The 72,089-nt window shown below is 41.4% G+C and overlaps 6 protein-coding genes across 6 annotated transcripts; all 6 read left to right on the top strand.

Moving 5' to 3' along the window:
* The first annotated feature begins 6 nt into the window (after nt 1-6).
* Nucleotides 7-999, top strand: LOC132854788 (trace amine-associated receptor 13c-like). The gene has a single exon (XM_060883404.1). It carries the CDS (start codon nt 7-9, stop codon nt 997-999), a length of 993 nt encoding a protein of 330 aa, XP_060739387.1.
* Nucleotides 1,000-7,326: 6,327 nt separating this feature from the next.
* Nucleotides 7,327-8,319, top strand: LOC132854837 (trace amine-associated receptor 1-like). Its single transcript, XM_060883467.1, has one exon. The coding sequence runs from the start codon at nt 7,327-7,329 to the stop codon at nt 8,317-8,319; it is 993 nt and encodes a 330-aa protein (XP_060739450.1).
* A 14,897-nt stretch (nt 8,320-23,216) lies between these two features.
* LOC132854802 (trace amine-associated receptor 13c-like) lies at nt 23,217-24,209 on the top strand. Its single transcript, XM_060883422.1, has one exon. The coding sequence runs from the start codon at nt 23,217-23,219 to the stop codon at nt 24,207-24,209; it is 993 nt and encodes a 330-aa protein (XP_060739405.1).
* Nucleotides 24,210-37,903: 13,694 nt separating this feature from the next.
* On the top strand, nt 37,904-38,896 carry LOC132854752 (trace amine-associated receptor 13c-like). Its single transcript, XM_060883350.1, has one exon. It carries the CDS (start codon nt 37,904-37,906, stop codon nt 38,894-38,896), a length of 993 nt encoding a protein of 330 aa, XP_060739333.1.
* A 17,662-nt stretch (nt 38,897-56,558) lies between these two features.
* Nucleotides 56,559-57,542, top strand: LOC132854831 (trace amine-associated receptor 7d-like). Its single transcript, XM_060883460.1, has one exon. It carries the CDS (start codon nt 56,559-56,561, stop codon nt 57,540-57,542), a length of 984 nt encoding a protein of 327 aa, XP_060739443.1.
* A 7,407-nt stretch (nt 57,543-64,949) lies between these two features.
* On the top strand, nt 64,950-65,942 carry LOC132854877 (trace amine-associated receptor 13c-like). Its single transcript, XM_060883523.1, has one exon. The coding sequence runs from the start codon at nt 64,950-64,952 to the stop codon at nt 65,940-65,942; it is 993 nt and encodes a 330-aa protein (XP_060739506.1).
* Nucleotides 65,943-72,089: the final 6,147 nt, after the last annotated feature.

Here is a 72,089-nt window from a genome sequence, read left to right as displayed (position 1 = left end):
GTACTGATGAACCTGATGGAGTTTAATCAGTCTGATCGCTGTGCTCATTTCCCCTGTTCAGAGAGATCTGTATCTCCTGCAGTTTATATCTTACTGTACATGTGTTCAGCTGCTGTGATTCTGCTAACAGTGTGTGGAAATCTGCTTGTCATCATCTCAGTTCTTCACTTCAAGCAGTTTCACACACCAACAAACATGCTGCTGCTCTCTCTGGCTGTGTCGGATTTCCTTGTTGGTGCTTTTGTCATGCCACCAATATTAATCTGGACAATAGAGTCATGCTGGATTTTTGGGAGAGATTTCTGCATCAGTTTTTTGTTTATTGGTGGTGTCCTCATGACCATATCAATTTATAATGTTGCCCTGATCGCTGTAGATCGGTATTTGGCTCTGTCAAACCCTTTTCTCTACATGAGTTCTATATCTAGGAGGAGTATGTGCATTGTGGTTTATTCTAACTGGTGTGTGTGTATTACGTATATGACAACATTTTATTATTTCAATGGAAGTTTTGAAAATTCTGTAATGTGTCCTGGAGAATGTTTATTAATTGTGAAAGAGGTTTGGTCTGTAATTAATCTTGTGGTATTGTTTATATTTCCACTTTCTGTCATAATCATATTGTATACTCGAGTTTTTATGATTGCTAAGAAACATGCCACTGCTATCAGAGAGCTTAATAATCACACACGGCCTAAAACACAGAAAATCACTTCACACTCCATGAAATCTGAGAGAAAAGCAGCTAAAGTCCTCGGTATTTTAGTGTCTGTGTTTCTGCTGTGTTTACTTCCATTTTATATTTACAGTTTATCAGCTGATGTTATTGAAATACAGACAGAAACATTGCTGAAGTTTTTGGTTGTGGTTCATCTTAATTCCACCATTAATCCAGTTATTTATGCTCTGTTTTATCCGTGGTTCAGGAGGTGTGTTAAATTAATCATAACTCTACAAATTTTTCTGACTGACTCTGAATTAATCAATGTTCTTTCATGAATTAACTTTTGTCACAAATTTTTAGCATAACCCCAAAATATTTCTATAAAATTAAAACTTGTTATTATGCTATTATGATATATTTTATACATTTTTTGTTCTGTATTATATACAGTATACAATAGAGTATTATAAATTATATATTTATGGTGGAGATTAAATTTATTTATTTATTTTTTTTTTTTTTAAATCTCTACTGTAGTAACCTTTATGGCATAAAGAAGCCTTATTTTTCTATAGAGATGTTTGTAAGTCATTGTCCTTCTATATCTGTGACTGGTAGAAATTTTCATTGCCAGTGGTTGTTTTTGTAGACTATGACAAGGACAGAGGGGACTGGAGATGAGTTGGCGGGACTTAGGTTCATAAACAGCTTCTAGTAGACCTTGGTAAGACAAGACTAGCTTGATAAGGAGGTTAGCAGATGTTGTGTATTTAAGCCAATGATTGATGATGTTTTGCTTTTACATGTCTTCTTTGTTTGAATCCTGCCTTTAAAATCTTGACAATCACTGATCGGGGCTCGGCCTTAGTCAGGCTATACTAGCAGTGTTGGGTCCTCCACACCTACCAGTGTGACACTTTATAGTTTAAATGTCTCAAAGCTCAACCTTCCACAACAAATGAAAGCTTTTGGATGGAAAGACGCATCTTATGTTTATAATATTACACATCTAAAATGTTGTACAGATGTGGCATTTTAAAGGACAGATGAGCAGATTGTATGTTACTTGTAATTTTTGTAATGCGAATTTCATATTATGACTGTATTGTGTATGTGACAAAGTACAAAAAGAAAAACCATTGCATTGAAAGAATCATGGCCTAATTTTATTCAAATATAGCACTGTAGATAAGAATTAAATTGGGGAATCATTCACCAGGCAGCAGTGTGTTAAAACAAAAACAAACCACAACTTTGAAAGCTAAGTGTTATTCTTCTGAAAGCTTTTATTTTGTTTGTATAAATGCTTTGTAATCCATTTGCAGTAGTTGAGTGAAAAAGCTTTTATTGGAAAGTAAATAAATAAGTTAATGTAAACATGTTTACAAACAAATTCAATAATATATTTTTTAATGTACTGTAGCACCTTTCATTGATGAAATTGAAAGTGACGTTACATACAGCTAAGTATGGTGACCCATACTCAGAATTTGTTCTCTGCGTTTAACCCATCCAAAGTGCACACACAGCAGTGAACACACACAGCATGAACACACACCCGGAGCAGTGGGCAGCCATTTATGCTGCGGCACCCGGGGAGCAGTTGGGGGTTTGGTGCCTTGCTCAAGGGCACCTCAGTTGTGGCCGGCCCGAGACTCGAACCCACAACCTTAGGGTTAGGAGTTAGACTCTCTCATGACTTCCCCAAAGATTTAGATAGATAGATTTAGAATATGGCTCAAAGTATATAGCTCATAAATCACAGACTAACAAAGCCTGGTGTTTATTGCTAAATGGTTCCTGATAAATTCCAGTGTGACTGAGATAAGATACAGAAAAATAAGAAATAATATACTAAGACAGAAAATATACAATTTAATTTTCATTCATTCATTTTCTACCGCTTATCCGAACTACCTCGGGTCACAGGGACCCTGTGCCTATCTCAGGCGTCATCGGGCTTCAAGGCAGGATACACCCTGGACGGAGTGCCAACCCATCGCACACTGTGTCAGTGACTCAGCTGTCCGGACCCCTAGCGGAAGTTCATTCCACCACCTTGGTGCCAGAACAGAGAAGAGCCTTGTAGCATACTTGCCTCTTACCCTGAGAGATGGGTAGATCGGAGGGTGGGGGTGCAGTGCGAGGATTGATGAGGGCTTTGAGGTAAGAGGGACCTGGTCCATTGTTGGCGTTGTAGGCCAGCATCAGTGTTTTGAATCTGATGTGTGCAGCTACCGGAAGCCAGTGGAGGGATCGCAGCAGTGGTGTGGTATGCGAGAACTTTGGCAGGTTGAAAATGATCCGTGCAGCTGCATTTTGGATCATTTGCAGAGGACGAATTGCGTTCATAGGTAGACCTGCCAGCAGTGTGTTGCAGTAATCCAGTCTTGAAATGACAAAAGACTGAACATAAAAGGCTCTATATGGTTTAGCTCCCCTCTATCTATCCAGTCTTCTAACACACTACAATCCTTCACAATCTCTGAGATCACAAAACTCAGGACTTCTGGTAGATCCCAGAACATCAAAATCAACTAAAGATGTAGAGCGTTTTTGTATTTAGCTTCCAAACTTTGGAATAGTCTTCCTGATTGTGTTTGGGGCTCAGACACACTTTCCCAGTTTAAATGTAGATTACAGACATATCTCTTTAGTCAGGCTTACACATAATACATCCCATAATCTTGTGCTCTAGTACATCTGATCAAATGCATATTATCATCTAGTGCTTGCTAATATTATGAACAGCAGCCATGCTAATTCCTCTCCACTGCTTCTCTTTTTCTACCCATTCCGAGGTATTCAGAAATTGTACCAGCTCCGATTGTCTTCCATGCGATGAAGATTTTGGACCTCCACTGAGATGAGGCCGATTCTGTGCTATACAATTGAAATTGAATTGAAATACCAAACATTTCTTCCAAACTAAAATTCTCTAAAATTTTCAGTCATGCCTAATTGAGTTCAAAACCACAGTTTCATGTATTTATAATTTGACATATAGTTCAGTGGGCTGAAGAATGTGACTAACTTAAGCAGTAGGTTTAATTATGTGTTAGCGTATTCCTCCGGAGTTCCAGTTTGCGGCTCTGACTGGTGAGGTCCCTTCCGGGTTGCCAGACTTTTTATCTTGGCAGCACTATTTAAGCACGTCTTCCGTGCATGATTTTTGCATGATCATCTCTCTCCAGTTACGTCACAGTCTGTGTCATCCCGCCATCCTCCTGTTCTAGTTATTTCTCATAGTCTCGCTGCTGTCGTTCCGAGTGGACTTTTATCAGGTTGGATTAACTTCTTTTTTTTTTCTGTTTTTGCAAACTTCAGTTGTGTACTTTACTTGCCTGCGCTTTGTTCCGCTTTTCATGCTCCAGCACTTTTCCTGCCAATTGGATTATATATTTGGGGTTTTGAGCTTGCTAGAGATGAGATATTGTCCTGTGTTTGGGTTCCTCCCTAGCACCTCCATATCCACACCATACCTCCATTCACTGATATTTTGACTGTGTAATCGAGACCTGCTAGGCATCAAGTTGGCTTTGGAACAGTAGAGACACTGGTTGTAGGAGGCTGAACACACATTCCTGAGTATCACAGATCACAAACAAGCCTGCTGATCCCTGTTTTTTTGTCCACTTCCTGTTCACCCTGTCCTATCACACCAGCTCTTAAAATGCCAAAGCAGATGCTCTTTCCTGCATTCACCTTTCGACCTGGAGTGGAGATATCCGTTAACAATTTGTAAGTGTCACTGCATGCAATTCTTGGCAGCAGTTTTCTCACAAGCTCTTTGTTCACAGATACCTGCAGACCAGACTCAGAACATGGGCTCACACATATGTTGTCACTGGGCACCTAAGGGTTCATTGTACTTACTGTACCACCATGTCTAAATCAGATCAACACAGAGGGAAACCCCCTGCTATCAACCTTGTGTTTAAGTCTGGCTCACCACTAATGACCTGCACCAACTGCATCGATTTAAACACTCACCACAAGGTACACTGGGCCCTTCAATTTAAAAAAAGAAAAGAATTAAAGACAAAACTTCGCTGGACCTTCCCCATTCCTGGCTCAAGTCCATTCTAAAATCTAGATGCAAAACTGATTGCCTATAGTACATCATTGCCCAAACCCTTTGTGGAAGTGGTGTATGCCACTGGAAGCATAAAGGGGGTCACAGTGTTTCATGGAGAGTCTCAATCCTCCCCCTTTATTCTGAGGCTGATGACTGCTGATTACAATTATAACATTATAATCGAGAACTTCTAGCTATCAAGTTGGCTTTGGAACAGTAGAGACGCTAGTTGGAGGAGGCTGAACATTTCCTGTTCACCCTGTCCTATCACCCCAGCTCTCAGAATGCCTTGCCAGGTAAGGAGCCTATTGGTGTTTGGTACTGTAATGTATCTATGTATCTAATACATAGACTGGCTCCTATTTTTTCAAGATTGCACCTTCCAGTTAACCCTCTGGAGTCAATGAACGCGTATATGCGTTTTGTGGCATAGAAAAAGAACTTAAATTACACTTTCAGTTTCGATCGTACAGACAAGAGCAATACATCAATCGAATCTGTAAAGGGTCTATTTTTATTTCTATACACACATAATAACAACAAAACACTGTGCTTTTGTAGAATAAAGAAAATAAACAGTGTGCGTTCTCTGCCATCTCGGTCTCGGTCACCACTCTTTACAGACACATAAATAAAACAACCCGAATCTCAGTGAATACTTGCCTCAAATACAAGATAAATATATGCATAGAAAGCTTGAAATGTCTATTTTTAAATAAACAAATTCAAGTCAAAAACAAATAATCTATATTTATGTAATCCGTATGAAAGTAAGGAGTAGTCCGGTTTCTCCTGTTTCGCCTAATTATAGCTACAGTAATGTGTTCCCGCCTCCGTCTGAGCGTGCTGTTCATATGCAAATGAACTAAGGTGATTCAGGTGATCACGTACATGCCCCCGAGACACAGGAATGACTCAGTACATGAAATCCGGACCTGTGTGCCAAAAGCATGGTAAGAGGCAGGACACTACTTGGAAATACCAGGCATGTGATGTTCACTTGTGTGTTCAGCTGAAAAGGAACTGTTTCCTAGAGTGGCACAAAGATGTATAACTGTTCTATTCTGGGTACTATGCGACAGAGTGGGTTAGTGGGCTTCTTTTTTTTGTTGCACAGTTTTGCCATGATTGTGTCTTCTGTGTTATTACTAACTTCTAAAATGATTTTGTGTGATAGTTAAATATTCTAAATAAACTGCAAACAAAAAATATACACATTTATTTTGTCCTCACATTCTTTCTTGTATCTCCTCTCTCAGTCACACACTTACCTGAAAGGCTCATTATGCAGCTCATTATGTGGGCCTTTGTCTTCTCAGGTGTGAATCATTTACATTTACATTATTTAGCAGACACCCTTATCCAGAGTGACTTACAACTGAGCAACTGTGGGTTAAGGGCCTTGCTCAGCGGCCCAGCAGTGGCAGCTTGGTGGACCTGGGGTTCGAACCCATGACCTTCCAATCAGTAGCCCAACACCTTAACCACTGAGCTACCACACCCCATTAATCACATTAATATTCATGATAGTTGACGCCTACTCGCATATGCCCTTTACAAACAAAAAGTGTCTTAGAAAATTTAAATCAATATATTGTTTTCTGTGAGCGAGTAAACAAGATGATTTTCACATAATTTTGAAGCAAAAACTCTAGGCTACAAGATCCAGTTCTCAAAAGTCTTGGGAACCGATGTTCTGTATGTGTTTTATGGCCTTATTCAAGTGATTTAAAATATTTCATTTTTCACTAACCACGAATAAACATTGTTTTCTCAAAAACACAATCATGTACATACATGCTGCTCACATATTATTGTAGTCCAGTTTGTGCTGATTACAGTGATATTAGACTTTAGCCATTTATGTCTTTATAAGCAACTGAAAAAAGTACAAATGTCAGGGTATGACAAAACTTCTAGAGGCCCTAAAAATACCCTCAGACTTCAGAAGGTTAAACAAAAAAGCTTCAAGAGTGCAGACTAGGAGTGGCACCATCGTTTCTGTAAAAACTATGACAGATTAGTGGTCTTGAACGTCTTTTTAAAAGCCACGTTGAAGCCGTCATATCAGGCTTCTCCAGATATGCTCCAAGTAATAAATACATTTCAGTTGGCATGTTCAATACTTGTTTCCTGCATCATTACACTTTTATCCACATAAATTGAAATATTACAATTTCTTTAGAGGTCTAGATTTACAAAATTATTGTGTATGTCTGATATGTAGTTCTTTCTTTAAATACATTATAAATATGTTTATGAAAATAAATATTTATGTTAAATACTTATTTAACTATATTCACTTTTTGGAAAACTGGTTTCTGTATATTTAATTCAAGATTTGTGAAAGACAAATCTGCATAATAACAGGTTTACTTCTTTTGCCAACTAGACCTATTTGTTCCACAGAGGCATGACATCATGTGTATTATGCTGTCAATCAAACTCAGGGGCGTACTCCACTTCTAAATCATAAAACCACTAGGACTGCTTGAGCCTCAAGTCATATGATCTTTTACATTTACTATTTTACAATGTCATCCAATGTATAAGGTATTTCTTAAATTCTGTAGACAATAGAGAAATGCTGTATGAGTTTAATCAGTCTGATGGCTGTGATCATTTCTCCTGTCCAGAAAGATTTCTATCTCCTGCAGTTTATATCTTACTGTACGTGTGTTCAGCTGCTGTGGTTCTGCTAACAATGTGTGGAAATCTTCTCATCATCATCTCTGTTCTTCACTTCAAGCAACTTCACACACCAACAAACATGCTGCTGCTCTCTCTGGCTGTGTCAGATTTCTTTATTGGAGCTTTAGTGATGCCACCATTGTTAATTTGGACAATTGAGTCATGCTGGATTTTTGGGAGACATTTCTGCATCATTTTTTTGTTGATTGGTGGTGTACTCATGACCATATCAATCTATAATATTGCTCTGATTGCTGTAGATCGATATTTGGCTCTCTCAAACCCCTTTCTCTACATGAGTTCAATATCTAGGAGGATGATCTGCTTAGTGGTTTATTGTAACTGGTGTGTGTGTCTAATGTATATCACATCATTTTATTATTTCAATGGAAGCTTTAAAAATTCTGTATTGTGTCCTGGAGAGTGTTATTACTTGCTAAATGAGGTTTTTTCTGTATTTGATCTCATATATTCATTTATATTTCCACTTTCTGTCATAATCATATTGTATACTCGAGTTTTTATGATTGCTAAGAAACATGCCACTGCTATCAGAGAGCTTAATAATCACACACAGCCTAAACCACAGAAAATCACCTCATACTCCATGAAATCTGAGAGAAAAGCAGCTAAAGTCCTCAGTATTTTAGTGTCTGTATTTCTGGTGTGTTTACTTCCATATTTTATTTACACTTTAATAGGTTATGTTATTGAACTACAGTCAGAAACAATCCAGAAATTGTTGATCATGATTTGTCTTAATTCCACCATTAATCCAGTTATTTATGCTCTGTTTTATCCGTGGTTCAGGAGGTGTGTTAAATTAATCATAACTCTACAAATTTTTCTGAAAGACTCTGCATTAATCAATGTTCTTCTGAATTAACTTTTGTCACTAATCTTTAGTATAACCCCAAAATATTGCTATTAAATATGACATGTTATTATGCTATTATGTCATACATGACCATTTTTTTGTTCTCTTTTATATACAGTATATAATAGAATATAATAATATCTATTTGTGGAGATTTAATTTTTTTTTTTTTTTTACATCTCTTCTGTAGTAACCTTTATGGCATACAGAAGCTTTCATACAATGAGACTCATTTTTCAATGCTTGTGATTACTTTTCTGCGAAATGAAAGCTTTTGGATGCAATGACAAATCTCATCTTTATATCATCACACCTAAAATGTTGTACAGATGTGGCATTTTAAAGCACAGATGAGTTTGTAAAATTACTGTCTCACTCCATTGATTTGTACTACATTAATGATTCCAATTGTATGTTACTTTATGAAAATTTTCAGAATTTCATATTATGACTGAATTGTGCATATGACATTAAAGTACAAAAAGGAAAACCAGGGCATTGAGAGCAGCATGGCCTAATTTTATTCAAATAAAGCATTGTGTAGAAGAATTAAATTGAAGAATCATTCATCAGGCAGCAGTGAGTTAAAACAAAAAGAAACCACAAACTCGAAAGCTATGTGTTATTTTTCTGAAAACTGGTTTAAGAGTTAAGAATTAGACTTGTTAGAAATTACACTTACACATGTGACACTCACCAGCAGTTTACCTACAGTACACTCTGGGCACCCACTGTTGATGCCAAGGTCATAGGTGAAAGTAGTGCCACCCTCCTTTGTTGCTTTCACTGTGGTTCTTGATCAAACACAAGAAAGTGAAGAGCTTGACACTAGCATGATAAGCAGTGATATGGCATAACAACACTTGAGGCAGACATGATAACCAATAATTTATTTTTCTTGACACAGGTAGGGTACATAAGTTTATGCAAAGTATGGTTGAACAACTCACACTGACCAGCCGGTTGATACGGTGAAGTACTTCTCTCTACGTTATAAAATCTTCATAAACACTGCATCAAACATGCTTTAATTGTTATTTCAACCATATATAGCTGCATATACTATTAACTACATACTAAAATGAATCAACATTTCTCCAGGACCATGTTGCTATATAGAATAACAGGGGGGCACATGAGACTAAAAACAACACAGATCTAAGGACTAAAAAAGTAAAGTACATAGTATGAAACCAGGTGCAAACAGACAGACAGTGCAACCAATCCAATATTGTACAAGACAGATACATAAAATATAGTGCCGACCCGAGAACTCATTGCAATGGCATTGTGGAAATAGAGATTACTGAACAAGAGGACTGTAAACATATGTACACAATAGCAGAATGACTTTTGTACAAAACAGCATTAAAGTTGCGGTGTATAAACAGCATATGTAACGGAGGGTAAAAATATTAAATGACACATAAATGGGCACAGCACCACCATCTGTATGACAAAAGATGGTATCTAGAATGTGGAATAGGGACTGCCCACAGCAGAGGTAACCACGCATGCTATGGGTAACTCGCACATTTTGAACATGCTGAGAATTATCAGTTTAAACGTGTACAAACCACGTAAATAACTGTTTCATCGTGGATATATTTAACCCTGAATGTGTTGGGGAACAATGTGTGTTTGGCATCGAATGTATTATTTGTTATTGAGTTGTTTTGATTTTATATAACAAGGCCTAATTGTGATCAAAATGTATTGTGTTTTATGTATGTCTATCTCCATTGTGCAGGTATGGTAAAATATGTTGTTTAATGCCACCCAGGCAAGACTGTCACAATATTATCAGTGTTATATGGGTAGAGTTGTGAACACTACAGAGATTTATATTGAATAAGTGTTTTTGTTTGAGTGTGTGTGGGCTAGTTTGGTTCAGATTTGTTTTCTTTGTGTTGAGAAGCTTGATGAAAAACAGGCAGTAGGATTGAGGGCTTCCATACATATTACCTGATGCAGGAGAGTGAAAAGTGTGTGTGAAAGGTTTATGGGGTCATAAAAATGCTGTTGGCTTTTAAGGTGCAGCGTGTGGTGTAAATGTCCATTATAGAGAGGATAGCGATTCCAATGATCTTCTCAGTAGTCCTCACTATTTAGTTAGCATAACGGAGATGGTCTGAGTAGCCAGGTAGGGGCGGGCTCTGCACTATAAATGTCATGGATCAAATCAAATCAAATCAAAGTTTATTTCAAAGAGTACCTTTTTAAAACAACAGGTGTTCACCAAAGTGCTGTACAAACAATATAAAATAAACAATAGAACTACAAAAGCATTAAAAAAAAAATAAAATAATAATAAATAAATACAGTAATAATTAGTAATAACACACTCTTAAAAATAACTCCTAACAGGTAACTCTCATACTGCATTGTATGCTGCACTATACAAATATGTTTTTAAATTTGATTTAAAAACAGCCAGTGAAGGTGCCTGCCTAATGTACAAAGGCAAATTATTCCAGAGTTTCAGGGCCGCTACTTCAATGGCACGGTCACCTCTGCTCATTAATCTTGCATTGGAGGAGACTAAAATCAGTTGCCCAGCAGACCTAAGTTCTCTGGATGGAGCATATGGCTGTAGTAGATCTGAGAGATATTTAGGAGCAATGTTATTCAGTGATTTAAAAACTAAAAGTAAAATCTTGAAATCAATTCTAAAATGAACGGGCAACCAATGAAAGGAAGCCAATATAGGCGTAATGTGTTCTCGTTTGTGTGTCCCTGTTAATAAACTTTCAGCCGTGTTTTGTACCCTCTGCAAACGTGTTAGAGATGCCTCACCAATGCCTACATAGAGACTATTACAATAGTCCAGGCGGGATGATATAAAAGCATGGATGACCCTTTCATAATCAGTAAAATATACACATGACTTGAATTTAGATAATTGCCTTAACTGATAAAAACACGAGTTAACTACCAAATTAATCTGTTTTTCTAGTTTAAAGTCACCGCCCATTAAAAGCCCCAGGTTTTTTACAAAGTCACCCAGATCTACATCAGGGGTATTAATGGTACCACCAGCTCGAAATAAAATGATTTCAGTTTTTTCTTCATTAAACTTTAAGAAGTTGGAGGCCATCCAGGCTTTAATATCCTCAAGACATCTCAACAAAGGTGCCACAGAATTTGCATCGTTACATTTCACTACATAAGGCAGATAGAGTTGCAAATCATCTGCATAACAGTGAAACGAGATGCCATGTTTCCTAAAAATGGACGTTAGTGTGAACAAGACATACTGATGGAATTTAGGGAGCACTGATTTGAGATGATTGAAATCTCTGGTAATAATAAAACATTCTGCAAATCACTAATAGCCACATAGAGCACACATAGTGCCTCCTTAGCATTAACACTGGAGTGAATGTACAATCTGACAATGAAAACGCCGAGCAGAAAGGCCGAGTGACATCCCCAGCCAAGCAGAAGCGCTCAGTCCACAGCCGAGCAGAAGCATCACCAGAACAGGTGCGGGGAGATGTCGCAGGGCAAAAAAAATAAAAGAAAGTAAAATCAAGCTGGCAAAATTCAAAATCAAAATCATCCTAAGCAGGCAAGAAGTGTGGCACCATCCCTCACCGGAACAAATGCGGAGTGATGTCCATTGAAAAATAACCAAAAAACAAAAGAAAAATAAAACAAAAGATCATAGTCCAGGGTTTAAAAGGGCAGAAAGAATAATAGTAAAAAATAATAATAAATGCTCCTATAATAATCTGCACTGATTTTGGCATCACCTTTTCTGGTCACCGGAATTAGGCAATGCCAAGAGCTGGAGGGCTGATCTCCGTAGCAAGCCGAGGTCATGAAGCTTCTCCAGCTCGTCATCATGCATGTTGTTTGTTGCATGATCTACTGTACTGTTTGGCGATCATATACATGAACACAAGTCTAGCTAAACACATAAATTGAACCATGCTCAGAATGAAACTAGGCACCACCAATTACTAAAACCACTCCATCACCATTAAGCTCGCTACTGTTTGAGCATGTTTGTCCAGAGCGAGGACAGTCACAGTTTTTTTCAGTGAAGACATCAGTCATCACTAAAACATTCACTATTCCCACCAGAATGGCTCAAGTACAGTAAAGTCTATTACCAAGTTTTCATTAGGCCTATGGGCTTAAAAGCTGTGGGCCCTGGGTTGTTTATCATTTGGATTAGTTTTCCTGATAATGTTCAGGGCTCAGACACACTTTTCCAGTTTAAGTGTAGATTATGGACATATCTTTTTAGTCAGGCATACACATAATTCATCCCATAATCTTGTGCTCTAGTACATCTGATCAAGTGCACATTATCATCTAGTGCTTGCTAATATTATGAACAGCAGCTACACTAATTCCTCTCAACTGAATATCTTTTTTCTACCATCCCACGTCATCCAGAGATTGTACCAGCTCCAGTTGTGTTCCCGAGTCATGAAGATTTCAGACCTTCATTGAGATGAGGCCAAACTTGTGAGGATCCTGAGGCATCTACAGATGTACCAACTCCACTTGGACTCTGCCTCATGAAGTATTCAGGCATACTAAGAGAAGATGCCACCTCCATGTTAGACTGTATATTTATAATTACACCCTCCAGAGTCACCCAAATGAGGATGAGGTTTCCTTTTAAGTCTGGTTCCTCTTAAGGTTTCTTCTTTCATCCAAGAACATTTTTCCTCACCACAGTCACCTCAGACTTGTTCATTGGAAATAAATACAAACACATTTAATTATGAGTCTAATATTAATCTTGAACATTTGTTTTATATTAAACTTTGTATAATATCAAACTTTTTGTATTGTTTCCTATGTTCTGTAAAGCTGATTTGAGACAAAGTACATTGTTAATAGCCATCCTTCACCTCGTCACATTGGTACAAATGCACAAATAGCTCATCCTATAGAAACTGTCTGTTCCCCGAGTAATGAGATCAAAAAGTAAATGCATATGAAGTTCTAGAAATAATCTTACTGTAATTAGACCAGAAAAATACAATTCAATTCAATTCAATTCAAGTTTATTTGTATAGCGCTTTTTACAATGGACATTGTCTCAAAGCAGCTTTACAGAATGTAAACGTAGAACAGAAGATAAACATAAGGAGTAATATAGTGAAATAATATAGTAAAAATTCAAAATTCAAAATATATATAGTTCACAGTGTACGTGTATATGTATATGTGTTTATCCCCAATGAGCAAGTCTGAGGTGACTCAGGCAGCAGTGGCAAGGAAAAACTCCCTTAGATTGGTAAAGGAAGAAACCTTGAGAGGAACCAGACTCAAAGGGGAACCCATCCTCATATGGGTGACACTAGATGGTGTGATTCCAGATATACAATGAGACAAATGTTGTATTGGTGTAGGGATCACATGTCGTTCAGATCTCCTCTTAGTATCACAGAGTCCAAATGGAGCTGGTAGATCTGTAGATTTCTCAGGATTCTCACAGAGTCGGCCTCATCTAAGCGGAGATCCAAAAACTTAATCGCACGGAAGATGATCGGAGCTGGTACAATGTCTGGGTGTCCCGGCATGGGTTGAAAAAGAGAAGAGCAGTGCAAAGGGATTAACATATCTGCTGTTCATAAAAATGTGCAGGTCTAGTGTAATAGTGCACAGTATAATATAACGGGATGTATTATGTGTACGCCTGACTAAAGAGATGGGTTTTTAATCTACATTTAAACTGGGAAAGTGTGTCTGAGCCCCGAACACTATCAGGAAGACTATTCCAGAGTTTGGGAGCTAAATAAGAAAACGCTCTACCGCCTTTAGTAGACTTAGATATTCTGGGAACTACCAGAAGTCCTGAGTTTTGTGATCTCAGAGAGCGTGAAGGATTGTAACATGTTAGAAGACTAGTTAGGTACATGGGAGCTAAACCATTAAGAGCCTTGTACGTAAGTAGCAGCAGTTTGTAATCAATTCTAAACTTAACAGGTAGCCAATGTAGAGATGATAAAATTGGGGTTATATGGTCATACTTTCTTGTCCTAGTGAGAACTCTGGCAGCTGCATTTTGGACTAACTGTAGCCTATTTATTAAAGACGCAGGACAACCACCTAGTAATGCATTACAATAGTCCAGTCTAGAGGTCATGAAAGCATGAACTAGGTTCTCAGCATCAGATAGAGACAGGATGTTTCTAAGCTTGGCAATATTTCTAAGGTGGAAGAAGGCTGTTTTTGTGGTTTGGGCGACATGATTTTCAAAGGACAAGTTGCTGTCTAATATAACACCCAGGTCTTTCACTGTCGAGCTACTAGTAACAGTACATCCCTCTAATTGGAAGTTAAATTGTGAGAGTTTCTGTGTACTGGTTTTTGGACTTATAATTAGTATTTCTGTCTTGTCAGAGTTTAATAACAGAAAGTTACAGCTCATCCAGTCTTTTATCTCTCTAAGGCACTGAGTTAATTTGGACAATTTAGCTATTTCATCTGGTTTTGATGAGATATATAACTGTGTGTCATCAGCATAGCAATGGAAACTAATCCCATGTCTTCTAATGATGTTCCCTAATGGAAGCATGTATATCGAGAAGAGCAGAGGTCCTAGAACTGATCCTTGAGGGACCCCATAATTAACTGGTAGTAAACTGGAGGGTTCACCATTTAATTCTACAAAATGGTATCGGTCAGACAGGTAAGATCTAAACCAACTTAAAGCTTGTCCCTGAATACCTGCGTAATTTTGTAAGCGATCTAGGAGAATGTTGTGATCTATAGTGTCGAATGCAGCACTAAGGTCAAGTAGGACTAATAGGGACATACAGTCTTGGTCCGAAGCTAAGAACAGGTCATTTGTGACTTTCACAAGTGCAGTTTCTGTGCTATGGTGGGGCCTGAAACCTTACTGAAACTCTTCGAGGATATTGATCTCCTGTAAGAAGGAGCTCATTTGAACAGACACAACCTTTTCAAGTATTTTAGACATAAATGGGAGGTGTGAAATAGGTCTGTGATTTGATAGTTCATTTGGATCTAAATTGGGTTTTTTGATGAGTGGCCTAATAACTGCAAACTTGAAAGACTTAGGGACGTAACCTAAAGATAGTGAGGAATTAATAATATTAAGAAGAGGCTCACCAGCTTTATTTAACACTTCTTTCAGTAGTTTAGTTGGAATGGGGTCTAGTGAACAAGTTGTTGATTTAGCTGTGGTAAGAAGCTTATCTAATACATATACATATAATACATATATAATACATATAAATACAAAAGAAACAAACAAAAACAGTTCCTAAAGTTTGGGCTTCTGAACATTAGATCACTTGCACCCAAAGCACTTATTGTAAATGAAATCATCTCAGAAAATAGCCTTACTGCACTCTTCCTTACTGAAACTTGGATTAAACCAAATGATTACATCAGTCTAAATGAGTCTACCCTATGAGGATATATCTATAAGCCTGAGCCTCGTCAGACTGGTCATGGAGTTGGTGTTGCCACTATCTTTAGTGATTTCCTTACTGTTACTCAGAGAACACAGTATAGATTTAATTCTTTTGAAGTGCTTGTTCTTAATTTTACACTATTGCACATGCACACGAAAAAATCCATGATGTCTTATGCTATAGCCACTGTGAATAGACCCCCAGGGCCCTACACCGATTTTCTTAGAGAGTTTGCAGATTTTCTTTCGGACCTATTGGTTAACTTTGATAAAGCATTAATTGTAGGAGACTTTAACAGTCACGTTGATGATACAAACGATGCTTTAGGACTCACATTTATTGACTTACTAATCTCATTTGGGCTTAAACAAAACATCACTAGAGCAACTCACCGTGTTAATCATACACTAGATTTAATAATATCACACAGAATAGATGTCAATGATATAGATATCATACCTCGAAGTGATGACATCACAGACCATTACCTCATACTGTACACACTACATGTAGAACAGATTGTGTCTCACCATGTTATCGACTCAGTAGAACTATTATTCCGACCACTAAAGACCGAATCACAAATAACCTGCCTGATCTGTCTGGACTTCTTACTGTACCCTTAAACACAAACGATCTAGATAGGCGCTATATTCACTAGCACATTAGACACTGTTGCCCCCATCCGATTAAAGAAGGTTAGAGACAAAACACCTGCACCGTGATATAATAGTCTAACCCGTAACCTTGAGCGAAAGTGGAGAAAAACTAAATTAGAGGTTTTTAGAATTGCGTATAAGGACAGTATATCCAGCTATAGACAGGCTCTAAAAACTGCTAGGGCTGAGCACCTGAGCAAACTCATAGAAAATAACTGGAACAATCCCAGGTTTTTATTTAGCACAGTGACTAGATTAACAAAAAAACAGAAATGTGAACACACTATTCCATCACAGTTCAGTAGTGAGGACTTCATGAGATTCTTCACTGATAAAATTAAAAGAATCAGGAAAAAAATAGGTGATGTTCAACATGTGAGAGCACACTCACAACTACAGTGCTTTACAAGTACAGGACAGGAAGAGTTAGATAAACTTATTACTACAGCTAAATCAACAACTTGTTCACTAGACCCTATTCCAACTAAATTACTGAAAGAAGTGTTATATAAAGCTGGTGAGCCTCTTCTTAATATTATTAACTCCTCGCTATCTTTAGGTTACGTCCCTAAATCTTTCAAGTTGGCAGTTATTAAGACCCTCATTAAGAAACCTAATCTAAGTCCTAATGAACTATCAAATCACAGACCTATTTCACATCTTCCGTTTTTGTCTAAAATACTAGAAAAGGTTGTGTCTGTTCAACTGAGCTCCTTCTTACAGGAGAACAATATCTTTTAAGAGTCTCAGTGAGGTTTCAGGCCCCATCATAGCACAGAAACTGCACTTGTTAAAGTTACAATTTTCCTAGCTTCGGACAAAGACTGTATGTACCTATTAGTTCTACTTGACCTTAGTGCTGCATTCGACATTCTTCTAGATCGCTTACAAAATTACACAGGTATTCATGGACAGGCTTTAAGTTTGTTTAGATCATACCAGTCCGATCGATACCATTTTGTGGAATTAAATGGTGAATCCTCCAGTTTATTGCCAGTTAATTATGGGGTCCCTCAAGGATCAGTCCTTGGACCCCTGCTTTTCTCGATATACATGCTTCCTTTAGGGAACCTTATTAGAAGACATGGGATTAATTTCCACTGTTATGCTGATGATACATAGTTATACATCTCATCAAAACTAGATGAAATAGCTAAATTGTCCAAATTAACTCAGTGCCTTAGAGAGATAAAAGATAAGCTGTAATTTTCTGTTATTAAACTCTGGTAAGACAGAAATACTACTTATCGGTCCAAAAACCAGTACACAGAAGTTCTCACACTTCAACTTCCATTTAGAGGGATGTACTGTTACTAGTAGCTCGACAGTGAAATACCTGGGTGTTTATTAGACAGAAACTTGTCTTTTGAAAATCATATCGCCCATACTACAAAAACAGCCTTCTTCCACCTTAAAAATATTGCCAATCTGAGAAATATCCTGTCTGTATCTGATGCGGAAAAGCTAGTTCATGCATTCATGACCTCTAGACTAGACTACTGTAATGCATTACTAGGTGGTTGTCCTGCATCTTTAATAAATAGGTTACAGTTAGTCCAGAATGCAGCTGCCAGAGTTCTCACTAGGACAAGAAAGTATGACCATATAACCCCAATTTTATCATCTCTACACTGGCTACCTGTTAAGTTTAGAATTAATTACAAACTGCTGCTACTTACGTACTAGGCTCTTAATGGTTTAGCTCCCATGTATCTAACTAGTCTTCTAGCACGTTACAGTCCTTCATGTTCTCTGAGATCACAAAACTCAGGACTTCTGGTAGTTCCAAGAATATCAAAGTCTACTAAATGTGGTAGAGTGTTTTCTTATTTCTTACATTTCTTTATTGAAGGTGAACCAGCCTACTCTTCAGTGTGCTTTAACTCTCTTCATTTGAATATATTGTCTTCTGGTAAAGTAGGTTCCTGACTTTTGTATACTATCTGCTTAACTCACTTTGTTCTAGAGTAGTGTGATTTGAATTGTGTTATATTCTATACCATTGTTGATTTTATAGTATTAGTCTTTGTTGTTCTCTCAGCTGATTAATCAGGAGTAGTTTCAGTCTACCTTAAGGTGTGAATTGTGGGCAGGGCTTACCTATTTAAATTGAAGGTTCTCAAGGTTTGTAAGTATCTCTCTCTCCCTCACATTGTAACATTAGTGTCTAGTACTGTTTTGATATATTCTACCATACCTTAACTCTCACTTTGACTGCAAATATGTGCCTTAAACCCATCTCTGTACTCAATTCCTACTCTCGCAGACGCTCTTGTCCACAGAGCAGAGGTCACAATCCCAGTAACCTCATCTACCCTCCTCTGTTGTGTAAGTCTCAAACAGTGGTGGTAGGTGGGCTCTGGAATCGCCAGTCTGCTGTGAAAAAAGCTGATTTTATCTCTGCTTTAACTTCCCATTACTCCTTTGATTTTCTTGCGCTAACAGAGACCTGGATATCCCCACAGAACACTGCTACACCAGCTGCTTTATCCTCTGCCTATGCTTTCTCTCACTCACCAAGAGAAACAAGCAGGGGTGGTGGTACAGGTGTATTGCTGGGAAAGAAATGGTGCTTTACACCTCTCCTCTTGTCACATTTAACCATCTCCTCTTTTGAATTCCATGCCATTTCAGTTACCTCTCCAATAAACCTTGTTATCATTGTTGTTTACCGCCCTCCTGGTCCCCTAGGTGACTTCCTGGAAGAAATGGACACACTGCTTAGTGTTTTCCCTTCCGATAGCTCCCCTCTGATGCTGCTTGGTGACTTCAACCTCCCCTCTGACAAGCTACATTCTTCTTCCCTCCTGTCTCTTCTCGACTCATTAACCCTTACACTCAACAGCTACATCCCCACACACAAAGGAGGCAATGTCCTGGACCTGGTTTTCACCCGTCCTTCTCCAGCTACAGACGTGACTGCTACCCCACTACACGTCTCTGATCATCACCTGGTATCATTCACCATCACTCTCCCTACCCTACCTAAAACTACCTCTCACCCCCTCGCTCTTACCCGCCGCAACCTTCACTCTGTCCCCCCTTCTTCTGTAGCTTCTGGCACTCTTTCTTCCCTTCCTGATCCTGAGTCTTTTTCCTCACTACCCTTGGACTCGGCCACAGATACTTTCCTCTCTTCTCTTTCCTCAACTATGGACTTCCTCTGCCCTATGTTCACTAAACCCAAGAAAACTTCTTGTTCTGCTCCTTGGCTTTCAGATGTGCTGCGCAACAATCGAAGAGAGCTAAGATTGTTAGAGAGAAAGTGGAAGAAATCACAACTTGATGCAGATCTTGATTCTTACCGAACACTTCTTGCCAGGTTCTCCTCAGATGTGACATCTGCCAAGACTTCCTTCTACAAGGAAAAGCTTGAAGCTTCCTCACATGACCCTGGGAAATTCCACAACATCATCTCTTCTCTGCTCAACCCCTTGGCTCCACCTTCTTCATCCTCCCTGACTGCAGAAGACTTTGCTTCCTTCTACCAGGAGAAGATTGAGGAAATCTGCCGGACCTTCACTTCAGCCCCGACTGCACTTATATCTCAGAGTATGGATTCCCCTACACCTTTGTTGTCGCATTTCTCAACTGTAGCAGCAGAAGAGATTTTACAACTCATCCAGTCTTGCAATCCTACCACCTGCCCATTGGATCCACTCCCTTCCACTATGCTCCAGACCATCTCGCAAGACCTTCTGCCCTTCATTTCCACTATCGTCAATAGATCCATAGCATCTGGTCAGGTACCAACTACTTTCAAGAGAGCAAGGGTTATTCCCATCCTAAAGAAACCTGCTCTGGATCCATCAGACATCAGTAACTACAGACCGGTATCACTTCTCTTCTTTCTTTCAAAAATTCTTGAGTGCATTGTCTATAATCAACTGTCTGTCTATCTCTCACAGAACAACCTCCAAGACCCCAACCAGTCTGGCTTTAAAGCAGCTCATTCCACAGAGACAGCCCTTTTGGATGTCTCTGAGAAACTACATGTCATCTGTCATCTGTCCTTATCCTCCTTGACCTTTCAGCAGCATTTGATATGGTCAACCACAAGACTCTCTTATCCACCCTCAGGAGTCTTGGGATTTGCGGCTCAGCTTGGGAATGGTTTGCTTCCTACCTGGAAGGACGCTCATATCAGGTAACATGGAAGGGAGTGACATCTGCTCCACGCAGACTCTCCACTGGCGTCCCAAGAGTACTTGGTCCTCTTCTTTTCTCCCTGAATACTCACTCTCTTGGTGAAGTTATTTCCTCACAAATGGGTTCTCTTACCACTGCTATGCTGATGATACACAACTTATCTTCTCTTTCCCACCCTCAGATGCCACAGCTTCTGACCGGATCTCAGCATGTCTGGCAGAAATTTCATCATGGATGACTGCTCATCAGTTAAAGCTCAATCCTAGCAAAACTGAACTGCTGTTCATCCCAGGTGACTCATCCCCAGGTCATGACCTTGCTATATCCTTGCACAACGATCTGATCTCCCCTTCAGCCACAGCTTGCAACCTTGGGGTAACCATGGACAATCAACTGTCCTTTTCCTCTCATGTTGCTAATGTGACTCGCTCATGTCGGTTTCTTCTCTACAACATTAGAAGGATTCGGCCATTTCTGTCCACACAGGCTGCTCAGGTACTTGTTCAGTCTCTTGTCATCTCTAGACTGGATTACTGCAACGCACTGCTGGCAGGTCTACCTATGAATGCAATCCGTCCTCTGCAAATGATCCAAAATGCAACTGCCCGGCTTGTTTTCAACCTGCCAAAGTTCTCGCATGCCACCCCGCTCCTGCGATCCCTCCACTGGCTTCCGGTAGCTGCACGCATCAGATTCAAAACACTGATGCTGGCCTACAAAGCCAAAAATGGACCAGCTCCCTCTTACCTCAAAGCCCTCATCACTCTGTGCACTGCACCCCGCACCCTCCGATCTACCAGCACTGCTCGACTGGTTCCACCATATCTCAGGTAAGAGGCAAGCATACTACAAGACTCTTCTCTGTACTGGCACCAAGGTGGTGGAATGAACTTCCCCTAGAGGTCCGGACAGCTGAGTCACTGGCTATTTTCAAGCGGCGGTTGAAGACCTACTTATTCAGGAAACACTTCAACTAGCACTTCTTTCCTTATCTTTTGCATTTAAAAAAAAAAAAAAAACACACCTTTGACACTTTTTCATTGTAGCTTTGAACAAATGTTTTAAACTCATGATATCTTTAAGTATGTAACTTGGTGAGCCAGCATTAATGTATCCAATGTTAGAGATTTAAGCACTTATGTACGTCGCTCTGGATAAGGGCGTCTGCCAAATGATGTAAATTTTGGACCTCCACTGAGATGAGGCCGAAACGGAGAATCCTGAGGCATCTAGAAATTTACCAACTCCAGTCAGACTCTGCGATACTAAATAGGAGATGCGAACTCCATGTGATCCTTTGCATCTGAACAACATTTGTTTGACTGTATATTTATATGAGGATGGGTTCCACTTTGAGTCTGGTTCCTCTCTGGTTCCTTTCTTCCTTTACCGTCTAAGGGAGTTTTTCCTTGCCACTGCTGCCTGTCACCTCAGACTTGCTCATTGGGGATAAATACATAGACATTTTGAACTAAATATATCTAATATCAATCTTGAATTTTGCATTCTATTAATCTTTATTTTTTATATTAACCTTTTGTTCTATGTTTATGTTCTGTAAAGCTGCTTTGAGACAATGTCAATTGTAAAAAGCGCTATACAAATCAACTTGAATTGAACTGTTAAAAGTGCTATACAGTTGAAATTGAATTGAAATACCAAACACCAAACTAAAATTCTCTAAAATTTCCAGTCAGGCCTACTTAAGTTCATAACCACAGTTTCATGAATCTATAATTTGACATATTGTGTTCAGTGGGCTGAAGAATGTGACTAACAAGCAGTAGGCCTCCCATTTCCTCACGGAGGATTGCTCCAAGTCTGCTATAAATGGCATTCATTTCCAGAATGAAAGGCTGGGTGAAATCTGAATATGCAAGAACAGGCACAGATGTAAACTTGAGTCTTGAGTCTGTCAAAAATCTGCTAGTGCAATTCAGTCTATGCATCATAATCCTGTCTGACCTGAACATTATTAGAAAGGGGATCTCATGAGATCTGCCTCATGAGCCGAGAATACCAACTGACATTTCTAGAGCAATGCCCTTATCCTCTAGAATGGTTCGATAGTCCTTGACAGTTACATGCCAACCAGCAAAAGCAAGCCTCTTGTGTTGACAGTTACTCCTGTTGAATGTGGTGGTATGCCGATATTACCATGAATACAGTGGCTTTTGAGAGATTTTCTGTCCTGGTCACTGTTGCACCAGTGAGACATGCACCAACAATTTTTACTCTTTTGAAAAAAGAGTAGGTGCATTAAGTGAAATATAATATTTTAAAACATATCCTATTCATGATAATATTTTTCATTTTCTTAAATTAAAATTTATTTAATAAATGTCAAATTGGCATCTTTTAACAGTTATTTATTAATCTGGCCATTTATGTTAGTAGCTTGAAATGATTTTTATTGATATTTAAGCTTTTTCGCAAACATTTTGCCTAATTTTTTGCAAATAAATAGTTTTAATTCTACTTCGCTTCCAATACAACAAGGCATTGCCTCATACATATGCTGTCATTTAAACTCAGGGGGCGTGAACTTTTATACTATAAAAGAACCACAGCTCCTTTAGTCATGAGATATTTGATTTAACTATTTACAGTTAATGTTTTACAATAGTAACTTCCAGTACATAAGAGCTATTTCCTTAAACTCTGTAGACATTAGAGAAATGCTGTATTGATGAACCTGACAAAGTTTAATCAGTCTAATGGCTGTGATCATTCCTCCTGTACAGAGAGATCGGTAACTCCTGCAGTTTATATCTTACTGTATGTGTGTTCAGCTGCTGTGATTCTGCTAACAGTGTGTGGAAATCTGCTCGTCATCATCTCTGTTCTTCACTTCAAGCAGCTTCACACACCAACAAACATGCTGCTGCTCTCTCTGGCTGTGTCAGATTTCCTCCTTGGAACTTTAGTGATGCCACCGTTGTTAATCTGGACAATAGAGTCATGCTGGATTTTTGGGAGCGATTTCTGCATCAGCTTTTTGTTGATTGGTGGTATCATCATGACTGTATCAATTTATAATGTTGCCCTGATCGCTGTAGATCGGTATTTGGCTCTGTCAAACCCTTTTCTCTACATGAGTTCTATATCTAGGAGGACTATGTGCATTGTGGTTTATTCTAACTGGTGTGTGTGTATTACGTATATGACAACATTTTATTATTTCAATGGAAGCTTTGAAAATTCTGTAATGTGTCCTGGAAAATGTTTAGTAATTGTGAATGAGGTTTGGTCTGTAATTAATCTTGTGGTATTGTTTATATTTCCCCTTTCTGTCATAATCATATTGTATACTCAAGTTTTTGTGATCGCTAAGAAGCATGCCACTGCTATCAGAGAGCTTAATAATCACACACAGCCTAAAACACAGAAAATCACCTCACACTCCATGAAATCTGAGAGAAAAGCAGCTAAAGTCCTCGGTATTTTAGTGTCTGTGTTTCTGGTGTGTTTACTTCCATATTATATTTACAGTTTATTAGGGAATGTTATTGAACTACAGACAGAAACATTGCTGAAGGTTGTGGTTGTGCTTCATCTTAATTCCACCATTAATCCAATTATTTATGCTCTGTTTTATCCGTGGTTCAGGAGGTGTGTTAAATTAATCATAACTCAACAAATCTTTCTGACAGACTCTGAATTAATGGATGTTCTTTCATGAATTACCTTTTGTCACAAATTTTTAGCATAACTGCAAAATATTTCTATAAAATTAAGACTTATGTTACGTTATTATGCTATTATGTTATAGATTACCTTTTTGCTCTGTATTATATGCAGTATTTAATAGAGTATAATAAATTATATATTTGTGGTGGAGATCAAATTTATTTATTTATTTTTAAAATGTCTCCTGTAGTAAGCTTTATGGCTTAAAGAAGAAGTCACACCATTTTCAGTGCTTGTGATTACTTTTCTGTGAAATGAAAGCTTTGGGAAGCAAAGATGCATCTTATGTTTATATTATTACAAATCTAAAATGTTGTACAGATCACTGTATTGTGCATGTGACATTAAAGCACAAAAAGGAAAACCATTGCATTGACAGCAGCATGGCCTAATTTTATTCAAATGGAATCATTCACCAGGCAGCAGTGTGTTAGAACAAAAAAAAGTGTGGTATTTTACTGAAAGCTTTTATTTTAGTGTATAAACGCATTGTTATCTGTTTGCAGAAGTAGTCAAGTAAAAAAGCTCTTATTGGAAAGTAAATAAATAAGTTAATGTAAACATGTTTACGAACAAATTCAATAATATATTTTTAGTACAGTAAAGTCTGTCACCAAGTTCATTAGACATAGATGCCAATAAATAGTGCATAAAGCTACAGGCCCTGGGTTGCTTATCCTTTCACACATGGCACTGAACCTGGCCGCCAACAATGGTGCCTTATCAATTCAGTGATATGGTTAATTCTTTGGAGCCCATGCTCCTGGTGTAGCATGTCCAATACCTCATCCTGCAGGGTAAACACAAGGGAGGAGCATCTGTAAGATTTGTCCTTCCCATCCCCTGTGAGAATGATTAATGGTTAAACCACCCCATTCTGCTCCACCAGCCTATTTGTGCAGCCCAACGTTACTCTGTGGCACCAAGGTTGGCAGAAGTCTCTGTATAGTTTAAATGTAGATTACAGACATATCTCTTTTGTCAGGCATACACATAATACATCCCATAATCTTGTGCTCTAGTACATCTGATCAAATGCACATTATCATCTCATGCTTGCTAATATTATGAACAGCAGCTACGCTAATTCCTCTTCACTGCTTTTTTTTTCTACCCATCCAGAGGCATCCAGAAACTATACCAGCTCCGATTGTCTTCCATGCAATGAAGATTTTGGACCTCCACTGAGATGAGGCCGACTTTGTGATATATAATTGAAATCGAATTGAAATACCAAAAACATCTTCCAAACTAAAATTCTCTAAAATGTTCAATCATGCCTAATTGAGTTTAAAACCACAGTTTCATGTATTTACAATTTAACACATTGTGTTCAGTAGGACAAAGAATGTGACTAACCTAAGCAGTAGGCTGCACCCTGCCTCCCTTTTTCTTGGGGAGGATTGCTCCCAGTCCACTATAAATAGCATTAATTTCCAGAATAAAAGGTTGGTCGAATATGGGAGAACAGGCACAGATGTAAGCTTACCCTTGAGTCTGTCAAAAATCTGCCGGTGCAAATCAGTCAATGCATCATAGTGCTGTCTTACCTGAACATTATTAGAAAGCGGATCTCATGAGCAGTTAGAATTAACAGTAAGTGAGCAGGCTGACCACAAGCACATTGTCCAAACTACCCTTACAATATACTTTCAAAGAAGATTGAAGGTCATTATAATCACCACAGGTACATAAGCATTGCCCTGAATAATGCAAACTACTGCAGGGTTAAAAGAGCACAGAAGCATCTTCATGAAAAAGGTACAAGATGGCTCCGGTGAAGTCGGCTGCTCCGGACACACTTCGTCTTTTTTTGTTTATTTTATATATTTATTTACATAGATACCGGTTGATTTATACACATTGGTCATCATTCGATATGGCAGAGCCACTCATATTTATTGGTGTACAATCCACTCACCCTTCGCCGTTTTTAAACCTGGACCCATGCTGGCCGTGCGAGATCCTGAGGAAGAACAAGGGATGCGACCCGCACCGGCGTCTGTGAGGGAAACGGCCCGACATCAGGCTGAGGGCACGTGCACACCGTGTTTCCTTACCTAGTATCCTGTTAGCCAATGTCCAGTCCCTGGAAAACAAGCTCTATGACCTCAGGGCAAGGGTCAAGTTCCAGAGGGACATTCGGGTCTGCAACCTTCTCTGCTTCACCGAGACATGGCTGAACCCAGCGGTGCCGGACCACGCCATCAAGCCAGACGAGTTTTTCTCGGTTTACCGCATGGACAGAACACTGGAGGCGGGGAAGTAAAGTGTGTCTGATGGTGAACAACCACTGGTGCGACAGCGTGAGCATCATTCTTCTTTCACGCTCTTGCACACCAAATCTGGAGCTACTGACCATCAAATGTCGGCTCTTCTATCTACCTCGGGAATTCAGCTCGGTCATAGTCAATGCTGTTTATATTCCACCTCAAGCGAACATGGACATTGCAATATGGGACTTACATGAGACACTAACGCTACACGAAACACAGCATAGTGACGCTGTGCTCATTGTGGCAGGAGACTTTAGCAGTGCCAACCTCAAGCGTGGACTACCGAACTTTCAGCAGCACATCACCTGCCCGACCAGGGGCGAAAGGACACTGGACCACAGGTACACACTATTCAAGAACAGCTACAAGGCACAATCACGTCCACCGTTTGGGAAATCGGACCATGCCGCCACCTTCCTTATGCCTGTAATGAGGAAGGCTGAAAAAAGGCTGAAACTGGAAGCTCTGGTTCAGAGGGAGGTTGCACGCTGATCAATCGGTGGCTGCTCTGCAGGACGCTTTAGATGAAACAGACTGGGACATGATGCAGATCTGATGACGTCAACGTGTTTTTCGGGAAGCGTTTGTGGAATTCTTCGGGAAACTAGCAGATCATACAGTGTAGAAAACTACACCAGGTTACGTATGTAACCCAGTTCCCTGAGAAGGGAATGAGATGCTGCATCAATGCTGACGCTATGGGAATGTTTCTGTCAGGAAGTTGTGTCTGAAGCTCTGTGTGCACACACGCCATTTATTGGCTCGGGAAGGACACATGACGGAGCGATTACGTGCCAGTAAGTCCATATAAGGGCATCTATGTCCATATAAGGACATATATACTCCAGCTTCTATTTGTCTGAAGGAAGCACGAGAGGATGCCCAGAGCGTGGCCAGCGACGAAGCGTCTCGTTCTCTTCTCAGGGAACTGGGTTACATATGTAACCTGGTGTAGTTCCCTTCCGAGGGAACTTGACGCTGCGTCAGTGCTGATGCTATGGGAATGCCAATACCCATGCCGCCACACACCGGTTGATGACTGTGCCAGATGCACAAGCATCACGAGCAGGCTGGGAACAAACCATCAAAGGCCCTGCAGGACCTGGGACCCTGGAGAGGGGTCCAAATCCAGGTTATAGTACCTGATAAAGGTGTGCGGAGAGGACCAACCAGCAGGACCGACATTTAAAAAAAGGAACACCCCTAGCCAAGGCACTGGATGAGGCAATACTCCTGGTGGAGTAGAGCCCTGATGCCGAGAGGTGAGGCAAGACTGCGCACCTCATAGGCCCGGGCTAATGGCCTCCACTACCCAGTGTGCCCGGCGCTGCTTGGAAACCGGATTAGCCTTATTCCTGGCCCCCAAGACAGACAAAAAGGGGCGGAGGAGTTACTCCACAAGCTAGAGCAGTGGACATAAGTCATCAAAGCCTTCAGTGGGCAAATGCAGCCTCTCCTGTCCCGCCAACTCATGGGGCAGGGAACAGTAGGCCCGCAGTATGACTGGACAGGCAGCCATCCTGGGCACCTTAGGGACATATCCTGCCCGGGGGTGCTTGGACATGCCAGGGGTAAAATTCTAGGCAGGCGGGGGGCAATCGACAAGGGCTGCAAATCCCCCACTCTCTTAGGAGCAGAGCCAACTTCAATGTCAGAAACTTCTCAGAGGCTGACTCCATGGACTCAAAGGGGGCTTCCAGCAGCCCCTCTAGGACCACAGAGAGGTCCCAGGAAGGAGGGCGTGGTCTGCAGGAAGGCCTCAGCTGCCTGACAACACGCAGACAGTGAGAGACCAGAGGGTGCCTACCTAAGGAGGCCCCGAGGACAGGCTTGTGGTTCGCAGCGATGGCGGCCACGTACACCTTCAAAGTAGACGGGGACAGGCCCCGAAAAAAGCAAGACTGCAGGAACTCCAGCACTGTACCAACCAGGCAGTGAACTGGATCCTGACAGTGTTCATCGCCCTAGAGGCGAAAAAGCCTCCACTTCAGAGCATATAGCTTCCTAGTGGAGGGAGCCCTAGCATTCAGTAGAGTCTCGGTCACCTCAGATGAGTGGCCTGCTTCTAGGGACTGGTCCCTCTCGGGGGCCAGACCCGAAGCTTCCACATATCGGGGCGGGGGTAAAGGATTGCCCCCTGCACCTGAGAGAGGAGATCCTCCCTGAATGGAACCTCCCATGGAGTGCCGTTCAGGAGGGAGACTAGGACCATGAATCAACTCGAGAGGCCCAACGAGGGGCAACTAGGAGAAGGTCGACCCAGTCGTGGCACACTCTGGCTGGGACTTGCGGGAGCAGAGCTACCAGGGGAGGCATACAGACAGAGCCTCAGCCACGCCCATACCAAATCCGCTCCACCACGTGGGGGTGGAGACGTCACTCCCCGGGCCTCAGCACCTGCCTCGACCGGAAGTCTGCCTCCCTATTTACATGCCCTGGGATGAAAATCTATCTCAGTGAAAGGAACCTGGTCTCTGCCCAGAGCAGAATCTGCTATGCCAACCTGAAATGGTGGTGCAAATGCAGACTAACCCGATTATTGATTTTTGGAAACCACCACAGTGCTGTCTGTCCGTACTAAGACATGGCAGCCCCTGAGGTGTGGACGAAAGTGTTAGAAACACAGCCCTCATCTCCAGGCAGTTTATGTGCCATGAGAGATATGGGCCCTCCCATAGACCCTGGGCAGGACGGCCATCCTAGGCCGCTCCCCAGCCCGAAAGCGAGGCGTCCGTCGAAACAGTCCTGCGATGGTGACACAGGACCCAAGGCCAGAAACCGGGGTCTTACCACATAAGAAGGGTACAAAGCCCACAACGCGTAACCCTTATAACCCTCAGGGGATGTCGGTGAGGATGAAAGCCTGCACCCCTGAGCCAGAGCTGGAATGGCCTCGGGTGACAGAGAGGCCTCGGCCTAGCCGAATAGCTTTCAGAGCTGGCAAGATGGAAGCCAACCAAGCGGGAGACAAATGTTTCCACATTGTGGGGGAGTCCCAAACTAGCCCCATAAAGGTGGTTCTTTGAAAAGGAGAAAGCACACACTTATCTGGGACCAACCTGAGGCCTAGAGACCATATATGAGCAAGCACAGCATCTCGATGACTGGCCGCCATAGCCTTTGACTGGGCCAGAATGAGCCAGTCGTCCAGGTAATTCAGTACACGGATGCCCTGGAGACACAACGGTGCCAGGGCAGCGTCCATGCACCTTGTTAACGTGCATGGTGAAAAGGGCTAGGCCAAAAGGAAGAAAACAATACTGGTACACTTCACCCCCCAAAAGTGAACCTGAGGAACTTCCTGTGCTCTGGCAGGATGCTTATGTGAAAATAAGCGTCCACAAGCTTGATCGTCACAAATCAGTCTTTGGACCTGATCTGGGACACGATAACCTTGAGCGTGAGCAGGTTCTACATGTAGCTAATGACTACTGATTGTAATTATGTGTTAGCATATTCCTCCAGAGTTCCAGTTTGTGACTCTCACAGGTTATGTCTCTTCTGGGTCGCCAGATTTTTATCTTTGCAGCACTATTTAAGAACATCAGTCATGCATGATTTTCGCCAGATCATCTCTCACCAGTTACGTTGCGATCTGTGAGTCATCCCACCGTCCTCCTGTTCTAATTATTTCTAGTAGTCTCGCTGCTGTTGTTCCAAGTGGACTTTTCTGAGGTTGGATTTATTTTTTCCCTTTTGTTTCACCTGTTTTTGTTAACTTCAGCTGTGTACTTTGCTTGCGTGCACTTTGTTCCAGTTTTCGGGCTCCAGCACTTTTCCTGCCGGTTGGATTATATTTTTGGGGTTTTGAGCTTGCTAGATATTGTCCTGTGTTTGGGTTCCCCCTAGCACCTCCATACCATTCAGTGGTATTATGACTTTATAATCGAGAACTGCTAGGCATCAAATTGGCTTTGGAACATTAGAGACACTGGTTGGAGGAGGCTGAACACATTCATAAGTTGCAGAGATCACAAACAAACCTGCTGATCTCTGTTTTTTGCCCACTTCCTGTTTATCCTGTCCTAACACACCAGGTCTTAGAATGCCATAGCAGATGCTCTTTTCTGCATTCATCTGCCAACCTGGAGTGGAGATATCTGTTAATTTTTAAGTGCCCCAATTCTAGGCAGCAGTTTCCTCATTGGCTCTTTGTTCCCAGGTGCCTGTAAACTAAACTCAGAACATTTATCTGTTGCCACTGAGAACCTAAGGGTTTATTGCACTTACCACCATGTCTAAATCAGATCACCACAGAGGGAAACCCCCTGCTATCAACCTTATGATTGGGTCTGGCTTACCACTAATGACCTGTACCAACTGATTCCATTTCAAAACTCACAAGGTACATTGGGCCCTTCAAGATAAAAAATAAAAGGCATAACTTGGTTTGATCTTCAAGTGTAACAGTCACTGCCACGTTGCTCCACCATTCCAAAAATAAATTGTCCCATGATCCTTTACCACCAACGTGCCTGCTGCTACCCTGCTATCCCTCCACATCAATGTCCAAATTGCATACCCAATCAAGTCCATTCTAAACTCTAGATGCAGAGCTGATTGTCACGGTCAGTGCACCCGCCCCGCCTTCCAACCGGCAGCTGAGAGAAGCGTCTCTGGAATATTCGGCGCTTCCGGACTGCAGTTCCCACAAGCCCCTCACCGGGGCTAATTACACCACCAGCTGTTTCCTATTTCCCACGCTATATAAACTGAACTTGAACTTTCCCCCAGTGCAAAGTCTCGATTTGCGTTGCAATCATTCTGAGCGTTTTCCTGTGTTTCTTGTATTCCGGTTTTGACCTGGTTTCTGTATTCTCGTTCCTGATTGTTTGCCGCCTGCCCCGACCTGTTTGCCTGTCATTTTGTGTCTGATTTTGCCTGCCCTTCGACATTGTGTCTACCGTTGCCGACCCTCCCTGTCTGTTACAATTATCAATAAAAATGCTGCACATGGATCACCAGCCTTACGACTCCTCGTTACACTGATTGCCTAGAGTACATCATTGAGTTGAATGTGTTACAGGCCAAAAGAACCATTTCGGGTACCTGCACACACTATACTTGACCCTAACCTGCTCCATGAGTAGGGTTGGGTATCAAAAGGAATTTTCCGGTTCCGATTCCGGTTCCAGTTCTGCCTTACGATTCCCGGTTCTGATTCCGATTCCATAATAAAAGAAATGTGAAAAATAATGCACAATACTTAAACAATTCCATTTGTGTTTATTAATCACTCTTTAAATATTTTCAACAGAGCATTTCAATTCATATCAATTTAAATTTAAATAAATCCAACATCAAATTTAACATCCAGAATTACAACTTAGCAAAACAGTTAGCAAGAAACTGAAGAATTTTGAAGAAAAATTAACGTCTGCTTTCTCTGGGAGAAGAACGAGACCTTTCCTGGCTTATTGTATCTCCAGCTGTGGAGAAAACCCTCTCAGAGGGACTTAAGTAAAGTTGGATCCATATTCACAGATTCGAATTTCCCGAGTCAATAGCTCCTGACCTAAACACTCTTATTACACAAATAACGCCTCTTTTTTATCGTGGTAGAGAGGCAGCTACAATGCAGCTACAACCCATGTTTCCTCAATATCAGCTTTCCTCCGCGTTGGACAAAATACATAAGTCTCTATGTGCGAACACCTAAGAGACAGATTCCAAGGGACCGTCAGCAAAGTGCAAAACCCGAAAAGCGAAAACAAAAAACAGTCAATAACTTTACTGTAATACACTGTACTGTCACCAAACTCAGATCACACATCACTGATGTCCTGGGTGTTGTACTACAACACTTATTTGGGATAAATGTGTTTTTGTTTATTTTTTATGATTTTTCATAATATAAAAAACTCAATAGCTTCACTGTAATACACTGTACTGTCACCAAATTCAGATCACACATCACTGATGTCCTGATAGTTGTACTACAACATTTATTTTTGGAAAATGTGTTTTTTTGTTTTTTTTTATGATGGGGTAGATTTCCTTCCTTGTTGTAGCTTTGGAAATTAATCCACACTTTAGACTTTTTTTTAGACATGTTTAACACAAAGCGTACCTCAGCACAGCAGCGCGAGTGACTGATTTCTGTGGTAAGCTGCGTTAATTTGGTTGCGTGACTGTAAAACAATTAATATTCATGAGGTAAGACGTGGCTATTTAAAGTGACCCCTCCCAGGGCTTTGCCCGTCATTGCATCGGAACCGTGTTTGGAACCGAAACAAAAAAATTACGTGTGGTTCCGGTTCCTGTTAAAAAACAGAAGCGGTTCTGAATAAGAACCGGTTCTCGGTTCCCAACCCTATCCATGAGATTCATATAACTCACCCAGAGTGTGTCATCTACCCATTGGGAGACCTTGATACTCATGGCCTCCCTGAGCTACAATCTCCACAATACATGTACACTTCCCCGGCACTCACAAACGGGTGAAAAGGCCTGAGTATATCAATAAAGAAGAATTTTCACTTGCATCCAACTTTTCAGAATCACTTGCATCCAACACTGCAAATAAATCATGACAATTATATAGTTAAGTGTTTAAATATTATTTAACACTGTACTTGCCACTTTGAATTAGCCTGTCTGCTCTTAATTTGTAAATCATTTTTTTCATAAATCACCATACACATGTGTAAAAGATTCTTTGTAGTGCAAAAGGTAGACCCACTGCTGTTGGGCAGTATTTACTGCACATGAACTGGCACAGACTCTGACTCTGATTTTTACATGATTGCAACTCCCATTTAAACCACAAAAAATCTTTCAGAGTGCAGACTGGGAGTGAATGGCACCATTTTGTCTGTGAAAACTGTGACTGATTAGTTTCTTCATTCAGAAACAGGCATGTCTTGAAGCCATCATAGAAGGCTTCTAAACATATGCTGCAAGTATTAAATACATTTCAGTTAGCATGTTCAATACTTCATTGCTGCATCATTACAATTTATTACACACAGATAGGGACATTACAAATTCTTTAGAGGTCTAAATTTACAAGATTATTGTGTATATCCGATCTGCAGTTCATACAAATAGCAACATTGTAAATATGTATATGAAAATATATTTGTAGCACCCCTGCCCTACTTAATTGTGTCAAGTCTAAGCTCTTTAGGGTGGGGCGACGGGTTCAATAACTTGGGGTCTCTTGACTATACGAGTTTGAGATATTTCATACAAGTATGAAATTACCATACTCTGATACCTGAACTCTGAAATACACAATAAAGAAACATTCATAAAAACAGCTTTGTATTTTTTTTTTCCTATATAAAATATATTGCGATGTGAATTATAGAATTTATATATTTGTATAGTTAAGTAAGTAAGTTGACATATGTGTAACAATATATAGGTATGAATAACAATAGTCAATAGGTATTATAACAAATGAATTAGTGTCCAATCCACTTACTGAATAAACAATGTAAACAGTTCAAATACTTCACTTTGTTATACACTTAAACACCCAGCAATGACTATGCACTCAAAGGAAAATATTTAAACACTCTTACTGTTAACCATTTTAGTAAAGGTGCAACTGTAAACTCTAAACCAGACATGGGCAAACTACGGCCCGTTGGGCTTTTTAATCTGGCCCGCCGAACTCGTCCACGTTATATTATTAAATTAAATTTTATTATAAAGACACCACAATCATTTTACCTAGCTGTAATTCCCATCTTTCCCCAGCAGATGGCGCACCCCAAAGACATTGATCCTTGAGTGTGATGCATTACTTCATTACTGCATTACTCTCTACTTCATTTTGTCGCTTTGCACTTTCAGCCCTTCAGTAAAAATGAGCAAACCGAAGAGTGCAGAGTGTTCAGTAAAGAGTTGACAACAAAATATTTTTTCACTGAAGTCCGATCAACAGCTGTATGTCTGATATGCCAAGAAACTGTAGCAGTTTTTAAAGAATACAACATCATTTTGCCACAAAACATGCTAACTACGCTAGTAAACAGTCTCCATAAGAACAGGCGGCTACAGCTCAGAGATTGACGGCTAATTTACAGACTCAGCAAAACCTTTTTCACAGACAAACTGCGATTCAAGAGTCAAGTACTAAGGCAAGTTTTTTGCTGGCATTCAAATTAGCAAAGGCCAGTAAGCCTTTCTCCAAAGGCGAATTTTTAAAAGAATGCATGGTTGAGACAGCAGGTTTCTTGTGTCTGGAGAGCAAAGGTAAATTTGAACAAATCAGTTTATCACGCAGAACTGTGACTCGCCGTGTGGAATTGATTGACGAAGATATAAGCCAGCAAATTAAACAAAAAAGCCAAGTTAACTGACCAACACCTAGGATCTATCTTGAGAATTGCCACGACAAATATAACACCAGACATTGATGCACTTGCAAAAAAAGGATACCAACAACACTGTTCCCACTAAAACTGAATGGGAGTTTATTACTAGGATATTAAATTAATAAATTTTGTAAAACAAATTTTAGAAACCATTGTGGCCCGCGAGTCAAAAAGTTTGCCCACTCCTGCTCTAAACCAACACATATATTACACAAAGTGTAAATTTCAACATAAAATATTAGTGGGCCCACTCACACAAACAACCACTCACTCACCCAACCCCCCGATGCAGGCCTGTGTCGTTGCTTGCGTGCGTTGTGGCCTTTGAAACGTTTACAACTGGCCTCTTCACTCAAATGAGCCAAAACTAACCCTGTGCAACCTGTGCTCCGGTGATCACTCACACTCTAAGCGGAGACATCACACACAATCCTCTGCGAATACTGGTACGTTTCTCGCTGACCCAAGGCAAACCGAACAGTCTTGATAAACGCCGAGTGCTTTTCACTCACCCGATCACAACTTGAACTCAACCTGATCTCTCGAAGTGTCCAACTCAAAGTATTAAATAGCGCAACACCACGGTAATACGCTGAAGGCAGTATATCATCCCGCAACGTTACGTAGAGGCACTCCGACTCAACGCAAACGGGCAGTTTCTTCTCAAAGGGAAAAAAAAAGGGTCTCACCAACAGTTGATAAGATGAAATCACAGTCCATTAACACATCTCCTGGGTTAACATTAAGGCATAAACAAACACTTACAAAGAAAACAAATCCATATAACACGCGTTTAGCGGTTATTTGAAATTTTTTTTTTTTTTCTAGCACGAGAATTTCTGCTTCCGCACTCTCTCGAACGCGACTCATCTCAATCTCTCTCTCCTTTGATTAACTCATTAACCACCAATCACATTACACTCTCATATGCATGGGTGGGTAAAAAAATAATAAACATCCAATCACAGAAAAGATAAAAAACTAGATAGTAACCAGCACGTCTTCCAGGTGCATTTAAACCAAACGTTAGTGTATTAACTCTTTCGCCGCCATTGACGAGTTAAAGGGATACACACTCATTTTCAGATCACATAAAAAATGTTAATCTCTTTAAACACAACACAGTTTAATGAAAAGTACTTAAACCTTATTATAAAACAAACCTTTTCAGCCACAAATATCTGAATAGGGCACTTATTAAAAATAAGCTTTTAAATAAGTATGACTGGATCTTTTATATGCACATATTTTTAACAGAAACATAACTAGTAAGAGGGTTACATATTTATATTAAATACTTATTTCCCTGCTTTTATTTTTTGTGAGAACTTTTGTTTTGTGAATATTGTGTTCATATTTAATTGAGGATTCGTGACAAATAAATCTGCATAATAACAGGTTTACTTCTTTTGGCAACTTATATTTACATTTACATTTACATTTACAGCATTTGGCAGACGCCCTTAACCAGAGCGACGTACATAAGTGCTTAAATCTCTAACATTGAATACATTAATGCTGGATCACTAAGTTACATACTTAAGATACCATGAGTTTAAAACATTTGTTCAAAGTTACAATGAAAGTGTCAAAGGTGTGTGTTTTTTGTTTTTTTTTTTGTTTTTTTTTTTAAAAATGCAAAAGATAATGAAAGAAGTGCTAGTTGAAGTGTTTCCTGAATAAGTAGGTCTTCAACCGCCGCTTGAAAATAGCCAGTGACTCAGCTGTCCGGACCTCTAGGGGAAGTTCGTTCCACCACCTTGGTGCCAGTACAGAGAAGAGTCTTGTAGTATACTTGCCTCTTACCCTGAGAGATGGTGGAACCAGTCGAGCAGTGCTGGTAGATCGGAGGGTGCGGGGTGCAGTGCGAGGAGTGATGAGGGCTTTGAGGTAAGAGGGAGCTGGTCCATTTTTGGCTTTGTAGGCCAGCATCAGTGTTTTGAATCTGATGCGTGCAGCTACCGGAAGCCAGTGGAGGGATCGCAGCAGCGGGGTGGTATGAGAGAACTTTGGCAGGTTGAAAACAAGCCGGGCAGCTGCATTTTGGATCATTTGCAGAGGACGGATTGCGTTCATAGGTAGACCTGCCAGCAGTGCATTGCAGTAATCCAGTCTAGAAATGACAAGAGACTGAACAAGTACCTGAGCAGCCTGTGTGGACAGAAATGGTCGAATCCTTCTAATGTTGTAGAGAAGAAACCGACATGAGCGAGTCACATTAGCAACATGAGAGGAAAAGGACAGTTGATTGTCCATGGTTACCCCAAGGTTGCGAGCTGTGGCTGACGGGGAGATCAGATCGTTGTGTAAGGATATAGCAAGATCATGACCTGGGGATGAATCACCTGGGATGAAGAGCAGCTCAGTTTTGCTAGGATTAAGCTTTAACTGATGAGCAGTCATCCATGATGAAATTTCTGCCAGACATGCAGAGATCCGGTCAGAAGCTGTGGCATCTGCGGGTGGGAAAGAGAAGATAAGTTGTGTATCATCAGCATAGCAGTGGTAAGAGAACCCATGTGAGGAAATAACTTCACCAAGAGAGTGAGTATACAGGGAGAAAAGAAGAGGACCAAGTACTGAGCCTTGTGGGACGCCAGTGGAGAGTCTGCGTGGAGCAGATGTCACTCCCCTCCATGTTACCTGATATGAGCGTCCTTCCAGGTAGGAAGCGAACCATTCCCAAGCTGATCCGCATATCCCAAGACTCCTGAGGGTGGCTAAGAGAGTCTTATGGTTGACCGTATCAAACGCTGCTGAAAGGTCAAGGAGGATAAGGACGGATGAGAGATTGGCTGATCTAGCAGCATGTAGTTTCTCAGAGACATCTAAAAGGGCTGTCTCTGTGGAATGAGCTGCTTTAAAGCCAGACTGGTTGGGGTCTTATATGTTCCCCAGAGGAATGACATCATGTGTATTATTCTGTCATTTGACTCAGGGGTGTACTCCACTTCTAAATTATAAAACCACTAGGACTGCTTGAGCCTCAAGTCATTTGATCTTTTGTATTTACTTTTTTACAATGTCATCCAATGTATAATGTATTTATAAAACTCTGTAGACATTAGAGAAATGCTGTATTGATGAACCTGACAGAGTTTAATCAGTCTGATCGCTGTGATCATTTCTCCTGTCCAGAGAGATCTGTATCTCCTGCAGTTTATATCTTACTGTACGTGTGTTCAGCTGCTGTGGTTCTGCTAACAGTGTGTGGAAATCTGCTCATCATCATCTCTGTTCTTCACTTCAAGCAGCTTCACACACCAACAAACATGCTGGTGCTCTCTCTGGCTGTGTCGGATTTCCTTGTTGGTGCTTTTGTCATGCCACCAATGTTAATCTGGACAATAGAGTCATGTTGGATTTTTGGGAGAGATTTCTGCATCAGCTTTTTGTTGATTGGTGCTATAATCATGACCATATCAACTTATAATGTTGCCTTGATCGCTGTAGATCGGTATTTAGCTCTGTCAAACCCTTTTCTCTACATGAGTTCTATATCTAGGAGGACTATGTGCTTTGTGATTTATTCTAACTGGTGTGTGTGTATTATGTATATGACAACATTTTATTATTTCAATGGAAGCTTTGAACATTCTGTAATCTGTCCTGGAGAATGTATATTAACTGTGAATGAGGTTTGGTCTGTAATTAATCTTGTGGTATTGTTTATATTCCCACTTTCTGTCATAATCATATTGTATACTCAAGTTTTTATGATTGCTAAGAAACATGCCACTGCTATCAGAGAGCTTAATAATCACACACGGCCTCAAACAGAGAAAATCACCTCACACTCCATGAAATCTGAGAGAAAAGCAGCTAAAGTCCTCGGTATTTTAGTGTCTGTGTTTCTGCTGTGTTTACTTCCATATTATATTTACAGTTTATCAGGTGATGTTATTGAAATACAGACAGAAACATTGCTGAAGGTATTGGTTGTGGTTCATCTTAATTCCACCATTAATCCAGTTATTTATGCTCTGTTTTATCCGTGGTTCAGGAGGTGTGTTAAATTAATCATAACTCTACAAATTTTTCTGACAGATTCTGAATTAATCAATGTTCTTTCATGAATTAACTTTTGTCAAAAAATGTTTAGCATACCCCCAAAATATTTCTAGAAAATTAAGACATATGTTATTATGCTATTATGACATATTTGATCATTTCTTTGTTCTGTATTATATGCAGTATATAATAGAGTATAATAAATTATATATTTGTGGTGGAGATTAAATTTATTTATTTTATTTTTTAAATCTCTACTGTAGTAACCTTTATGGCATAAAGAAGCAGTCTTACCATTTTCAGTGCTTGTGATTAATTTTCTGTAAAATATGTGGTGGAAATTCTTCTTCTAGAGATGTCTTACCAAGGTCAGACAAGATTAGCTTGATAAGGAGGTTAGCAGGTGTTGTGCATTTAAGCCAATGATTGATTATGTTTTGCTTTTACATGTCTTCTTTGTTTGAATCCTGCCTATAAAATCGTGAAAACCTAAAATTGTGAAACCTTTTTACTCTTGCCTGTGCCTACCAGTGTGATAATTTATACTTTAAATGTCTCAAAACTCAAACTTCCACAACGAATTAAAGCTTTTGGATTGAAAGACACATCTTATGTTTATAATATTACATCTAAAATGTTGTACAGATGTGGCATTTTAAAGGACAGATGACAGAGGATTCTATGTTACTTTATGCAAGTTTTCTGAATTTCATATTATGACTGCATTGTGCATGTGACAAAGTACACAAAGAAAAACCATTGAATTGACAGAATCATGGCCTAATTTTATTCAAATATAGAATCGTGGATAAGAATTAAAATGGGGAATCATTCACCAGGCAGCAGTGTGTTAAAACAAAAACAACTTCGAAAGCTGTTATTTTTCTTAAAGCTTTTATTTTATTTGTATAAATGCATTGTAATCCATTTGCAAGTGAAAAAGCTCTTATTGGAAAGTAAATAAATAAATGAATTTAAACATGTTTACGAACAAATTCAATAATATATTTATATATCAATAATATATTTAATGTAGCACCTCAAAGCCTGGTGTTGCTAAATGGTTCCTGATCAATTATAGTGTGACTGAGATAAGATACAGAAAAGTAACAAATAATATAGGAAGACAGAAAATACAATTTAATTTGATTGTTTTTTTTTTTATTATTATAATTTTATCATACTTAGTGCAGTCAGTGGCTCTGGTTAGAAATGACGTTAGATGACGTTAGAAATGACGTTAGTGGCTCTGGTTAGAAAAGACCCCAAGATACAGTTGAGGCCAAAATTATTAGCCCCCCAGGAATTTTGGAACATTTTCCTAAAGATCTTTCCAATGTTTGCAGCATTGATAAAACTTGATATAATCAAACATTCGCCAGTGCTATTTAGTAGCTTTTGGTACATTTTGGAATATAAAATACATTTTTAGGCTTGCTTTATAATCAAATATAGTGAAAATGGGGTGGTCAAAAATATTAGCCCCTTGTGAATATTTGCTTTCAAAACACACCCAATTAATCAATCAGCTTTCAAAACACACCTAATTAATCAATCAGCTTTCAAACCACACCTGTGCAGTCAATTGGCTTCCTAACAACACCTGGGCATTCAATCAGCATTAAAGGACTCCAAGGAACAGGGCACTTGAACACATTATTGGGAGAGACTACTTTTACTCACCATGCCAAAGACAAAGGAAATCAGTCTTGAGCTCAGAAAGAAGATAGTGGAGGCTCATGATAAGGGGGAAGGCTATACTGCCATTTCCAAGCTTTTCACAGTGTCTAGAACCGCCGTACGTTGCATCATTGCCAAGTACAAGGAGACAAATTCTGTAAGAAACAAACCTGGGCGTGGTCGTAAGCACAAGATTTCAAGAACCCTGGAGAGGAAAATAGTCAGAGATATCAGCAAGATGCCCCAGACATCTGCCAAGATGATTGTTGCTGACCTGGCCTCTTCTGGAGTTGATGTTTCAAGGAACACAGTTGTGAGGGCTCTTCATCGTGGTGGGCTTCAGGGCCATCGTCCCAGAAGAACCCCTTTACTCAAACAGCGGCACATCACAGCTAGACTGAGGTTTGCCCGTGAACATTTGAAAGGTAAAGATGAGTTTTGGGAGTCTGTGCTTTGGTCTGATGAGACTAAACTGGAACTGTTTGGGCACATGGATGTTGCTTATGTTTGGCGAAGAAAGGGTGAGGCCTTCAACCCTAAGAACACAGTTCCCACAGTTAAACATGGTGGTGGGAGCATCATGCTGTGGGGCTGTTTTGCAGCTTCAGGCACAGGGAGCCTTGTTCGGGTGCATGGCATCATGAAAAAAGAAAATTATGTTGACATTTTGAGGGATAATATGCAGAAATCTGCTCGTAGTCTAGCCTTAGGTCGTCGCTGGGTCTTCCAACAAGACAATGACCCAAAGCATACATCGAAATTGGTCCAACAGTTCCTGAAGGATACCAAAACAAAGGTCCTGGAGTGGCCCGCACAGAGCCCAGACCTCAATCCTATTGAGAATCTGTGGCGAGTGCTCAAAGTGAATGTCCATGCTCGGAAACCACGTAATTTGGACCAGCTGGAGCAATTTGCAATGGAAGAATGGGCTAAAATCCCTCAGGAAACCTGTGCCAACCTAGTAAAGAACTACTCTAAGAGGTTGTTGTCAGTTGTGGCTCAGAAAGGGTTCACTATTGACTATTAATGACCGGGGGCTAATAATTTTGGACGTTTCATTTTTGCCCTTTCTTGTTTCAACTCACTATTTCAATTAAATATCCTAATCAAACTTAGTGGAGATTTTGTCTTTGTTATTTTGGAAACAAACACACTATAAAACACTTGTTGTTAATGGTCATTTCCATGGAGAAATCAAGAGTTTTGTCTAATTTCATAAGGGGGCTAATAATTTTGGCCTCAACTGTACTTAAACTCCTCCACTTGAGGCAGGAGCTTTCCACCAACCTGAAGACCACCTCTTCCAGGACCCAACGTAAAGGTGCCACTATCCTTGAAGGTGGAATTACGGGTTGGAGCTTGGGGTCCTCTGTCGGGGATCCCATTGGCAGGAGTAGGCGTCTGGTTTAGTGTTCTTCAAGCCAGGTTTGAAAGAAAGGGTAAAATGAAACCAAGCAAAGACCAGGGATCACCTGGCCTATCTTGGGTTCAGTCTCTTGGCCTGCTGGGTGTAGGCCAGGTTTTTGTGGTCCGTCTGGATAAGGAATGGGTGCTTGGCCCCTTCAAGCCAATGCCTCCACTCCTCCAGACCCAATTTAACAGCCAGGAGCTCACAATCCCCCACATCATAATTCCTCTCTGGTGGAATTAGCTGCCGACAGAAAAATGCTCAGGGGTGCAGCTCTTCCTTTGCTCCTGACAACAGGGACAGAACAGCCAAAATCAGCCTTTCCTTCAAGGCCTCAAAGGCTTCCTGAGCCTCAATAGTCCATAAAAACCTCCCCTAAAGCTTCTTGGTCAGAGCACAAAGTGGGCACCAGAAAAAGTTAGTGAAGCCCAGAAAGCGTTGAACCGCCTGGACTGAGGAGTGTTGAGGCCATTCCTTGACCACCCTGATCCTGAGGGGATCTATGCTCAGGCTGTTCTGAAAGACCACAAATCCCAGGAAAGAGATGGTATTCACATGGAACTGAATAGACAGGGCATATACTGGTAGGGGTTGGGGGAATGCATTTAAATAAAGCTTCAAGCTGTGGGCCAAAATTTCATCAATAAAATTTCCGGCTGCCTCCTAGTTAATGAAGGCCTGGAGGTTTATTGGTCTACCTCCACCTAGGAGGAGGGTGGCAGGAAAAGGCAGGAACTGTGAGGGGTCACATCTTGGACCAGCCCAGGCCCTTCTACCTGGAAGGCCCGCTGTTATTTAAGGACTTGGTAGAGTTTTGACCCTGGGTCAGGGCCCTGGGGATCTCAGAATGGAATAGGCCATTATGCTGAATTGGCCCAGTTGCATGGGTTCTGAGGGAGCCTCTTGGGGCTCAGAGTAAACGGAATGCGTATAAGCACATGCATGTTCATGCTGGGGCCTTCTACTTACCTGTCGCTCGGTTCTGCATGCCTGAGGGCAAATATCAATGCATATGGCGAGCTGGTACAAGACTTCCAGGTCCTGAGGGGGCTTGCAAGCCGCTAGCTCGTCCTTCAGCTCTTCGGAGAGGACCTGCACATAGGCCTCCTGAAGGGCCTGGTCATTCCAGCCCGAGCCAGCCGTGTAGCTGGCTACCAAGCATGCGCTCTGGCATATATGAAGCAGTGATGAGGTCAGAGGCCCAATACTGTGTGTGTATGTGGGTGGTTGGGGGCTCAGCAGGACAAACAAGTTTCTGGAACTGTAGAAGCGACCGGCTCCAAGCTGCTGGCCTGAGTAGCATCACCTGAAGAGCTGTCTACAGCTGGGGCTCCTTGAGGCTGCAGTAAAGTCTGGATCTGCCCAGGATGCTTGCCCATTGCTGTGGCCTGCCCAGCCACAACCTGCCCTATCTGGACATACAGTTTTGAGGGGGATTCCGGTTACACTTGGAGGAGGGGGTAACGGGTCCAGCCCGTTATCCACTCGAGTAGTGGATAGGAAATCAGACAGGTGTCTGGAACAGATAGAGAATGCATGTGGCTGGGTAGGGATTGATGACAGGATAGGATTAAAATGGTGCAAATATAAATAAGAGTAAAGTGCTGGGGGTTAGCTTGTGACTGTAAATATTATATATTATATATATTAGATATATAATATTATATATCTATAATATTATATATAGAGCCTCATGTAATTTGAGCCTCATGTAAGTTAGCCACAAGCTCAACTCACAGATTCCCGTGCACTCACCTCAAACAGGCACATCCAGTGTACACAACATGCATGTAAAAACCACCACCTGAAAAGGGAGAGAAGATCCTTCCACGCATGGGCACCTCCAGCCTCTAAAGCAAAAGAAAGAGTGAGCAATAAATAAACATATGGCTTTAGTCATAAAAGAAAACACTTCAATAAAGAAAGAAGCAAATCCCCTTGAACAAACCTTTGCAAACATGGGATGTAAACAGCTTATACTGGGCCCTTGTACAGATTGTATCTAGGTTGTAGTACTAGCATAGAGTAGGCTGTACCAACATTAACCACATTTCATGGTACCACCTGGGATGCGACATGCCCGACGTCTACAAAACTTTGCTCAACCCCGATCAACCCCGATCCCAAGCTGACTGATGGTTCACACGATGGCGATATTGGGGCGGCCTGAGAAAAAGAACTAGGAGCCTTGGTTACAACTGGCAAATCAAAAAGACTTGTGCCATGCTGGCCAAAGAGCTTCTGGTAGCAGTGACTCAAGATGTTCATTCCCAACACCCCAGGAACCTGAGCGCACAAACCATCCAGAGGGTGCCTGACCACCAGCACCCCACACCCTCTAACCATTCTGCCACAAAACTCTTCTTCGAGTTCTAAATAACCAACATATGAAACCAATGACACGACCTGAGCTTTGCCTGACACCAAGATTGAAAATGTGAAAAAACTGAAAAATTGAAAAACTCTCTGTAATGGTTGATAATCGCCTTCAGGCATGCCAAACCAAGCAACTGGCGAGTAGAAGACACACGCATGAACACACATGCGCTTATGCGCATTCTGATTTCTCTGAGCACCAAGAGGCTCCCTCAAAACCCATGCAACTGGGTTCCACAGGCCTAATTCAGCAAAAAAGGCCCATTCCATTCTGAGACCCCAGGTCCCTGCCCTGGGGCCCAAACACCAACAAGTAGTTAAACAGCAGGGGACATCCCATTTAGAGGGGCCTGCACCCCTGCACATATTTTTCTCGCTGGCTGACCCATTCCTTATCCAGATGCACCACAAGAACCTGACCTACATCCAGCAGGTCAAGAGATTGAACCTACGACAGGCCAGGTGGTCCCTGTTCTTCACTCGGTTTGATTTTACACTCTCTTTCAAACCTGGCTTGAAGAACGCCAAACCAGATGCCCTCTCCACCAGTGGGACACGCTGGCAGAGGACCCCAAGCCCCAACCCATAATTGACAGCGGCTCTACGCCACAACCCCCAGTCCGACCACAGGTTCTTACCTGGGGCCACGCCTCACCTTTTGCACACCCACAGGGGTTGCGCAAGCCCTTGCCCATACCGTCCAGCCCATGGTCACACCTTTCCCTGGACTTCATCAATGGCCTGCCTCATTCCCAGGGAATGATTGTGATCCTGGTGGTAGTGGACCAGTAGGGGCCCCAAATCGCTAGCCGGTTTTGGGGGGCTTTCTGCCGCCTAATAGGTGCCAGTCTCTCATCGGGGTTACACTCTGAGATAAATGTTAAGAAAGACAGGGTAAACCAGGATGTGTGCCCCTTTTCCATAAAGGCAGTTTGAGTGCTGGTTTGGAGCCAGAGCCTAATTTAGAGCCAGTTCTTTCTTTTTCAACAGCCAAAGCACCGGCTCTGAACCAGGAAAAGTGGTTCTTAAGTAGCACCAAAACATTGCTGGTCTACGAAGGGGTTCCCTAAATCAAAGATAGAAACATTAAAAAACATAAAAAAAAAAAAAAAAAAAAGAAAAATCTTCATTTGTTTTCTTTCAACACTTTTTTTGGAAATCCCTCCTGGCTGGCTCACCAATGTAAGAAATAAAAAAATGTAAGAAAATAAAATGATGAGTGTGAAGATCTTAATGAAGAACAAGAAGTTTATTCCAACATAGCAGTTACAAAATACACAAAGCACTTTGGGTTCATCAAGAAGAACACAGGGCAACTCATGTTCAAGCATTTTATAATGTTTTCCACTTTATTGTTTGAAATGGGGTTTCCCTTTAAATGTCTATTGAGCATTAGAACAGAGTGTTTCCCAAATGGCTGGGTCACACAATGTTATCTGGCTATATGTCTTTAAATGTTAATCATTTAAAGAACAGTAAAGGAGGTCACAGTTTTTCATGGAGAGGCTCAATCCTCCCCCTTTACTCTGAAGCTGATGACTGCTGATTGCAATTATGACATTATAATGAGAACTTCTATCAAGTTGGAATAGTATAGACACTAGTTGGAGGAGGCTGAACAATTCCTGTTTACCCTGTCCTATCACCCCAGCTCTCCGAATGCCAAAGCTGATGTTTATTCCCGCAATTACCCTGTTAACCCAGGGTAACACCAGGTAGGTAGCCTATTTGTATTTGGTACTGTAATGTATCTAATGAGCAGACTGGCTCCATTTTTTACAAGATTGCACCTCCTATTTAAACACCAAAAAAGCTTAAAGAGTGCAGACTAGGAGTGAATAACAAGTCAAGTCAAGTCAAGTCAAGAAGCTTTTATTGTCATTTCAACCATATATAGCTGTTGCAGTACATGAGAAAACGTTCTCCAGGATCAGGGTGATCTACCAGGATCTACATAAAACAAAGACAGGACTAAGGACTAAATAAGTATTCCTAGCCACAAAGTGCAACTGTGCAACCTGGTGCAAACAGTGCAGGACAAGACAAACAAGACATACAAGACAGTGCAGAACAAAAGACAGTGCAGACAAAAAGTTACAAGACAATACAAAAAATACAAAAAAAAGAGTACACAAAAGACAATAAACAGAAACAGTGCTGACCAGTGTAAATACTGTATGTTCAGACATATTTCGTGCAGTAACAGTAGAATGAACAGTGTCTTAGCAGCAGAGATAATGTATAGGATTTGTGCAAAAACAGCAAACAACTGAAATATTGTACAGTATGTGCAAAATGACGGAAATGATTAGACAGTGTGTACAAAGAGCAAAAAGTAAAAAAAGTGTGCAAAACAGCATGTAAACAGGTTGATCGAAGTATATTGGAAGTGTGTGTATTTGGTGTAAGTCTGTGCAGTTCATACAGTTGATGTGTGTTGTGTGTGTGTATGTTGTGCTCAGTACAGTTCAGTTCAGTTATTGAGGTCTGATGGCTTGCGGAAAGAAACTGTTACACAGTCTGGTCGTCAGGGCCCGAATGCTTTGGTACCTTTTTCCATATGGCAGGAGGGTGAAGTGTGTGTGAGGGGTGTGTGGTCACATCCACAATGCTGTTAGCTTTGCGGATGCAGCGTGTGGTGTAAGTGTTCATGATAGAGGGAAGTGAAACTCCAATTATCTTCTCAGCTGTCCTCACTATCCACTGCAGGGTCTTGCGATCCGAGATGGTGCAGTTCCCAAACCAGACAGTGATGCAGCTGCTCAGGATGCTCTCGATAGTCCCTCTGTAGAACATGGTCAGGATGGGGGAGTAAGATGTGCCATTCACAGCCTTCGTAGGAAGTAGAGATGCTGCTGGGCTTTCTTGGTGATGGAGCTGGTGTTGAGTGACCAGGTGAGGTTCTCTGCTTGGTTGTACACCAAGAAATTTGGTGCTCGACAATCTCTACCGATGATCCGTCAATGTTAAGTGGAGTGTGGTCGCTCTGTGCTCTTCTGAAGTCAACAACCATCTCTTTAGTTTTATCAACATTCAGAGACAGGTTGTTGGCTCTACACCAGGTAGTTAGATGTTGCACCTCCTCCCTGTATGCTGACTTATCGTTCTTGCTGATGAGACCCACCACAGTTGTGTCGTCGGCGAACTTGATATAATTAAAAATTTCATATTATGACTGAATTGTGCATGTGACATTAAAGTATCCATCCATCCATCCATCTTCTACCGCTTATCCGGGGCCGGGTCGCGGGGGCAGCAGTCTGAGCAGGGACACCCAGACTTCCCTCTCCCCAGACACTTCCTCCAGCTCCTCCAGGGGAATACCGAGGCATTCCCAGGCCAGCCGAGAGACATAGGCCCTCCAGCGTGTCCTAGGTCTTCCCCGGGGCCTCCAAAGAGAGGCATCCAGGAGGCATCCGGAACAGATGCCCGAGCCACCTCAGCTGACTCCTCTCGATGTGGAGGAGCAGCGGCTCTACCCTGAGCTCCTCCCGAGTGACCGAGCTCCTCACCCTATCTCTAAGGGAGCGCCCAGCCACCTTGCGGAGGAAACTCATTTCGGCCGCCCTGTATCCGGGATCTTGTCCTTTCGGTCATGACCCAAAGCTCATGACCATAGGTGAGGGTAGGAACGTAGATCGACTGGTAAATAGAGAGCTTCGCCTTGCGGCTCAGCTCTTTCTTTACCACAACAGACCGTTATATCGACCGCATCACTGCAGAAGATACACCGATCCGCCTGTCAATCTCCCGCTCCATCCTTCCCTCACTCATGAACAAGACCCCAAGATACTTAAACTACTCCACTTGAGGCAGGAGCTTTCCACCAACCTGAAGGGGGCAAGCCACCCTTTTCCGGCTGAGAACCATGGCCTCGGACTTGGAGGTGCTGATTCTCATCCCCGCCGCTTCACACTCGGCTGCAAACCGTCCCAGTGCACGCTGAAGGTCCTGATTTGAAGAAGCCAACAGGACAACATCATCTGCAAAAAGCAGAGACGAAATCCCGTGGTCCCGAAACTGGACTCCCTCCGGCCCCCGACTGCGCCTAGAAATCCTGTCCATATAAATAATGAACAGGACCGGTGACAAAGGGCAGCCCTGCCGGAGTCCAACATGCACCGGTAACAAGTCTGACTTACTGCCGGCAATGCGAACCAAACTCCTGCTCCGGTCATATAGGGACCGGACAGCCCTTAGCAGAGGGCCCCGGACCCCATACTCCCAGAGCACCCCCCACAGATCACCACGAGGGACACAGTCGAATGCCTTCTCCAGATCCACAAAGCACATGTAGACTGGTTGGGCAAACTCCCATGAACCCTCCAGCAACCTGGTGAGGGTATAGAGATGGTCCAGTGTTCCACGACCAGGACGAAACCCGCATTGTTCCTCCTGAATCCGAGGTTCGACTATCGGCCGAATTCTCCTCTCCAGTACCCTGGCATAGACTTTTCCGGGGAGGCTGAGGAGTGTGATCCCCCTGTAGTTAGAACACACCCTCCGGTCCCCCTTCTTAAACAGAGGGACCACCACCCCAGTCTGCCAGTCCAGAGGCACTGTCCCCAACCGCCACGCGATGTTGCAGAGGCGTGTCAACCAAGACAGCCCCACAACATCCAGAGACTTGAGGTACTCAGGGCGGATCTCATCCACCCCCGGTGCCTTGCCACTGAGGAGCTTCTCAACCACCTCAGTGACCTCAGCTTGGGGGATCGACGAGTCCTCAACCGAGCCCTCTGCCTCTGCTTCCTCAGTGGAAGACATGTCGGTGGGGTTGAGGAGATCCTCGAAGTACTCCTTCCACCGTCCAAGAATGTCCCCAGTCGAAGTCAGCAGATTCCCACTCCCACTGTAAACAGTGTGAGCAGGGCACTGCTTCCCCCTCCTGAGGCGCCGGACGGTTTGCCAGAATTTTTTCGAGGCCAACCGATAGTCCTTCTCCATGGCCTCACTGAACTCCTCCCAGACACGAGTTTTTGCCTCTGCAACCACCCGGGCTGAAGCTCGCTTGGCCCTCCGGTACCTATCAGCTGCCTCCGGAGTCCCCCGAGCCAACCAGGCTCGATAGGACTCCTTCTTCAGCTTGACGGCATCCCTTACTTCCGGGGTCCACCACCGGGTTCGGGGATTGCCGCCGCGACAGGCACCGGAGACCTGACGGCCACAGCTCCGTGCGGCTGCGTCGACAATAGAGGTGGAGAACATGGTCCACTCGGACTCAATGTCTCCAACCTCCCTCGGGATCTGGTTGAAGCTCTGCCGGAGGTGGGAGTTGAAGATCTCTCTGACCGGAGCCAAAAGTTCCCAGCAGACCCTCACAGTACGTTTGGGTCTGCCAAGTCTGTCCAACTTCCTCCCCTGCCATCGGATCCAACTCACCACCAGGTGGTGATCAGTTGACAGCTCCACCCCTCTCTTTACTTGAGTGCCCAAGACATACGGCCGGAGGTCAGATGAAACAACCACAAAGTCGATCATCGACCTCCGACCTAGGGTGTCCTGATGCCGACATTAAAGTACAAAAAAGGAAAACCATTGTATTGACAGCAGCATGGCCAAATTTTATTCAAATAAAACATTGTGGAGAAGAATTAAATTGGAGAATCATTCACCAGGCAGCAGCGTGTTAAAACAAAAACGAACCACAAACTCGAAAGCTGTGTTATTTTTCTGAAAACTGGTTTAAGAGTTAGAAATTAACTTACACTAGGGAGGCATGGTGGCTTAGTGGTTAGCACGTTCGCCTCACACCTCCAGGGTTGGGGGTTCGATTCCCGCCTCCACCTTGTGTGTGTGGAGTTTGCATGTTCTCCCCGTGCCTCAGGGGTTTCCTCCGGGTACTCCGGTTTCCTCCCCTGGTCCAAAGACATGCACGGTAGGTTGATTGGCATCTCTGGAAAAATTGTCCATAGTGTGTGATTGTGTGAGTGAATGAGAGTGTGTGTGTGCCCTGCGATGGGTTGGCACTCCGTCCAGGGTGTATCCTGCCTTGATGCCCGATGATGCCTGAGATAGGCGCAGGCTCCCTGTGACCTGAGGTAGTTTGGATAAGCGGTAGAAAATGAGTGAGAGTGAGTGAGTGAGAAATTACACTTACCCATGTGACACTCATCAGCAGTTTACCTACACTCCATGCACCCACTAATGATGCCAAGGTCATAGGTCAATGTAGTGCCACCCTCCTTTGTTGCTTTCACTGTGGTTCCAAAATGACCAAACACAAGGAAGTGAAGAGCTCGACACTAGCATGATGGGCAGTGATTTGGCATAACACCACTTGAGGCAGAAATGATAACCCATAATTTATTTTTTTTGACACTGGTAGGGTACATGACAGGTTATGCAATGTATGGTTGAACAACTCACACAGGCCATTACCAGCCGGTTGATACAGTGAAGTACTCTACATTATAAAATCTTCATAAACACTGCATCAAACTATACTCAAAACTGTGGCCTTGGTCAAGTCAAGATGCTTTTATTGTTATTTCAATCATATGTAACCCCATCATCCCACAAGGGGATGAGGAGATACCTTAAAATTAAGGGTAACCACTACAGTGTGTTTCTTTGCAAATATGACAATGTTTATTTTACAACATTTCCAAGTAGCAACAAAAAGAATCAAAAAGATCAGACAAACAAACAAAAACAAAGAAAGAAAAAAAGAACTATCTTGTCACCATAACAGACAACAGGGTTCCCAAACCTATCTACTAGTAGTTGCTACTCTGCAAATAAGTGCACACTCAAATTACAAGTAAAACCAAAACCCGTTCAATCCGCACTCCACAGCAAAAGGAAATCATACCCTCAAACCACAACAAGTTGTTTCCCCCCACATTAACAGAGTACACCTGTCATAAGGCGTGAAACCGGTTAGATCCAAGTGCAGGTTTATTTGCAAAATCCAAAAACAGGCAAGGGTCAAAACACCAGGCAAACAGCAACAACAAAGGAAATCCAAAATCAGTAGTCAATAATCCAGGCGTAGGTCAGGGCAGGTAGCAAACAATCACAAACACGAAAAACAGGCAGGGTCAAAAACGAGGCAATAAACAGAACAGAGAAATACGCTCGGTATGCAGACAGGCTAACAATACTTCACGTCATACGAGAGTTCTGAGTGAGCTTAAATAGACCAGGTGATTACAAACAGGTGTGCTGAGTTGGTGGTGCAATGGATTGTGGGAATTAGAGTCCTGATGGTAGTGCAGCAAATCCTCTGCAGGCCAGCAGAGGGAGCCCTCATGGCTCTCATAACAACACCACATATAAGGTAAAGGAAACCTCCCAGTCATTAGTTCATTCATTTTCTACCGCTTATCCGAACTACCTCGGGTCACGGGGAGCCTGTGCCTATCTCAGGCGTCATTGGGCATCAAGGCAGGATACACCCTGGACGGAGTGCCAACCCATCGCAGGGCACACACACACACACACTCATTCACTCACGCAATCACACACTAGGGACAATTTTCCAGAGATGCCAATCAACCTACCATGCATGTCTTTGGACCGGGGGAGGAAACCGGAGTACCCGGAGGAAACCCCCAAGGCACGGGGAGAACATGCAAACTCCACACACACAAGGTGGGGGCGGGAATCGAACCCCGACCCTAGATGTGTGAGGCAAACGTGCTAACCACTAAGCCACCGTGCCCCCCCAGTCATTAGTTGGTCCAAGATAAATAAAACAAAACAGAAAACAAAACCATTAAGCCATCAATGCTTTCAATAAAAGTAAACGTAAACGGCAATCATGCATCATCTGTAAAAAGACAAAGAAAATACAAATTAATGATTGCCATACCATATAAGTATAAGTCAATAAGTTTGACTTCCTTTTATACCATCTTGACTCCTGGGATTTGTAGTCCATCCAATCCGTAGTCCCACACCTTCTACCCCATTACAATACACCTCCCTTAATTTAAATCGACGTCCCGTCGATCAGGCTTCTATAACTAAGGACGAAAGAACAGGGTATTTCTACTATTGGAGAGCCCTGTTATAGGGAGAGTGACATGATTATTTTGATGGACTTCTCTACACACTGCAGACTGAGGAAGGTGGAATGGATTGGTATGCTTCCCCGCACAGAGACTAAAAGTTTCTTTGTAGTGGGTCGGGCGTATTCTCTCACAGCCTGGACCTTTTTCTTTAGACACATAAAGACACAAAAAGGACAGGTGTGCAAAGGTGGGAAGGATTAGACAAGGGAAGGACAGACACGTGAACAGTGAACATAAACAAAATGTACATGGAAAAAGTCTGGGCTAGATCCTGACAGTGTTATTGTAAATACACATGCCACCACTGTGAGCTTTAATGCAAGAAGTGCTGCATTTCTTTTGGCATGAAAAGAGGTGAGCTCATATAGCTGAATAGCAATGTACAGAACTCTGTCGCTGAGCTACGATTACATGAAAACAAAGAGGCAGGGTCTTGAAACTCTAGCCATGTGGTCTGCTAAAGCCGGATGTAGTCCAGTGTATTGTCCAGGAAAAAAATTTTTGCAAGTAGAATAAACGGCTGTGCCAGCCAGCTAGGGTCTGTTTTTAGCCTAGCACAGAAACCTGCCTGCTTTCTGAGCTTCGGCACTGCTTTTGGCATTCCCAATTCTTGTCACCGGAATTAGGCGAAGCCAAGAGCTGGAGGGCTAGTGTAACGGAGTGGTAAATGGAAGGAAAGCACAATATGCAAACCTAAATATGTAAATGACAGACTACGCCACCCTGGGACTTTCACCCAGGGAAATATGAATCACCTCACAATACTATAAGGATCACAAGTTCGTTCTACCAATTAATGAATGAGCAGGAGACGTGGGTACAAGAAAAGATAAAATTTAATTTATTGACACAACCAGTAAAATAAAGTTTCAGGATGAACAAAAAGGAAAATCAAAAGCTCATGCAGGGCTGCAGCTGATCGGCACAAGACAGGCTGAAACAGAAGTAGATTTAAATATCCACACCATGCATGTGCTCAATCGCAACACACTCACTCAGTGCTCAGTGAAATTTCTGTCTGTGGTCACAGAGCACACGGTGCACAGAAACACACTCGAAAAGAGAAGGAAAGTCAGGCCTCTTGGCCTTTTGGCCTACAGCTCCTGCAGAGAGTACACAAAACAGAAAAAAAACAATATATGTTAAAATTGACAATGCTCAAACCAAGAAAACCCAATAAACAAAACAAAAAGAATAAAGATTTACAAAACCCAGGAGAAAGTATAAATCAATCTAAGAAAATATATTAATTAGATTTCAGGACAGAGCAATTAAATGAAGTAACAAAAGAATAACTAATTACCACACTCTGACTTCAGCAAAAGGCAACAGTGTCGGAGAGAAAGGGTAACAGTGTGGATATAAATCAAGAAACAGATCTGAAACCGAAAATAAACAATTACAAGAGAAAGCAATTTAGCGAGGAGCAAAGCAATTTAACACGGAACACAAAAATTAGCACGGAACAAAACAGCAGCGTTGTCCCAGGAACAATGTGCAGCCTCAACTGCACATACAGCAGAAATTCTCCGGAACCTAACAGAAAATATTACGCACATTAAGTAAGTGCAATTGAAAAAATCTAAAACCCCCCAAAAAAACTGCTAAAATGCTAGTGCATACCGAAGAAATACAGCCGTCCGCCACACCAAATCACAGATACAGTACTGGTTCAGTAATAAACCGGATACAGATGGACATCGGGTAACGAAATAACGCTGACTGGGGGAAATACAAAGCAATTAACAATACACCCCCTGGCATTTAAACTAGCGTCCCACGTAAAATGGATAAAACAAACTCACATACCTGAGGGTAGACAGTCTGTCGCAACAAACTACAATAACGCATACGTGCGGAATTAGCCTATTGTATGACCACAACAAAACCGCTTAGCCAGCTTCCTACCTCCCAGGTAACTGAAAGTGACTGGAACAACGCAGAACCACCACGCAGCTAGCTACACCATTAACACCCAGTGGCCTCTGTTGAAACACGGAACCGGAAACCGGAAGAGCACCTCAAAATGACGCACGTTCAATCACCATGAACCTGACACCCTCCCTTATACGCACCGGTGCTCTCCGATAGGCTATTACTACCTGACGTCACAACAATAAACTATCCTGCCACAATCGCAAGCCGAGGTCATGAAGCTTCTCCAGCTCGTCATCATGCAATTTGTTTGTTGCATGATCTACTCTACTGTAATAATATTTGGCGATCTTATACATGAAGACAAGTCCAGCTAAACACATAAATTGAACCATGGTCAGAATGAAACTAGGCACCACCAATTAATAAAACCACTCCGTCACCATTAACCTCTCTACTGTTTGAGCATGCTTGTCCAGAGTGAGGACAGTCACAGTTTTTTTCAGTGAAGACATCAGTCATCACTAAAACATTCACTATTCCCACCAGAATGGCTCAAGTACAGTAAAGTCTATTACCAAGTTTTCATTAGGCCTAGATGCCAATAAATAGTGCATAAAGCTACGGGCCCTGGGTTGCTTATCCTTTGGAATAGTTTTCCTGTTAGTGTCCGGGGCTCAGACACACTCTTCCAGTTTAAGTGTGGATTATGGACATATCATTTTAGTCAGGTGTAGACATAATACATCCCATAATCTTGTGCTCTAGTACCTCTGATCAAGTGCACATTATCATCTAGTGCTTGCTAATATTATGAACAGCAGCAACGCTAATTCCTCTCAACTTAATATCTTTTTCTACCATCCCACGTCATCCAGAGATTGTACCAGCTTCAGTTGTGTTCCGAGTCATGAATATTTCAGACCTTCATTGAGATGAGGCCAACTTTGTGAGGATCCTGAGGCATCTACAGATGTACCAACTCCACTTGGACTCTGCCTCATGAAGTATTCAGGCATACTAAGAGAAGATGCCACCTCCATGTGGTATTTGAGGACAACAACCTCCTCATCAGTACACAATTGTCAGACTGTATATTTATAATTACACCCTCCAGTGTCACCCAAATGAGGATTAGGTTCACTTTTGCGTCTGGTTCCTCTCAAGGTTTCTTCTTTCATCTAAGAACATTTTTCCTCCCCACAGTCACCTCAGACTTGTTCATTGGGGATAAATACAAATACATTTAATTATAAGTCTAATATTAATCTTGAACATTTGTTTTATATTAAACTTTGTATAATATTAAACTTTTTGTATTGTTTCCTATGTTCTGTAAAGCTGATTTGAGACAAAGTTGAATTATTAGTCATGCCTACTTGAGTTCAAAACCTCAGATTCATGTATCTATAATTTGACATATTGTGTTCAGTGGGCTGAAGAATGTGACTAACAAGCAGTAGGCCTCCCATTTCCTCACGGAGGATTGCTTCTAATCCGCTAAAAATAAATGGCATTCATTTCCAAAATGAAAGGCTGGGTGAAATCTGAATATGCAAGAACAGGCACAGATGTAAACTTACCCTTGAGTCTGTCAAAAATCTGCTGGTGCAATTCAGTCTATGCATCATAGTGCTAACTACCCGGAACATTATTAGAAAGGGGATCTCATGAGATCTGCCTCATGAGCCGAGAATACCAACTGACATTTCTAGAGCAATGCCTTTATCCTCTAGAATGGTTCGATAGTCCTTGACAGTGACATGCTCAACCAGCAAAAGCAAGCCTCTTGTGTTGACAGTTACTCCTGTTGAATGTGGTGGTATGCCGATATTACCATGAAGACAGTGGCTTTTGAGAGATTTTCTGTCCTGGTCACTGTTGCAGCAGTGAGACACGCACCAACAATTTTTACTCTTTTGAAAATAGAGTAGGTGCATTAAGTGAAATATAATATTTTAAAACATATCCTATTTTATGATAATATTTTTCATTTTCTTTAATTCAAATTTATTTAATAAATGTCAAATTGGCATCTTTTAACACTTATTTAATTATTTGAACATTTACCTTAGTAGCTTGAAATCATTTTTATTGATATTGAAGCTTCTTCACAAACCTTTTGCCTAATTTTTTGCAAATAAATACTTTTAATTCTACTTCGCTTCCATTACAACAAGGCACTGCCTCATACGTATGATGTCATTTAAACTCGGGGGTGTGATCTTTTTATACTATAAAAGAACCACAGCTCCTTTAGTCATGAGATATTTGATGTGACATTTTAGAGTTAATGTTTTACAATAGTAACATCCAGTATATAAGACCTATTTCCTTAAACTCTGTAGACATTAGAGAAATGCTGTATTGATGAATCTGACAGAGTTTAATCAGTCTGATCGCTGTGATCATTTCTCCTGTCCAGAGAGATCTGTATCTCCTGCAGTTTATATCTTACTGTACATGTGTTCAGCTGCTGTGGTTCTGCTAACAATGTGTGGAAATCTGCTTATCATCATCTCTGTTCTTCACTTCAAGCAGCTTCACACACCAACAAACATGCTGCTGCTCTCTCTGGCTGTGTCGGATTTCCTTGTAGGCACGTTAGTGATGCCACCGATGTTCATTTGCTCAATTGAGTCATGCTGGATTTTTGGTAGAGGTTTGTGTACCAATGTTTTGTTAACTGCTGGTCTCCTCATGACCATATCAATCTATAATATAGCTCTGATCTCTGTAGATCGGTATTTAGCTCTCTCAAACCCTTTTCTCTACACAAACACAATCTCTACAAGAATGATGTGCATTGTGGTTTCAAGTAACTGGTGTGTAAATCTGGTGTACAGTCTAGCATTCTATTATTTCGGTGGATCCTTTACAAGTTCTGTAATGTGTCCTGGAGAGTGTTATTACTTACTAAATGAGGTTTGGTCTGTAATTGATCTCATATATTCATTTATATTTCCACTTTCTGTAATAATCATATTGTATACTCGAGGTTTTGTGATTGCTAAGAAACATGCCACTGCTATCAGAGAGCTTAATAATCACACACGGCCTAAAACACAGAAAATCACCTCATACTCCATGAAATCTGAGAGAAAAGCAGCTAAAGTCCTCGGTATTTTAGTGGCTGTGTTTCTGGTGTGTTTATTTCCATATTTTATTTATAGTTTATTAGGAAATGTTATTGAACTACAGGTAGAAACATTTCTAGTTGTGGTTTATCTTAACTCCACAATTAATCCTTATATTTATGCTCTGTTTTACTCGTGGTTTAGGAGGTGCATTCATATAATCATAACTCTGAAAATATTTCAAACAGACTCTGCGTTAATAAATGTCCTTTCATGATTTAACTTGTTCACTTGTTTTATCATCACTTGTTTTATTCAGTAGCCAGATACAGGCTTTGGCAGTGAATCATGATTAAATATGAAAATGTGTTTCATCACTTGTTCTTTATCTATAGGGCTGATATTAAGGCTTTGTTGAGCACACTTTTGCATTGTGTTAATGCAAAATGTCAGTATGACATTATTTGTAAATGATATTTGGCCTTCCATCACAACACAGCATTAAGTCATACATACAGTGATTCTCAAAGCTCAGGGGAATAATAAATATATGCTATCAAAGCACCAGTGCTGCATTAAACGGCAAATATTTCAGACAGACTCTGCATTAATCAATGTTTTTTTTATGAAAAGTCTTTTTTCACCATGCCTGATGTGTCCAAAGCTATATAACTGTTCATGACAATAAGGTAATTAATGAAATATATCAATTATATATATATATATACAAATCAGCCCCAAATATAATGTATAATGTAAAAGCAATATTGATTTTCAATCTTTACAATACAATCAAATGAATTGTAACCTTTGGTTAAACAAAAATATTTTTGTTCCATAAGCTTAAAATAAGATTTAAATCATTAGAAATAATGATAGACATCATAAGGGGAATATCAAGCATAATAACAATTAGCATATATAAGAACAACAAATGTTTGGCCTACATAAACGATGAATTTGTACTTTTCTCAGTGCAAATCACAGCTTAATCACAGAGGGAATATTTGTTATTTGAATATTGCTTTTGTATTATATGTCATTTAAATATTTATTCAGTCTATAGACTGCTGCATCTTTGTTTTCACTGGAGTTCTGGATGCTGCCATTCAGCTAGACGGGCTCTTATCCAACCTACTTATTCAGGAAACACTTCAAATAGCACTTCTTTCCCTATCTTTTGCATTTATTTAAAAACAAAAAAACCTTTGACACTTTTTCATTGTAACTTTGAACAATGTTGTGGTATCTTAAGTATGTAACCTAGTGAGCCAGCATTAATGTATTCAATGATCCAATGATAGAGATTTAAGCACTTATGTACGGCGCTCTGGATAAGGGCATCTGCCAAATGCTGTAAATGTAAATGTAAATGTATGGCAGCTATGAGGCCCAGGCAAACCTACTTGAAATGTCTATATGGAAGCTAAGGTGCAGTGTGGAGACCAGGTGTAGTGTATCAGATAATTAAAAATCTCCTTCAACACTTCAAGAAAAGTTTCACATTCTTAAACAGTGAAGTAACAGGAAGCTCCATCAGTACAGTCAAGAACACATAAGATGGAGATCTGTAATTTAGGCCTTTTGTTCCCACAAGCCATGACATCATATCTATCATTTCAGAAAAGAAATGATAATGAAACATTTCAGAAAGTTTTGATTGTGCTTCATCTTAATTCCTCCATTAATCCAGTTATTTATGCTCTGCTTTACCGTTGGTTTGGGAGGTGTGTTAAATTAATCATAAATATGCATAAATACACTATTTCATTGTACTCGGTTGTGTAAAATGTCCACTTGATTCAAACTGAAAACAGAAAACTAAACACCTTTTTTGCTTCCTCAATTAAGGAAGCTCTGCATTAATCTTTGATATTCCTATTGACTCTATACTGTATCTGAGTTACATCATGACAAGGATTTAAATGTGAAGCCAAAATGTCTGAGGCCCTCTATTGACTGACTGCAGTACAATTTTTTACCCTTCTCATTCCATTTTATTAAATATAAACAGACCAAAAATTTCATTTTCAGTAACAGCTACACAAATTATTTTTGAGGAATAAACAAAGTATTATTGTTCAGTTGAGAATGATATAGATTCATTATTTTTCCTTACAGTCTGTAGCAAAGACAGCTTTTGTTCTGCTGTAAACTATTGTAACAGACCATCAGCAGTTCTTTGTATTTTTTCCAGTTTGTTGCTCATTTTGAGCCGTAAACCAGGTTATCCTGCTATTATAAATAACAAACCATCATGAATAAATGAAGTGATGGCACGAACCAAGGCAGCTAACACTAACTCAGTTTCATCATAATTTGTTTAAATCGAGGCTTCAGTGCCCTCACTCTCCCACACAAGTCATTGCTCCTATAAAGCAACTTAACCTGGTCTTCACCACAGTCCTTATTGCCAGGCAGCCAGACCCAGTGGAGATATCCATTAACAATTTGGAAGTGTCACTGCATGCAATTCTTGGCAGCAGTTTCCTCACAAGCTCTTTGTTCCCAGATGCCTGTAAACCTGACTCAAATCATGGGCTCACACATATGATGTCACTGTGCACCTAAGTGTTTACTGCACTTACCACCATGTCTAAATCAGATCACCACAGAGGGAAACCCCCTGCTATCAACCTTGTGATTGAGTCTGGCTCACCACTAATGACCTGCACCAACTGCATGCATTTAAAAACTCACCACAAGGTGCATTGGGCCCTTCAAAATGCAAAAAATAAAAACGTAAAGGCATAACTTAGCTTGACCTTCAGGTGTAACCGTCACTGCCACGTTGTTCCACTATTCCATGTCTCCTGGCTCAAATCTATTGTCCCATGATCCTTTATCATGAATCTGCCTGCTGCCACCCTGCTATCCCTCCACATCAAAGTCCAACCTGCATACCTAATCAAGTCCATTCTAAACTCTAGATACAAAGCTGATTGCCTAGATTACATCATTGAGTTGAATGTGTTACAGGACAGAAGAACAATTTTGGGTACCTGCACACACTATACCTGACCCTAACCTGCTCCATGAGATTCATGTAAATCACCCAGAGTGTGTCATCTACCCATTGGGAGACCTTGATACTCATGGCCTCCCTGAGCTACAATCTCCACAATACATGTACACTTCCCCGGCACTCACAAACAGTTTATAAGGCCTGAGTATTTCAGTAAAGAAGAATTTTATCACTTGCATCCATCTCTGCAAATGAATCATGACAATTATACAGTTACTGTAAATGTTTAAGTATTACTTAACACCATACTTACCACTTTGAATTAGCCTGTCTGCTGTGAATTTGTAAATCATTTATTGATAAATTTATTGTGTAAAAGATTCTTTGTAGTGCAAAAGGTAGACCCGCTGCTGTTGGGCAGTATTTACTGCACATGAACTGGCTTCATGTATCTAATGCACAGACTCTGACTCTGATTTTTACATGATTGCAACTCCCATTTAAACCACACAGGTAATAACAGGTTTACTTCTTTTGGCAACTAGACCTATTTGTTCCACAGAGGCATGAGATCATATTTATTATGCTGTCACTCAAACCCAGGGGTGTACTCCACTTCTAAATTATAAAACCACTTCAAGTTTGAGCCTCAAGTCATATTATCTTTTACATTTATTATTTTACAATGTCATCCAATGTATGAGATATTTCTAAAACTCTGTAGACATTAGAGAAATGCTGTATTGATGAACCTGATGGAGTTCAATCAGTCTGATGGCTGTGATCATTTCTCCTGTCTAGAGAGATCTGAATCTCCTGCAGTTTATATCTTACTGTGTGTTCAGCTGCTGTGGTTCTGCTAACATTGTGTGGAAATCTGCTCATCATCATCTCTGTTCTTCACTTCAAGCAGCTTCACACACCAACAAACATGCTGCTGCTCTCTCTGGCTGTGTTGGATTTCTTTGTTGGTGCTTTATTGATGCCGCCAACGTTAATCTGGACAATAGAGTCATGCTGGATTTTTGTGAGAGATTTCTGCATCAGCTTTTTGTTGATTGGTGGTATCATCATGACCATATCAATTTATAATGTTGCCCTGATCGCTGTAAATCGGTATTTGGCTCTGTCAAACCCTTTTCTGTACATGAGTTCTATATCTAGGAGGACTATGTGCAATGTGGTTTATTCTAACTGGTGTGTGTGTATTACATATATGACAGCATTTTATTATTTCAGTGGAAGCTCTGAAACTTCTTTAATGTGTCCTGGAGAATGTTTATTAATTGTGAATGAGGTTTGGTCTGTAATTAATCTTGTGGTAACATTTATATTTCCACTTTCTGTCATAATCATATTGTATACTCGAGTTTTTGTGATTGCTAAGAAACATGCCACTGCTATCAGAGAGTTTAATAATCACACACGGCCTAAAACACAGAAAATCACCTCATACTCCATGAAATCTGAGAGAAAAGCAGCTAAAGTCCTCGGTATTTTAGTGTCTGTGTTTCTGGTGTGTTTACTTCCATTTTATATTTACAGTATATTAGGAAATGTTATTGAAATACAGATAAAAACATTGCTGAAGGTTTTGGTTGTGCTTCATCTTAATTCCACCATTAATCCAGTTATTTATGCTTTGTTTTATCCGTGGTTCAGGAGGTGTGTTAAATTAATCATAACTCTACAAATTTTTCTGACAGGCTAATATTTTAGCATAACCCCAAAATATTTCTATGAAATTAAGATGTTATTATTATAAATTAATTATTATGCTATTATGATTATTTGATATTTTTTGTTCTGTATTATATGCAGTATATAATAGTATAGGTATAATAAATTATATATTTGTGGTGGAGATTAAATTTATTTATTTCATTTTTTAAATCTCTACTGTAGTAACCTTTATGGAATAAAGAAGCGGTCATAACATTTTCATTGCTTGTGATAAATTTTCTGTGAAATTTGTGGTGGACATTTTTCTCCTGGCTCAAATCAATTGTCCCATTTCCCTTGACCACCAACCTGCCTGCTACTACCCCTGCTATCCCTCCTCCACATCAAAGTCCAACCTGCATACTGAAGAATTTTGTGTCTACTTCTTTCATGCATAATCAACGTCTGATGTTACTGTGCCCCACCTGTAATTTACATATAACTGTAAAGGGGGAACCAAAAGGCTGATTACATTGTGCCTTGCCTGTGCTTTACCTGTAGTTAACACAATGGCCTGTCTGTAAAGCAATCAAATGATCAATACACAGGATGGCCCTTCTCAAATCAAATCAAACTTTATTTGTCACATACACATACATACAAAGTACGACATGCAGTGAAATGCTTTTTGCATCTGTCCGGTATATAAGCATAAAAAGGAATGCAATTAGGGATAAAAAATACAACCAAAACCAAAAGGAGATAGGTAAAAAAAAAAAAGTATAACTATATAAAAACTATATAAAATATGACAATATGAACATTATGTGAAAAAATATAATGTATATACATATACATAAATGCATATTGTTTTTAATGATTGTCCTTAGTGTCTATGTGCAGTATGGTGTATATGAAGTGTATAAAGTGGCACTGTTCTGTGCAAGTCCAGAGTTAAAGTGACAGTCCAGAGTTAATGTGTCATATTGCAAAAAAGGTTGTGCAGAAAAACAGTGAAGTTGAAGGGAGAGGTCCAGCACTAGATCCTGGGTGTTTCCTGGTTTAAACTCCGAATGGCCTGCGGGAAGAAGCTTCTCCTCATTCTCTCTCTGTTTCCCTGAACGCAACCAAGTTGGGATGGCTGAGATCCTTTACAATCTTCCTGGCTCTGGTCCGGCATCGCGTGCTGTAAATGTCCTGCAGGTCAGTGAGCTCAGTGTGTATGGTACGTTCAGCTGATCGCACCACCCTCTGGAGGGCTCGCCTGTCCTGCATGGTGCTGTTCCCGAACCAGGAAGTGATGCTACCCATCAGGACGCTCTCAATGGTGCAGGTGTAGAACGTTTTAGCACCTGAAAGGGTAGTTTAAAGTCCCTTAAGCATCTCAGATGGTACAGACGCCGTCGGGCCTTCTTCACTGGGGTGTTGATGTGACAGGACCAAGACAGGTCCTGTGTGATATGAACACCTAGGCGCTACACCAGTGCTAGCTGGTCAGTGCAGGCTTTCAGAACCCGACCTGTGATGCCATCTGGTCCTGCTGCCTTCCTGGTATTCAATCTCCTGAATGCCCTCCTCACGTCATGCTCCGAGATGGTGAACGTGTTTACCTCTCCAGCTCTCAGCGTGCATGCTGTTTGTGCCGCTAGCACTGCTAGCATGGTTAGCTCCAGCCTTTCTTTTTTGCTCTTTGCTTCCTTCACTGCTCTGCCCACACTGTAAGATTCAGCCTTGTACTCATCCATGTCCCCGGTGGCGAGCCCCATGTTGTAGGCAGCAACTTCCTGTTAAAGTCTCCCACCACAATGAGCACAGCGTCCCGATGCTGTGTTTGGTGTAGCGCTAGTGTCTCATGTAAGTCCCATACTGCAGTGTCCGTGTCCGCTTTACGTGGAATATAAACGGCACTGACTATGACCGATCTGAATTCCCGAGTTAGATAGAAGGGCTGACATTTGATGGTCAATAGTTCCAGTTTTCTTGTGCAGGATCGTGAAAGAGGAACGATGCTCGTGCTGTCGCACCAGTGGTTGTTCACCATCAGACACACTTCACCTCCCCTTCACTTCCCCGACTCCAGTGTTCTGTCCATGCGGTAAACCGAGAAAAACTCGGCCGGCTAAATGGCGTGGTCTGGTACCGATGGGTTCAGCCATGTCTCGGTGAAGCAGAGAAGGTTGCAGTCCCGAATGTCCCTCTGGAACTTGACCCTTGCCCTGAGGTCATCAAGCTTGTTTTGCCGAAACTGGACATTGAATTAGCCTGTCTGCTGTTAATTTGTAAATCATTTATTGATAAATCACCATGCACATGTGTAAAAGATTCTTTGTAGTGCAAAAGGTAGACCCACTGCCGTTGGCCAGTATTTACTGCACATGAACTGGCTTCATGTATCTAATGCACAGACTCTGATTTTTGCATGCTTGCAACAAAAAAGCTTTCAGAGTGCAGGCTGGGAGTGAATGGCACCATTTTGTGTGTAAAAACTGTGACTGATTAGTTTCTTCATTCAGAAATAGTCATGTCTTGAAGCCGGCATATCAGGCTTCTAAACATATGCTGCAAGTATTAAATACATTTCAGTTAGCATGTTCAATACTTGTTTCCTGCATCATTACACTTTATCACACACACAGACAGATTACAAAATGATGTCTTGTGTATGTCTGATATGTAGTTCATGAAAATAGCAACATTGTAAATGTGTATATGAAAATATATTTATATTAAAACTTATTTCCCTGCATTTATTTTTTGTGAGAACTTAGGTTTTGTTAACTTTGTTTTCATTTTTAATGAGGTTTTGTGACACATAAATCTGCATAATAACAGGTTTACTTCTTTTGGCAACTAGACCTATTTGTTCCACAGAGGCATGACATCATATGTATTATGCTGTCACTCAAACTCAGGGGCGTACTCGACTTCTAAATTATAAAACCACTAGGACTGCTTGAGCCTTAAGACATTTGATCTTTTACATGTACTATTTTACAATGTCATCCAATGTATAAGGTATTTCTAAAACTCTGTAGACATTAGAGAAATGCTGTATTGATGAACCTGATGGAATTCAATCAGTCTGATGGCTGTGATCATTTCTCCTGTCTAGAGAGATCTGTATCTCCTGCAGTTTATATCTTACTGTACGTGTGTTCAGCTGCTGTGGTTCTGCTAACAGTGTGTGGAAATCTGCTCGTCATCATCTCTGTTCTTCACTTCAAGCAGCTTCACACACCAACAAACATGCTGCTGCTCTCTCTGGCTGTGTCGGATTTCCTTGTTGGTGCTTTAGTGATGCCGCCAATGTTAATCTGGACAATAGAGTCATGCTGGATTTTTGGGAGAGATTTCTGCATTAGCTTTTTGTTGATTGGTGGTATCATCATGACCATATCAATTTATAATGTTGCCCTGATCGCTGTAGATCGGTATTTGGCTCTGTCAAACCCTTTTCTCTACATGAGTTCTATATCTAGGAGGACTATGTGCATTGTGGTTTATTCTAACTGGTGTGTGTGTATTACATATATGACAGCATTTTATTATTTCAGTGGAAGCTCTGAAACTTCTGTAATGTGTCCTGGAGAATGTTTATTAATTGTGAATGAGGTTTGGTCTGTAATTAATCTTGTAGTAACATTTATATTTCCACTTTCTGTCATAATCATATTGTATACTCGAGTTTTTTTGATTGCTAAGAAACATGCCACTGCTATCAGAGAGCTTAATAATCACACACGGCCTAAAACACAGAAAATCACCTCACACTCCATGAAATCTGAGAGAAAAGCTGCTAAAGTCCTCGGTATTTTAGTGTCTGTCTTTCTGATGTGTTTACTTCCATTTTATTTTTACAGTATATTAGGGAATGTCATTGAAATACAGATAGAAACATTACTGAAGGTTTTGGTTGTGGTTCATCTTAATTCCACCATTAATCCAGTTATTTATGCTCTGTTTTATCCGTGGCTCAGGAGGTGTGTTAAATTGATCATAACTCTACAAATTTTTCTGACAGACTCTGAATTAATCACTGTTCTATCCTGAATTAGCTTTTGTCACAAATTTTTAGCATAACCCCAAAATATTTCTATAAAATTAAGACATGTTATTATGCTATTATGATATATTTGATATTTTTTGTTCTGTATTATATGCAGTATATAATACATATATTTATTGAGCATTAATTAATGAATTTAATATTGAGTATTATAAATTATATATTTATGGTGGAGATTAAATTTATTTATTTATTTATTTTATTTTTTAAATCTCTCCTGTAGTAACCTTTATGGCATAAAGAAGCAGTCTTCCCATTTTCAGTGCTTGTTATTAATTTTCTGTGAAATTTGTGGTGGAATTTTTTCCTCTAGAGATATTTGTAAGGCCTTGTCCTTCTATACTTGTGACTGGTAGTTGTTGGTAGAAGTGCGTTCCACAGCTTTGGTCCCTTGATGGCAAATGACCGGCCTCCAAACTTCTCATATTTGTATTTGGGAGTGACCAGAGAGGAATGTCCAGAGGAGTGGAGAGATCTGGCTGGTTGGTAGACCTTTATTAATTCTGTGAGGTAGGCCGGGGCCAGACCATTGATGGCCTTAAACACAAAGAGAAGGACCTTATACTCCACCCTAAACCGCACCAGAAGCCAGTGAAGTGAGTGGAGAACAGGGGTGATATGTGAGCGTTTGGAGGTGTTGGAGAGAAGACGTGCTGCCGCGTTTTGTACCATTTGAAGCCGATTGAGAAGTGATTGATTAAGTCCAGTGTAGAGAGCATTACAGTAGTCAATCCTTGAGCTGATGAAGGCATGTATAGCTTTTTCAAGGTCAGCTTGAGACAAAAATGATTTTACCTTGCTGAGTAGTCTTAGCTGGTAAAAGCTCACCTTCACTACTGCACTGATCTGCTTATCGAAGTGCATACTCTTGTCAAAGATAACACCCAGGTTATGCAAGGTAGGAGCAAACTGAAGTGTTAGAGGACCAAAACTAAGAGAACTGCTGGGTGAATCTGGGCTAAACAGGATGTACTCAGTCTTTTCTTCATTCAGATGAAGGAAGTTCTGAGAAAGCCACTGTTTGATATCCTGAAGGCAATTATGGAGCGGGTCCAATGCAGAATAATTACTCAGAATCACAGGAAGACAGATCTGGAGATCGTCAGCATAGAAATGAAATTGAACGTTGTGACTGGAGATGAGTTGACCAAGTGGCAGCATATAGAGTGAGAATAGAGAAGAAGAATAGATCCTTGAGGCACACCAGATGACAGAGGAGCAACCGAGGAAGAATAATCATTAAGCATTACTGAAAAGGTTCTTTTAGTGAGGTATGATGAGAACCGCACCCTGCAGACCAACATCATGTTGTAGACGAGAGATGAGGATGGCATGATCCACGGTGTCAAATGCAGCGTTTAGGTCCAGTAACACCAAAACCACAGAGCTTTTACCATCCAGGGCTCCAAGAATGTCATTATGGACCCTCAATAGCGCTGATTCAGTGCTATGTCTTGACCTGAAACCGAACTGAAATGTATCACCAATGCCATGCAGTTGAAGGTGAGACTGAAGCTGCGTGAAAACAAGCGTCTCCATCAACTTAGACAGAAATGACAGGTTAGATATAGGACGGAAGTTGGAGAGTATGGAGGGATCAAGGTTGGGTTTCTTGAGCAGCGGTCTAACAATAGCGTGTTTGAGAGCAGCAGGAACAATACCCACCCTAAAACAGCTGTTTATGAAGGGGACACGGATGGGTCCTATGATGTCAATAGCATCCTTCAAAATCCTGGCATGAACAGCATCTAAGGGGCAAGTGGTAGGCTTCAACTCGTGGACAGCTTTTCTGAGGTCCACCAGAGTAACTGCAACAAAGTTCTCTAACACACATTGCGCCGCACGAGTAGACATGGCATCAACGGATTCATAACAGAATTGATAGTGCTGAATAAAATTCCAGGGCGGTGGCTATTGCTATTGATGAGAGCAGAAAGGTACTCAGCCTGTCTACACCGGCGCCTGAGGGCCCGAGTTGTATCATTGAGCCAGGGGTCCAATGCACCATTGGTCGACTTTACCTTGTAGGGCACAACAGAGTCCATAATCTGGGAGCAGATGGTATGGAAGGAGGCGAGGAAACGGTCCGGGCAAAGAGGCGATGCTAATTCTGCAGTAGAGGCGATATCAGAAACAGAGAATGCAGCAACAAAATCATCGACTGTGGATGGGGTAATAATGCGATGGCGATGGGGGACAATAGACGTTGGTGCAGGTGGAACAGCACAAATGTCAAACTATATGAGAGAGTGGTCAGAGATAGGAAAATCCATGACCTCACAGGTTGACACGATCACCCCACGAGAGATAATAAGGTCAAGAGTGTGACCTAACCTATGGGTGGGACAGGAAATGTATTGAGCCAAATCTAATGAGTCTAAAAGTGCCTTAAATTCATTAGCAGGTTTATCAGAGGGGCAGCAAACATGAATGTTAAAGTCACCACAGATTAGAATATTGTCAAACTTTGCTAAAAACTCTGTCAGAAACTCTGATGGTAGATTACTGCACATAAAATTGGACAGGGTAGTGTAAGCACAAATACTTGTAACACTTCAGGGACTGTCTATGAATGGTGGCTATCCCCCCGCCCCTACCCGTTTGCTGCGGCGTGTTTAGGTAAAGATAACCAGAGGGGAGGATTTCCGAAAAGGCGTTGACGTCACCTGGGGGAAGCCAAGTTTCGGTGAGGATAAACAGATCCAGATTATGAGAGGAGATGACATCATTGAGGACAAATGTTTTGTTATTGAGCGATCTGGTGTTACAAAGTGCCATGCGGGACGTGGACAACTTGACAGGCGACGATGTCACACGAGGAATTGTTACGGAGATTTCCTTGGACACAACCCCGGGTGGATGTTTCGGCGGGGACATGGAAACGGAACGCCAGTGTTGGAGCCAACCAGCCGAAGCCATCGGTAGCATTCCCGGGATCTTCTAGCATTTTCACATCCTGGTTGATCTTGACCTCTTGGAGACGAAGAATCCAGGTGAGTCCTCAGCCTGACATGTAACCCGCCTCTCCGACCGCGTCTTCTGCGGCGCTTCCTGCCTGGTAGCAGACAGACAGGGCGTCTCAGGAAAGGAGTGATTAATGTCAACAGTGGTGGTTTAAAGGACTGGGTATTTAAAAGGCGATTAGTTGTACAATGCAGTTCCAACAGCATGGTGCGATCATACACAATCAACGACGAGACTGTTTGCAAAAACAAACATGAAAAAACAGAGGAGCAAGTGGCAGGCCAAACACAGCGGCACCATCTTGTCTCCCATCTCCTTGTCTCCCATCTCCATCTTCATAAACACTGCATCAAACTATACACAAAACTGCAGCCTTGGTCAAGTCAAGAAGCTTTCATTGTTATTTCAACCATATATAGCTGCATATACTAGTAACTATATACTAAAATTAATCAACATTTCTCCAGGACCATGTTGCTACATAGAACAACATGGGGGCACATGAGACTAAAACAACACAGAGCTAAGGACTAAAAGGTAAAGTGCATAGTATGAAACCAAGAGCAAACAGACAGACAGTGCAACCAATCCAATATTCTACAAGACAGATACATAAAATATAGTGCCGACCCGAGAGCACATTGTAATGGCATTGTGCAAATAGAGATTGATAAACACTTAGAGGACTGTAAACTTGACTGCAGCATGACTTTTGTACAAAACAGCATTAAAGTTACGGTGTATAAACAGCATATGTAACGGAGGGGAAAAATGGGTCGCTGAGGGTATTAAATGATGCATAAATGGGGACAGCGTCATCTGTATGACAAAAGATGGTAACTAGAATGTGGAATAGGGACCGCCTACAGCAGAGGTAACCACACTTGCTGTTGCTGTTACATTTTGAGCATGCTGAGAATTATCAGTTTAAAAGTGTACAAACCACGTAAATAACTGTTTTATCGTGGATATATTTAACCATGAACTTGTTGGGGAAGTTGTGAGGCTCTGGAAGGTGGCCAGAGCCCCATGTAGAGGTGTGAACAGATTTATATTGAATAAGTGTGTTTGTTTGAGTGTGTGTGGGCCAGTTTGGTTCAGATTTGTTTTCTTTGTGTTGAGAAGCTTGATGAAAAACAGGCAGTAGTAGTGAGGGCTTCCGAACATATTACCTGATGCAGGAGAGTGAAAAGTGTGTGTGAGGGGTTTATGGGGTCATAAAATTTCTGTTGGCTTTGAGGATGCAGCATGTGGTGTAAATGTCACGTACAGGCCAAGGTACTTAAATTGCGCACAAATCACCGGAAAAAGTAGGTGAAGCCGAGAAAGCATTGGACTGCCCGTACTGAGGAGTGTTGAGGCCATTCCTTGACCACCCTGATCCTGACGGGATCCATGCTCAGGCTGTCCTGAGAGACCACAAATCCAGGTAAGAGATGGTATTCACATGAAACTGCAATTTCTCAAGCTTCACGTATAGCCCATTCTCAAGGAGAAGCCGCAAGACTCGGCAGACCTCAACAAACTGCTGAAGATGAGAATGCGTCCAGGTACACAAAGGCATAGCAATTCAGGGTCTCCCTGAGTGCCTCGTTGTGGAGGCGCTGGAAGACTGCCGGGACATTCATTAAGCCAAAGGGCATCACCAGGTCCTCGTAATGCCCTGAAAGCATAATGAAGGCAGATTTCCACTCATTCCCTGCCTTGATGCGGATCAGGTTGTACACACTGCGGATGTCAAGTTTAGAAAGTACCTTGGCCTGTTGCAGGCAGTCAAAAGCTGAGTTCATCAGGGGAAGGAGGTGGCGGTTATTCACCATTACAGTGTTTAAGCCCCAGTAGTCAATACAGGGGTGCAGGCTCCTGTTCTTCTTCTTAACAAAGAAGAAGTCTGCCCCCGCTGGTAACCTGGATGGGCAAATATGTCCCAAGGATAAGACTTCTTGGATATATTGATCCATGACTCAAGTGGGGAAAGGCAAATGAGTCTGCCGCTAGGGGAAGCTGTGCCTGGGACCAGGTTGATGGCACAGTCAAAGGGACAGTGAGGTGGCAGGGCCTGGGCACTCTGTTTAGAGAAGAGGTCCTGGTCTTGGTGGTCCTGGATGTCCTCTGGGACCCGCACCTTGTAAACAGGCCCGTTTGGGGGGGGTGCAGAAGGAAGTGCCCCTCCGAGGCACTCTGGGTGCACTGAGAGCAGATTATGCTGCCGCAACCAGGGGAAGAAGAAGATAAGGTGTAACGACAGACAGACTCTGTATGAGGGCCAATGTGCAAGGTGAGCCAATCTGTCTGCATGGTTATAGGCCCAGCAGCTAACAGGTGCCTGTCAGTGCATAAACCGGTACGGGTTGCGGGAGTGCCTCCAAATAGAGCTTCAAGCTGCGGGCCAAATCTTCATCAATAAAATTTCCGGATGCTTCAGAGTAGACAAAGGCCTTCAGGTTTATTGGTCTACCTCCTCCTAGGAGGAGGGTGGCAGATAGGAAAGGGCAGGAACTGTGAGGGGTCACATCTTGGACCAGCCCAGGCCCCTCTACCTGGAAGGCCCCCTGCTGTTTAAAGACTTGTTAGAGTTTGGGCCCTGGGGCAGGAACCTGGGGATCTCAGAATGGAATCGGCCATTGTGCTGAATTAGGCCCGTGGAACCCAGTTGGGGCTCCTTGAGGCTGCAGTAAAGCCTGGATCTGCCCTAGCTGATCATAAGCCTGCTGAACCTTGATGAAAAGCCGAGTAAAGTGCTGGGGGTTAGCTTGTGACTGTAAATATTGTATATACACACACACACACACACATTATATATTGACAATTACCTCTCAGAGCAAAGTGTGCTCTGATACAGGTTACCACTTTGAAACAATCAAAATCTTCTTCTTTTCGAACTACCGGTGGTTATATTACCTCTAAGAACACTATCCATACTTACGTTCCATACTTACCACTTTGAATTAGTCTGTCTGCTGTTTATTTGTAAATCATTTATTTGATAAATCACCATGCACATATGTAAAAGATTCTTTATAGTGCAAAATGTAGATCCACTGCTGTTAGGAAGTATTAATTGCACATGAACTGGCTTCATGTATCTAATGCATAGACTCTGGCTCTGATTTTTACATGATTGCAACTCCCATTTAAAGTTTAGACTGGGAGTGAATGGCACCGTT

The sequence above is a fragment of the Tachysurus vachellii genome, chromosome 12 (assembly GCF_030014155.1).
Source record: "Tachysurus vachellii isolate PV-2020 chromosome 12, HZAU_Pvac_v1, whole genome shotgun sequence".
Classification (NCBI taxonomy): Eukaryota; Metazoa; Chordata; class Actinopteri; order Siluriformes; family Bagridae; genus Tachysurus; species Tachysurus vachellii.
Note: the sequence above shows the minus strand (reverse complement) of the source record. Positions and strands in the feature narration are given on the sequence as shown.

Excerpts from the sequence above, each read along its gene's own strand:
- LOC132854788 (XM_060883404.1), top strand. The coding sequence starts at position 7 with ATGAACCTGATGGAGTTTAATCAGTCTGATCGCTGTGCTCATTTCCCC.
- LOC132854837 (XM_060883467.1), top strand. The coding sequence starts at position 7,327 with ATGCTGTATGAGTTTAATCAGTCTGATGGCTGTGATCATTTCTCCTGT.
- LOC132854802 (XM_060883422.1), top strand. The coding sequence starts at position 23,217 with ATGAACCTGACAAAGTTTAATCAGTCTAATGGCTGTGATCATTCCTCC.
- LOC132854752 (XM_060883350.1), top strand. The coding sequence starts at position 37,904 with ATGAACCTGACAGAGTTTAATCAGTCTGATCGCTGTGATCATTTCTCC.
- LOC132854831 (XM_060883460.1), top strand. The coding sequence starts at position 56,559 with ATGAATCTGACAGAGTTTAATCAGTCTGATCGCTGTGATCATTTCTCC.
- LOC132854877 (XM_060883523.1), top strand. The coding sequence starts at position 64,950 with ATGAACCTGATGGAATTCAATCAGTCTGATGGCTGTGATCATTTCTCC.